This window comes from Gossypium hirsutum, chromosome A08, assembly GCF_007990345.1.
Source record: "Gossypium hirsutum isolate 1008001.06 chromosome A08, Gossypium_hirsutum_v2.1, whole genome shotgun sequence".
Classification (NCBI taxonomy): domain Eukaryota; kingdom Viridiplantae; phylum Streptophyta; class Magnoliopsida; order Malvales; family Malvaceae; genus Gossypium; species Gossypium hirsutum.
The window spans coordinates 81,124,807-81,196,895 of NC_053431.1; the positions used below are offsets into that span (position 1 = coordinate 81,124,807).

The 72,089-nt window shown below is 36.1% G+C and overlaps 1 non-coding gene across 1 annotated transcript; it reads right to left on the reverse strand.

The window, feature by feature from the left end:
• Nucleotides 1–27,728: 27,728 nt before the first annotated feature.
• Nucleotides 27,729–27,835, reverse strand: LOC121205700 (small nucleolar RNA R71). The gene has a single exon (XR_005900776.1). It is a non-coding gene; the product is annotated as a small nucleolar RNA R71 (small nucleolar RNA).
• Between the last annotated feature and the right edge of the window lie 44,254 nt (nucleotides 27,836–72,089).

Below are 72,089 nucleotides of genomic sequence, written 5' to 3' on the forward strand. Positions count from 1 at the left end.
AGAACCAGTTCGTATTTTGGCTCGTGAAGTAAAAAATTACGAAATAAGAAAATATCATTAGTGAAAGTACTGTGGCTTAAGCATGGGTTTGAAGAAGCTACTTGGGAACTTGAAGACTCTATGAAAGATCGATACCCTAACTTATTCACTGGTAAGATTTTCGGGGACAAAAATTCCTTATGTGGGGGAGAGTTGTGACAGCCTTATTTTGACCCTAGTCGGGAAGTGGTTTCGGGACCGCTAAACTGAGTCACCGAAATATTTGAATATAATATTTATAGTCTAAAATATGTGTTTATGCATGTGTGAATTTTTAAATGTTTTAATTGTTGCAAATTGATATGAAATTAATTGAAATGGACTTGTGAGAAAATTTTAAGAATGTGTTAGGTAAATTTTGAAATGGCTTTGTATTATGTGACTTTAAAACATAAGGACTTGCATGTCAAATTGACATTTTATTATGTAGTGGCCGGCCATGTGGAATGATCATTGAAGTGTATGTAATTTATACATATATTTGTATTATAATATAATTATAATAATATATGTTGTTGGTGTTATAATAAAAATAAATAAATAAAAGAGTGAAAGGTGAAAAGATCAAGGTTTAGCTCATCTTTTGTTCTTCATTGCCGAAAATAAGGGGGAAAGCTAGGCTTTCGGTCACACTTGATTTTTGCTTGATTAAGGTAAAATGTCATGTTATTTTCTTTTATTTTTTTTAGTGTGGTTGATTGCTAATTATATGACTTAGCCCATTTTGAAATTTTGAATTCTATGGTGATTTTGGGGTATTCGGCCATGATATGGATGGTAAGAAATGGTGGTTGTTTTATGCTTTCATGAGTAAAGGTGGATAAGTGAGGTTTTAACTTGATAGATATGCATAGTAGTGGTTTAGGTGCTTTGGGAAATTTTGGTTAATATGTTGGTGCTTGCCGAAATTGAGGTTGAGATTTTGAGCATAATTTGTGTAACTTGTAAATGAAATACTTGAAATTATGAATTAAGAACATGAATTTGTTTGGATACTCAAGACAAATTGTCAAATAATGCTCAAACTTAGTGTTATTTACTTAATTGGTAAATTGAGTTTAGAATAGGTGAATTCATAGGTATGGGGCAAAGAATTTATATTCGGTCATTAGATAGATTTTGTTAAGATTTGGATAATTGAGAATTTAGTCTATGTGCTTAAAAAGAAGTTTTCATGGTTGCCGAGTTATAGAGTGAGAGGTTGCTAAGTAAAATTTTTGTTAAAATCAATGAAATTGATTTGGTGATATACATTTTTAAATAATATGTATACAAATAATGTGTGAAAGAGTGAATTTGAAAAATCACTATACATTGTGGGAGTTGAGTTAGAAGCTGAATAAATTATGTAATTAAAGCTTGATGAGTCTAGTTTCTTATAAAACAAACTATAAAGCAAAAGAATTTTCGATAATGAGATAATTGAAGTAATGTGGGACAGAGTCAAAATGACTTCTAGATCCCCTGTTCTGTTTTTATAAAATCACTATAATACGTATAAAAATAGTCCAATGATGAAATTTATATGCTTAGACTCATTAATTAGTCGAGTTTCAAATGAAATAAACAAGGACATGTTTTGAATTCTGTACAATGAGAAATTTATTTTGTAGTGAAGAGTGGTCAGATGAGTCAAACAGTGAAACAAGGGAAACTTTAGGAAATATCTGGTATTGATTGGATAAAGTAAAAATTATGAAAATTTTCTGGACAAAAGATAAATGAGTTTATTTTCAAGGAAAATTTACGGCAATTGATTTGGAGTTTCATAGCTCTAGTTATAAATAATTTAGTGACTATTGCTCAGGAAGTCAGCTTATAGTGAAATTGTGATTATATTGTAAACATTGATAAAAATTTGCTAATGAATTGCTTATTGATTTCTTATAAGCTTACAATAATCTGTGTGTTAAAGTCGAGTATATATGTATTATATTCTGAAAATAATATTTGAATAGTCGATTAATGATTAGTTTAAAATTTGTTGAATTAAAGCTGAAGAGCATAAGGGGGCAATTTCGAATAAGGGAAAAGAGAAAGTAACCGAGTAGCCATTTCGAAACCGTTCAAATATATCTGAGGTAAGTTTTAAGTAGTTTCCTTTAGTATATAATTGACGATGCCACTATATTAGTATAGTAGGCAAATTGTGATCTTTGGCTTGCACTTGAATTAAGATGTATAATAGATAATGCATGTATATGACTTATAGTTTGATGGCCACTTTGAATTTAAGATTAAATGATGAATAGAATGAGTGATATGAGATATAACCATTGAGCTGAAATGTGAATGATAATGTGCGTGTCGAGTTTATATTCGAATGTAATATACGACTATTAAGTGATAAGGTGTCTGACATGTGTTATGATCAAATGTGTATGAGATTGAAAATATTCGGACATGAGGTCCGCAGGCTATATGCTGGAAAAATATCCGGACATGAGGTCCGTAGGCTATATGCTGGAAAAATATCCGGACATGAGGTTCGCAGGCTATATGCTAGAAATATATCCAGACTTGAGGTCCGCAGGCTACGTGCTGGAAAAATATCCGGGTTAATGACCCGCAGGCTTACGCTATTATGTATTCCGAGATCTAAGATTTGACAGAACCTATGCCAGTAAGTTAAATAAGATTTCAACTTCGAATATCAGTGGTAAACATCGTTGCGTAAGTATTATATGTTTTACATGTTAAGGTTCGTGTTATGTGCTTATATTTGAATTGATTTTTTTAAGTGATTTAATAGCATCAAGGCACGAAATATATATATGTGAATGAATTCGGTATCTGAGGATAAGATAATAATATAATTGGTTAATGTAAGTCACCATATGAAAGAATGTGATTAAAGGTATTAGTATAATCTATGTAAATAGTGAAATATGTGCAAGAAGTCTTATGTATACATACATACATATTCGGCCAAGGGGTTTTGTAACTAATGTACTGGTGTATATTTGGTCAAGTGAATTACAATTAGAATACAAGTTTTGTCATACTCAATGTTCAATTTTAATGATAAGCCTTAATAGTATGAATTGCTTAAAACTTACTAAGCCTCGAAAGCTTACTCTGTTTCTTATTTCTTTGTTTTATAGATTGTTGATTTTGGCTATCGACTCGGGGATCGTCAGCAGTTCTTCATACTATCGATCGTTTTGGTACAGTTATATTTTAGACTCGATATGGCATGTATAGGTTGGACTGTTGACAAAAAAATATGATTTGAAATTGTAAATATCTTGGCCGTGTGAAAATGGCACTTATGACTTATAAATCTGTATGTATTCAGTTTGATTTATACTTGTGTGGGTAGATTATGTGATTGAAATTAAATGTTTAGCTTGGTAATACCTCATAGCCTATACCGACAATCGGACACAGGCTAGGGGTGTTACAATGAGATGTGTAAATTATGCTGGTATACTTGAATGTCTGCTCACTAGATTCATAGAATTTTGTGTCATTATGAATGCTGGATATCATGGAATTTTAATCTCCATTAATCAGATTGAGATCCGGGATTCATGGCATGATTTCTTGGGAAAGCTAGAGGAGGCTTTTAAATGAAAGGTAAATGTGATTTGGCAAATAATCAGACTGTATGAAATTACAAAGAGTATGATGAGGCCGAGACGAACTGACTAGTTTCACTATTCGAATCTGAAAAGATTCGGGTGCGAATGTATATGTAGCATGATGGTACTGATCAAACTTTTGAGTACATGAGCTTTCTAGAAGAGATTAAGTTTCAGTGAAAGTATTGTAAAGTGAATACCACTTATGATTTTTGTATGTGGAAATTAGAGAGATAGGCAGTAAAAGCTCAGCTTGAGGAAAAGTTCTTTGACATCACTTATAGGATTGAAGAATCTAAATGAAAACCAAAACCACTTTCCTGGTAAGATTTTCGGGGACGAAAATTCTTAAAGGGGGAAAAATGTAACATCCCGATTTTGGGCCTAGTCGAAATAGTGGTTTCAGGACCAAAAATTTGATGAGGAAAATTTCATTTTTATTATATTTTTATAGTCTATGATTTCACGGAATGATTTCGTGAAAATTTCGTCTGAAAATTTCGATGTTTGGGCACTCAATTTGATAAAAAGGACTAAATTGTAAAAAAGTGTAAATGTTGAGTTCTACATGTTAGAGGTGTCTAATTGTTATGAGTTTTTAAATTGGAGGTCCTTAAATGGTAATTAGATCATTGGTTAATTGTTGGACAAAAATAGACATGAAATGGGTGTAATGAAATATTTTTAAGTTAGGGGCATTTTGGTAATCTAATAATTAAAAGAATTAAAAAGCCAAAATAGACAAAATTTGGTCATCTTCTCTATGTACCAGCCGAAACCCCCATGAAAGCCATGGTTAGTGTTTGGTTCAAGCTTCCAAGCTCATTTGTAAGTGATCCCGAGCCCCGTTTTAAATGTTTTTTACATTTTAAAAATCCCGATAACATGATCTACTCATTTCTACCATTATTTTGAGTTAGGGTTTATGTTTAAAAATTTACCCATGAGTGACATGCTTGTATTTTGATGTCTAGTGGTAGAAAATGAGTGGTGGGTGTTAAATAAACAACTTTTACTAAGCAGTTTTCGATGAAAACGTCCGAAAGGACCGTTTTGTAAAAGTTATAAAATTGGTCATAAAAGGGTGATTTAGTGGAAATTGGGGGCTGCCATAGTTATGAAAATGATTCAGCTAGGCTTAAAATGTAAGGAAATTGAATAAAAATCATTTTACGAGCATTGGGGCAAAAGTGAAAATATGTGAAAGCTTAGGGGTCAAAATACAAATTTGTAAAAATATGATTTTTGGACCCATATGAATAATGTGACTAATTAGTAGACTAAATGTGATATTATAGATCAAGGAAATCGATATTCAGGCTTAAATCGAGAAAATACAAGGTTATGGACTAAAAGGGTAAATTGTCGTTTCTGGATCCGAGGTAATTTTGTGTGTTAATAATAATGCAATATCATGCTTGAATTGTAATTCTTTATTGATATGGCATAAATTGTACGATTTAATATGTTTAGGAGAAGTTTATGGATGGTGTGTATGATATGGAAAATGTGATGCTCGTTGTGTCATGTGAAATTGAATGGCAAATTATTGTTACATAAATGTGATGCTTGAATGACTGTGACTCCAGAAAACAGCTTTGCTAGAATTTGAAAAATAGAAAGAATATGAAAATATCATGTTTATTATTTTCATGCGAGCTTACTATGCGTAAAGCTTACTCCCTCCTTTCCATTCTTTTAGTTTTTTTAGGTCAGCTCGGGGTTGGAGATCGTCGGAGGCAGCATCACACTATCGAGCCATTATCCGTGGAGTATTGACATTTGTATATTAAATGCTTTCACGTTAGTGGCATGTATAGGGACTTAGTTTTTCTATAATCGATGTTCTTGTGATTAGCCAATTGGCTTATATTGATTTGTTGATTATAGCCATGAGATGTGGCTTATAATGATTTTGACTTGTAAGCCTATTTATCCATGATATGTGTTAATGTCTTGTGATGTAGCTAGAGTATTTTATCATGAGTAGGTGAAACTAATGCATAATAACGAGCTAATGATGAATGTCATTGAAATCATGTATGTGTGTGCATGTAAATATGACAAAAAGCTTGGAAATTAGCCTAATTCTTGACCACACAGGTAGAGATACGGTCGTGTGTCTCAACCGTGTGGAGGACACAACCTCGGTCCTTAGCCGTGTGCCCTTAAACGGTTACTGACGTCACAAATAGAGAGTTACACGGGCTGAGGACACGGGCGTGCCCCAAGCTACACGGACGTGTGCGACCACACGGCCCATCCCACAAGGGCTGTGACTCTCAAAAGCATGAATATTGGTTAAGTTGCCCAAAGATTTTCAAAGTTCTCGGTTTAGTCCTGAACCACCCCAATGTATGTTATAGGCTTGGAAGGCCTGTATAAGGGATAATATGCATGTGTTTGAAAAGTTTTAATTTTGGGAAAAATTTGGTGACTCGGTTTTGTATGTTTGTGAATGTTTAAGTTCGGTAACGCCTCGAACCCTGTCCCGGAGTTGGATACGGGTGAAGAGTGTTACACTCTTTATGTTTTTATTTTAATTTTGCATTTATAACTTTGATATATATCTATTAGGAGTAGGTCACTGATTTTCAATAAAAAAATATAAATATTTTTCCAAAACACCACGTCTATACAGCATATTTTGAAAGTTTTCCATAACAAACATTGTTTTAAAGTATAATAATAATTTAATAGGATAAACATTTTGCTAAAATGACTTGAGCCTTAACAATGAACAAGATATCCTAATTTTTCGTTACGATCGCAAAGCGGTTTTCATACAGAACGGGTTTCCAAAAAAATTATGTTTTTCAAAAAATATTCAATGTGACATCGCAGATTCGGCTATAACGTCTAGGCTGGATTTTGGGTGTTACATTTAGTGGTATCAGAGCCAGGTTGCAAAACTCGACTGTGGATTTGGGTTTTTCCTAATCACTTGAAATTTTCAAAAAGAACTGTTTCAAATGATTGAAGGGTATTTGGATTTTTTTTCTTTTTCTGAATGTGTGGTACACCGAGTCTCCGGTGTCGACTCTGTAAGCTCTCTAAAACTACTGTTTGTTTAAATTGAAATACTAAAACTGCTGTAGGCAATTGACTGTACTAAAATACCCTGTTTAGGTTAACCTAAAACTATAGTAAAGACTGCAATCTGCGAACACAAAACTCTGAATTACTGATAATATTTTTATAAAATATATTGTAATAAATACTGGAACTGTAAACTGATACATAAAATTTCTAATTCATATAATTCGCAAATCGATAATGAGCACCAGGGGTACTCGTGGAAAGGGTACAAGAGGCTGCGACGAAGACTGTGGAGGTGCTCGGGCTGGGTCTTCATCATCTAGTCATGTGCCTAACGTTGAAGCTGGAGAGGCACCGACTTCACCTGTGACTGAGACGAGGTCTTATGATCACGTAGCAGGGGACAACGCACTGTCCCAAGCTATGTTGCAAATTCTAGAGAGGGCCGCTGGGCCCAATACTAGTACTGTGGGCCGTGGGTCGGTTACGGAATGACTTCGGTCTAATAGGGCTGAGATTTTTAGGGGTATCGCTGAGTTGCCCCTAATGTGGCTGAATATTGGATTGAGGCCACAAAAAGAATAATGGATGACCTCGACTGCACCTCCGAGCAGAAACTAAAAGGTACAGTGTCACTGTTGTGAGATGAATCCTATCAGTAGTGGCTTACAGTTAAAGAGGGTACTCAGCCTGACCGGTTCACCTGGGAATTTTTCAAGACTGCCTTCTAGGAAAAATATGTGGGCACTAGTTATGTGGATACCTGGAGGAGGGAGTTTTTGAATTTGGTTCAAGGGGATAAATCTGTGGCTGAATATGAGGATGAATTTTCGCGACTTAGCCGTTATGCGAGTCGGATAGTGGCTATTGAATATGAGCGTTGTGTTCGATTTGAGGACAACCTCAGGGATGATTTAAAGGTTTTGATAGCTCCACAAAAAGAGTGAGATTTTCCTGTATTAGTTGAAAAGATGAAGATCGCCAATGATGTGAAGCGCGTGGAGTGCTAGAATCGAGAAAAGGACAGAGGTAGGAACAAGAGGGTTTGAGAGCCTCAAGTTCAGTTTTGAGGCTTAAAAAAAGGCTAGAGTTGATGGTCCGGTCAGATTTGAGGCCCCTGTTGCTGCTATTGGACAACAAACCTATATTGAAAGTGGGAGACGCTATCAAGGCGAGTGCTAGAGAAGGATCGGGGCATGCTTTAGGTGCAGGTCTTTGGAGCACCATATCAAAGATTGTCCACGGAGGCCTGAGCAGATGCAAGTTACTGGTTTGGGTAATGTACAGCTGTCGAGGGGTGTTCAGCAGCCACCGAGAGGCCGTGGCTAGGCTAGAAGTGGTAATAGTATGGGTTGTGGTCAGAGGGCACCAAGTAGAGGTGCCGGTCGTACTGAGGCGAGGCTGCCAGTTTTGTTTTATGCTACATGTTGTTAAGAGGATAGAGACACCCCAGATGTTATTATGGGTACATTCTTTATTCATAATGTACCTTATACTGCACTAATTGATGTTGGGTCTACGCATTCCTATATAACATGTACTGTATCTGAGACTTTAGGTATAATGGTTGAAAGTACCATGAATGAGGTCACTGTGTTAAGTCCGTTAGGGTAGTCTGTGAGGGTAAATAAATTGTTCAGAGATGTGCCTTTGGAAGTTCAAGAAACTATCTTTTTGGCAGATTTAATGGAACTCTCTTTCGGAGAATTCAATTTAATATTGGGAATGGACTGGTTAGTTAAACATCAGGTGAACTTAGACTGTTCTAGCAAACAGATGGTACTAAAAACTACAGAGGGTGACGAGGTAGATGTAACACCCCTAACCTGTTTCCATCGCTGGAATGGGTTACGAGATATTACCGAAGCAAATACTTATTCGTAAAATTTCCATGCATTTACTTCTATCATCTTCATTACGTTAAGTTCATCTTTAATAATGCATAATTCATTATACTCCCATATACGATCCTTATTCATACATAGCCGGAACACATAGTTAATCATTATCAAGTTCAATCAAAACTATTACATAAGATTACATCATATAACAACCATATCATACAATTGCATGTTATGTTCAGACATAACCAGACGACCCATTATGCTATCTCAATTTAAATACTAAGATCATATACAATAGCCACGTTGTAATTAATCACTTATATAAATGTGTCATAATCGAACCACCCCAAAACACATAGTCAAGATTTCTTAGCATTATCAACCCTCAAGCATATTGATAATTTTTATAGATATACTTATATTTATCATTATTAATAGCATTAAACATTATAGCCAAGACAAATTATACCATGATTAAATATAACCAAATTCAAACTTAGTATTTAAGCCATATTCGCATGGCTAGAAGTATACATATCAAAGTTCAAACAAATACATATTAGCTTATACATGCCGAAATGTTCACTTAGACCAACTAAGAAGAGGGTACCAAAATGTTGAAAGCTGGTGTGATGACTTCGATGATGGTCCTGAACACACAAAATGGATCGAAGAAATCTAAATAAAAGACAAGTAAACACACCAAATGAGTATTCAACTCAGTAAGTCATAAGCAATATAATACATTCCATTGATAAAAGATCATAAGAAAAATAATGAAAGATCTATTACTCCAGCCATACCGAACTATGCCATAATTACTTAGATTATTGGTTCAATCTTAAGCCAAGTCCTTCTATCCAATCAAATATCAAAACAACCCAATTGATCTAGATCCATTTCCTCAAAGCATGGAACAATGATGCACTAGATAAATTCATACATATACATTTCATGTCTCAAATTCGATATTTTAGTTAATAGTTCTATCACTTTATTCTTTTCCTGCACATATTATATTATCAACCGAATTCACACACATAGTGCTAATTAAGCTCTGACACATAGTGCCATACTAAACCGCACACATAGTTCCTGAAATTTTCACTCATGTATCGACATTCAAATCTGCACACATAGTGCCATTTAATTCCGCACACATAGTGCCAATGTTAACTCATTATAACATGGCAACTTACTTAATTCAAATAGCATATACGATCACATTAATAATATATATATCGCTTCAAAAGAACACCTAACAAAAGATATTCTTTCATGATTCACTAGTATTATTTATGCACAAACTAATCAACCTTACAAAATGCTTAAGGACTTACCTTGTGTTAGGTAAAACGGTTCCAACTCGGCTACTCGATGTTCTTTGCTTTGTCCTTGCTTGATTCCCCTCCTTTAAGTTCTTGAGCTTAATGAAATAAATTAACCAGTTTAACCATCTTGCTAGATATTTATATCAAAGTATTAATGATTTTATATCATAAGAACCACATGGTAAAATTTTATCTTTCTACCTTATGCTTTTGAGCTATTCGGCTAATAACCATATAATATCACCTTACTATCAATAATCCAAATTACACATACATAGATAACACATATATATTTGTATATGCGGCAACCACCCTTGCTAATTACTCACATATATAGTCTAATAATTTTCATTACATTTTACAACCTTAATTGTTAAAGACATTAAAACTTCAACAAATATTCATCTATTACCTCGAGGCTGAATGCATCGTCACTTCTCAACATAACATTATTTCAAATAGGTTTACATTCAAATATATATATAATCATGAATCAAACTCAACTTATAAGCCAACATCACTCATTTAGTTGATTATATACAATCAAAGGTGATATCACAAATGGGCATACCTATATAGCTGAATGTGCAAAAATTAAATTCAACATCACTTATGTACTTACTTAGATAGCCGAATATACAATATCAATTATAATATCATTTTTAATTCATTTACACACATAGTTTCATCTCATGAACACTTGACCGAATTTTTCCTAAACTAGCATAGCTTCACATCTATTTATAACATCATATAAATCCACATATATCTACATATCTACCTAAATTTTCTTTCACCTTTCTACTATTTCCATTCACAAATTCAAAAGCACCATACTCTTAGCATTTAACTCCCTCTAACCGTATGCCATTTAGTCACCTATTTAGGTAGAAAATTAACATATGGGATATGATAAGACATTGGCTACTAACTAGATTTTCACAAAAATTTAATAAAATTAACATGAGTCCTACCTTAATCAACCCCTTAGGATGGCCAAATGTCTTAGAAAATTTCCTCCTTCTTTCCCTAGCTTACGGCATTTGCAAGAGGAAGAAGATGAATACTTTCTCTCCCTTTCTTATTTTATTCATCTTTTTCCTATTAATTCCATTCTTTAATTTATTTTAACCATTAACTAATATAAAAAAATTACAATAAAATTCAACTTAGTGGAAGAAGCATCATTGCTTGGCCGGCCACTACTTGAATTTTGGACAATTTGACATGCAAACCCAAGCTTCCTCACCTTGTTGATATTTGATCCTTACGATTTACCTATCATCTTTTCTAAGTTTCTCAGCTAAGTCCTTTCAAGAAAATTCACATTCCTAAGACTAAATTAAAACATTAAATTTTCATACACATACTATCACACATTAAATATATGCAATAAAAATTAAAGTAAATTTTTATGACCTGGTTTTGTGGTCCCGAAACCACATTCCATCTAGGGTCAAATTAGGACTATCACAGTAGAGGTAATTGGGGAGCGTCAGAATTATCTGTCGAATGTGATTTCTGCACTAAGGGTCGAGAAATTGGTTCGTAAGGGTTGTGAAGCGTATCTAGCCTACATCAGTATTTCTAATTCTAAGGTTTCTTCTATTAAAGATATCAGAACAGCTAAGGACTTTCCAGACGTGTTTCCCAATGAGCTACCGGGGTTACCTCCAAACTGAGAAGTTGAGTTTGGGATTGAGCTCCTGCCCAGAACAGCTCTGGTGTCCATCACCCCTTATAGAATCGCATCGAAGGAGCTAGTGGAGATTAAGGCTCAGATTCAAGAATTACTGGATCGAGGGTTCATCTGCCCTAGTGTGTCTCCATGGGGAGCACTGATATTATTTGTTAAAAAGAAGAATGGATCCATACGTATGTGCTTCGATTACCGACAACTGAATAAACTGACTGTTAAGAATAAGTACCCTCTACCGAGGATTGACGATCTATTCGACCGGTTTCATGGTGCTTCAATTTTCTCTAAGATAGATCTTTGATCTGGGTACCATCAACTGAGAGTCAAAGAGGCCGATGTTTTTAAGATAGCGTTCAGGACTCATTATGGTCATTATGAGTTCCTATTGATGCTGTTTGGACTGACGAATGCACCAACAACTTTTATGGATTTTATGAACCGAGTATTCCAGCCTTATCTAGATCGGTTCGTAGTGGTGTTTATAGACGATATTCTGGTGTATTTGAAAACTGAAGATGAACACAATGCACGTCTCCGAATTGTTCTACAGATACTAAGGGAGAAACAATTTTACGCCAAGTTCAGTAAGTTCAAGTTTTGGTTACGAGAGGTAACATTTTTAGGCCATGTGGTATCTGCTGAAGGGATTAGGGTTGACCCTCGAAAAATTAAAGCTGTTCTAGATTGGAAGCCACCTAAGACGGTATCTGAGATTCAAAGTTTTTTGTGTCTGGCAGGGTATTATAGACGGTTTGTTGAGGGGTTTTCGTTTATTACTGCACCTCTGACTAAGTTGCTGTGTAAGGATGTTCCATTTAACTGGATTGATTCTCAGCAAGAAAGTTTTGAGAAGCTTAAGAAAGTTCTAATTGAGGCCCGCGTCTTGATACAGCTAGGGTCTAAGAAAGAATTTACAGTCTACAGTGATGCATCGCACGTTTGTTTGGGTTGTGTGTTGATGCAAGAGGGTAAGGTGGTGGCATATGCGTCTCGCCAGCTTAAGACTCATGTGGCAAATTATCCGACGCATGACTTAGAGTTGGTCGCAGTGGTAAACAAAAGCCTCAAGTATCTCCTCGCTCAGAAGGAGCTAAATCTTAGGCAGCGTAGATAGATTGAGCTGTTTAAGAATTATGACAGTTTGATTGAATACCATCCTGGTAAAGCCAATGTGGTGGCTGACGCACTGAGCCGTAGGGCTATAACGGATCTGAGGGCAATGTTTGCTCGTCTCAGCTTATTTGATGATGGTAGTCTGTTGGCTGAACTTCAGGTTAAACTAACATGGATTGAGTAGATTAAGGGTAAATAGTTGGATGATGAGTCACTGGGTCCTCGATTTTGACAAACTGAGAGTAGGGAAACTTCAGATTTTGGACTGAATAGTGAAGGGGTACTGTGTTTCCGTGGGAGAGTCTGTGTACTGAGGGATACTGATTTAAGGCAGTCTATACTGCGAGAGGCACATAATAGTCCTTATGCTATGCATCCTGGTAGGAATAAGTTGTACCGAGACCTTAGGGAGTTATATTGGTGGCTAGGCCTTAAGCGTGAAGTTACTGACTTTGTGAGTAAAAGTTTAACTTGTCAACAGGTTAAGGGTAAACATTAGTCGCCTTCAGGGTTGCTTCAGCCAGTTATGATTCTACTTTGGAAATAGGAAAGAGTGACTATGGACTTTGTCAATGGGCTACACCTAACGCCTTCTAAAAAGGATTTAGTATGGGTCATCGTGGATCGATTGACCAAATCTGCCCATTTCATACCAGTCCGTGCAGATTATTCATTACAGAAGCTAACTAAGCTGTATGTGGCTGAGATAGTGAGACTGCATGGGGTACCGGGTTCTATAATATATGATAGAGATCCTTGCTTTATGTATCGGTTCTAGACGAAGTTGCATGAAGCATTGGGTACAAGGTTGGACTTCAGTACTACGTTATATTCTCAGACAGATGGTCAATTAGAGAGGGTGAGTCATGTACTAGAAGCCATGTTAAGGAGTTGTGTAATAGAGTTCCGAGGCAGTTGGGAGGATTATTTGCCGTTAGTAGATTTTGCGTATAACAATAGCTACCAATATAACATACATATGGCGCCTTATGATGCATTATATGGTCGTAGGTGCCGTACTCCTTCGTGTTGGACTGAGTTGGGCGAACAGCGTGTTTTGGGCCCTGAGTTGGTTTCTGATATCGAAGATAAAGTTAAACTAATTTGAGATCAACTGAAGGTAGCATCAGACAGACAGAAGTCGTATGCGGATCTGAAACATAAGGAGATTGAGTATTCTGTGGGGGACTTAGTATTTCTCAAGGTCTCACCATGTAAGAAGGTATTGAGTTTTGGACGGAAGGGCAAGCTAAACCCTAGGTTTATGGGGCCTTACCACATACTGAAACGTGTGGGACAGGTTGCCTATCAACTTGAGTTACCTCCAAAGTTGGACAGATTCATGATGTGTTCCACATCTCTATGCTAGGGTGTTATCTGATACGTGATATTTGTGACAGGTTTTAAATATTTATAGTGAATCTTTCTTAAAACTAACTATTATCACGACGAAGGCAAGTGTACCTATCGAACAGTAGTATAACTTTAGCAAGACCGGATTATCGAACCCAAAAGAACTAAAAGTATTAGTATCAACTTTCTTTTTATATCTAGCCTAAAAAAAATAAAAGGGTTTTGTTTATCTAACTAATTAATTAAACTAAGAAATCACAAAAAAGAAATTTGGGAAATATACTTTTTGGAAAACTCGACTGATTGAGACAATACCTGAGGAAAAATCCACCTAGACTTCACTTGTTATTTGACTCTGAATCGAGCGATTTATTCATTCAACTTGTTCCATAGAGATCTCTAAGTTATGTTATTATCTCTCTCGAGACTAACAACGTCTAACCCTAGATTGAATAATTGAAATCTCTTTCTAATTAACGCCCTAGGGTTGTATTAACTCGATCTACGGATCCCCTTATTAGGTTTCACCCTAATCCGGCAAAATCTTGTCACCCTATCTCTAGGCGCGCAATCAACTCCGCTTAATTATGACAAATTTCCTCTTAGACAGGGTCTATTCCTCCTCTGAATAAGAGCTTAACTTGAATCAATATCCTGGAATATCAAAACAAGAATTAAGGACACATAATTAAGAACAAGTCAAATATTTATCATACAATTCAGATAATAATAACAAGATCCATCTTAGGTTTCATTCCTCTTAGGTATTTAGGGGTTTTAGTTCATCCTAATGAAAGAAAACATCTCAAAAGAATAAAAATAACAAAGCATAAGAAAACCCAAAACTTCTGAGGGAATTTGAAGGGAGATCGTCAGTCTTGATGGTGAATCCAGCTTCCGGGATGGATCGATCTGCTTTTCTTGAGCAATTCCTTGCTTCCTACTCTCCGTCCCCTTCTTCTCCTCTTCTAGAGTGTATTTATAAACTTTGGAATGCCTAAGAGCCCTCAAAAGTGGCCTTTTCCAAATAGGACTCCGCTTGGGCTCGATAGGGACACGCCCGTGTGCGATTACTTCAGGCCGTGGTCAAACCTATTAAATAGGCACGAGTGTGTGGTCTACCCGTGTGAGTCATGCTTTAATTCTGCCAAATTGACACGGCCGTGTGGTCTGCCCGTGTGAGGAAGTCCAGGCCGTGTTGATTTCGTATGTTGGCCTATTTTCTCCATTTTTAGCCTATTTCTTGTTCCTTTCACTCTCCTATGCTTTACTAAGTATAAAACATGAAATTAAGGCATTATGAGCATCGAATTCACCAAATCTAAGGAAAAATCATCCATAAAATGTGTTAAGCATGGGATAAAAATATGTATAAATTACGGTTTATCAAATGCCCCCACACTTAAGCATTTTCTTGTCCTCCAGCAAAACCCTCAACTCACAATCAAAATAAATTCTTCTTAACTTTATAATTCTTATCAACAATATCTCATACTAATCCATAACTAATCAAACATTGAAAATTTGACTCAAAGATTATCAAAGTTTCAAACATTCCAAGTTGAGCATTTTATCATGAAAACATAGGTGTCGCCCCTCATTTAAGTAATTACCTTTGATTCAAAATATCACAGATTTTCACATCCTCACTAAAGATTCACTCAAATCACTCGAGGTGTTTAAGGACAATAAATGAAGCACTCAATAGTCAATAATGAAAAGTCATTACCATAGGCTTGCATGAAAATAAAATCTCTACCACTATAAATTGAGATGAAACATCAATCAAAAGGTCATTTTGGGTTTGGGGTGTTACAGATTTTCTCTAAGCTCTGTCCAGTACAATGGAGTTCTGTAATTTCAGCCATGCAATGCCTCATAAGGCGCCATTTTTGTGCTCAGTTGAAAACTTTTATTATAGTTATATTCAACCAATGGCAGATATTTTTCCCAACTACCTTGGAATTCTAGAACACAACATCGGAGCATATCTTCTAAAATTTGAATTACTCACTTGGATTGACCGTCGGTTTGTGGATGGAAAGCTGTACTAAAATACAATTTCGTACCCAAGGCTTCTTGCAACTTTTTCCAGAACCTTGAAGTAAACCTCAAATCTCTTTTCGAAATAACAGAAATCGGTACCCCGTGCAATCTTACAATCTCGGCAATGTACAACTCAGCTAGCTTATCAAGTGAATAATCAATACGTATCGACATAAAATGAGCTGACTTTTTCAATCTATCAACAGCAACCCAGACGGGATCTTTCTTTTTTGGAGTCAAAAGCAAACCCGTTACAAAATCCATCGTAATCTTATCTCATTTCCACTCAGGCACCATCATTGGCTGAAGTAAACCCGAAGGCACTTAGTGTTCGCCTTTCACTTGTTGGCAAATCAGACATCTCGAAACAAAATTAGAGACATCTCTTTTCATGCCCAACCACCAATACATTTTCTTTAAATCATTATACATTTTCGTACTACTCGAATGCACAGATAAACAACCATTATGCACTTCATGAAGAATTTTCTGAATAAGTTCATCATTATTCAGTACACAAACTCTACCTCAGAACATCAAACAGTCATCAGGTCTGACATGAAAATCTGAATAAGTTCATAATTCTTTGGTACACAAACTCTACCTCAGAACATCAAACAATCATTTGGTCCGACATGAAAATCTGAATCACTAACCAATTCGCAATGAGCTCTCTTGGCTTGCAATTCACTGTCACATTTCTGGGCTTCACAAATATGCTAAATAAACATTGGCCTCGCCCTCAACTCAGCTAGAATAGAACTGTCATTAGCTAAGGTCAATCTCGTGTTCAATGCTCTCAAAGCAAAGAAAGTCTTCCTACTCAAGGCGTTTGCGACTGCATTTTCTTTACTTGGGTAATAGTCAATCACCAACTCATAATCTTTCAGCAACTCGAGCCATCTTCGCTGCCGTAAGTTCAGGTCATTCTAAGTTATCAAATACTTTAAACTCTTATGGTCGATAAAAACATGACATTTCTCACCGTACAAATGATGTCACCATATCTTCAAGGGAAACACAATAGCAGCTAATTCCAAATCATGCATTGGGTAATTCTTCTCATGTGGCTTCAGTTGTCTCGACGCATAAGCTATCACCTTGCCTTCTTGCATCAACACACATCCTAGTCCATTAAGTGATGCATCGCTATAAATGCATCGCTATAAATAACAAACTCTTTTCAAGGTTCAGGTTGCACTAAAACCGGTGCCTCAGTAAATAATGCCTTCAACTTCTAAAAACTTTGCTGACATTTTTCAGACATTCAAACTGGCATCTTTTTGCAACAATTTCGTCATAGGAGTAGCAATCATTGAAAACCCTTTGACAAACCAACGGTAGTAACCGGCTAAGTCCAAAAAGCTTCTAACTTCAAACAGATTTCTTGGTGGTTTCCAATAGACAATCGACGAAATTTTACTGGGATCAATCCGAATACCATCACCTAAGACAATATGACCCAAAAATCTAACTTCTAGAAGCCAAAATTCACTTTTACTAAACTTAGCATACAATTGTTTTTCTCTCAAGGTCTGCAAAACAACTCTGAAGTGCTTTGCATGCTCTGCCTCATCTCGAGAATAGATCAGTATGTTTTCAATAAACACAACCACAAACTTATCTAAATATGGTCAGAAAATTTGGTTCATTAAGTCCATAAAAACTGCAAGAGCATTTGTTAGTCCGAAAGGCATAAGAAAAAATTCATAGTGCCAGTACCTTGTTCTAAAGGTAGTCTTTGGAACATCTGACTTTTTAACTCCCAACTGGTAGCATCTGGATCTCAAATCTATCTTTGAAAACACTGCTGCCCCTTTCAGCTGATCAAACAAGTCATCGATTCTCGGCAAGGGATATTTGTTCTTTATGGTCACTTTATTAAGCTGTCGATAATCGATGCAAAGTCTCATAGATCCGTCTTTCTTCTTTACAAACAATACTGGTGCAGCCCAAGGAGAATAACTTAGTCTCACAAAACCCTTATCTATCAGTTCTTGCAACTGAGTTTTCAACTCCTTCAATTCGGTCGGGGACATCCTATACGGAGCTATCGATATCGGTGTAGTTCTATGGACCCAATCAATACCAAATTCAACTTCTCTAATTGGAGGAAAACTTGGCAATTCTTTCAGAAACACATTCGAATATTCACACACTACTGACACTGATTCAATTTTCAATTCAGATTCTTTCGTATTCAACACATAGGCAATATAGGCTTCACAACCTTTTCTTAAACATTTCTGAGCAAACATTGAAGAAATCACAATTCGCAATCTATCTAACTCATCTGATTCAACGCGAATAATTTAACCATTTTCACATCTCAATTCAATGACTTTTCATCTACAATTCGTTATAGCATCATGTATAGTCAACCAATCTATTCCCTAAATAACATCAAATTCATCAAAGGGCAACAACATCAAGTCAGCCGGAAAACAGTGACCTCTAATCATCAAAGGACATTTCTTGCATACTTTATCAACTACTACATGCTTGCCTAAAGGGTTTGACATCTTAACCATAACTTTCGTAGACTCAATAGGCATATTCTTTCTAATTACTAAATCCATGCATATATATGAATGGGTAGATCCCAGGTCAATCAAAGCAATAACAGTAGATCATAAGGAGAAAAAGTATTGATAAGAACAACGAAAGAAGATGCGTACTCACAAGCACGAATGGCATAAGCTCTAGCCAGTGCTCTAGCGTCGGATCTCCCTGCTGAATCATTCGTCACATTTTTGCTGCTAGCTCCAATCCCAATATTTCTCGGGGGTCTCCCTCTAGAAGCAGTATTACTCGGCCTTGTACTTTGGAACTTTTCTTTTTCAGTCATCTCAGGGCAATCTTTAATGAAATGATCTTGGGAACCACACTTGAAACAAGCTCGATCATTCATTCGGCACTTGCCAGGGTGACATCTTCCACAATGGGGGCATCCAGATCTATTGGGTCAATTTCCAACGCTCGCAATAGAATTAGTCTAAGCTTTATAACCCGAATACTGATTCCCACTATTTCTATTTGAAAACCCAACTGAAGCATAAGAATGAGAATATATCTCTCTAGATTTCTTAGATTGAGATTGGAAAGACTTACTCATCGGTCTCTTTCTTGCATCTCTAGCTTTAGATTAGGCTTTTTCTCTTTTCTTTGGTTAGTTCCTCTTCTTTACAAGCCCGATCAACGAGCACAACAAATTCTTTCAGCTTGAAAGAATTCCCATGTAACCCTCACTTCTGGGACCACAGATGCAAGCGGTTTCCACTAGTGATATATCGTGTCCCTTAGTAAAGATATAGCACATTTCAAGCATTAATCGGGTGTACAAGATAACTCATCGAATACTCTAATAGAATTCTTAAGCCAAATTTTTTCTTTTTCGGGATCATCATCGGCATTTGCTCTAAATTCTTCATCCCCTTGCTTTCTGATCTTATCAACTGGGGTTCTACTCAATCTCATAAAGTCCATACCTTGAGGCACTATGGGGACAAGTTGAGGATTAGGAGGGGGTGGAGCATGTTGTTGTTAAGCAGCTAGGTTTGTTCGAATGAACCCTGAGAACCACTCATTCATCATCTGGAAGAAGGCTTTCCGAGCCTTTCCTTGCTGCCTCACAATTACAGGTCTACTCTCAACTGGCACCGTCCCTTGGGCGGAAGCCAACACATTACTTTCTACATCATCTCCCACAGCTCATTCGAGATCTATTACTATACAAAAACACAGTTTAAAATTGTCAGGAGTCGTCACACTATCACAATTTATATATGGCATGTATAGCTAGACTCGTACACACGCTATGTTAGTCTGAGAATTAACTAAACCGTAGCTCTGATACCACTAAATGTAACATCCTTACCCATATTCGACGCTAGAACAGGGTACGAGGCTGGACTTAAACTCAAACGACAATAAAAAATGGAACATGAATTTCTTCTCAAATTTAAAACTTTTCATAAACATTTATATAGTCCCTAAAACGAGCCTACGAGGCCTAAAACATAAATTGGAAGCTGTTCGGGACCAAACTGAGAACTTTGGAAAATTTCACAACACTTAGAAAATTTTTCATCAAAACAGGGGTCACACGCCCGTGTGGCTTGGGACATGCCCATGTGGGTTGGCCATATGGTCACATACGCCCGTGTCCCTAACCCATGTAACTCTCTGTTTATGACGTCATGCACGCAAGGAAGTCACACGGCCAAGTCACATGCCCGTGTGCTAGGCCGTGTGGCAAATTTAATTTTTGAAATTTTTCATAAAATAGGTGCAAACTTCACACACCCGGTACACATGCCCATGTCCCTAGGTCGTGTCTTTCACATGACTGAGACATACAGTCGTGTCTCTGCCCATGTGGACAAAATAAGGCTATTTACTAAGCCATTTTGCCACCCTTACTTGCACCAACCTACACAAAAACAAGCAACACCAATCCAAGCATATACATACAACCAAATCAACCACAAACAAGATATCAATACATCATTTGTATATACTAACAACTATCATGCATAAGCATCACTTACTTTCTTTTCCATTCATGTCAATTTCATCTTCATGATAAGCATCATAACATAAACATACCAATGACCATTAAGAATAATATTAGCCAACTTCTAATGGCCATATACAAAATGAATCATTAACCATTACAATGCTAACACATTTGGGTAAACCAATATGACACCTAACAAAAGGACCAAGTCCCTATAATGCCATACTCAAAATATTGAAACCAAGCAAACCAAAAATAATCATTTGATAGTGTGAATCGAGCTCCGACGTTCCTTAATCCCCGAGCTAGCTTGGCGACACTATAAGGAATGGAAAGAAAACGGGAGTAAGCTTTAAAGCTTAGTAAGTTTGCATGCAAATAATAAGTAACATAAATCATTCATTAATCATATAACTACTACACCTAAGTTAACATAAATTTCATCGTGTATCCTAGACATAACTTACTCATTAGCATTCTTACCAAAAGTTCATCTCATACCAAAGTTCATACTCATAGGTTTTACATACATACCTGTACCAACTTGTAACATAGTCACATACTTTGTCATCTTTGACATACTCTTTTGTTTACCCATTCAACACTTGGAATACTATCGGATACATGAAAGGTCTTGCACATAAGTGCCACATATGTAGCCAATGCTACCTCATATTTCATAACACATAGGGCTCACACGTGAGCTAATCACGGGCCTACTCACACAAGTTATCAGTCAAGATATAACTACGCGGGCTGCTCACACAAGCTATTAGGTATCCGCAACACATGCCAAACTACCCAGCCACCAGTAGGATGTACATGGCCAACGCCCAGATCCACATAGATCACATAACACATGGTATCCTAGTGACATGTCACTTGTATCCTAATTTATTCCTAAGGTTCAAATGGGATTTTCTCATCGTCAAAACTTGGTTGAATATTTCCATAGAAACAATCGTACAATTTATGCAATATTATGCATTAAATACATAATACAACATTGCATTATTTACACATAAACTTACCTCAGTACAAAATGGTAAGAAATGGACCTAATCGTCAATAACCTTGTTTTTCCCCCGATCAAGGTCCGAACTTCATTTTTTTGATCTATAATAGCAAATTTAACTTATTTAATTATCACATTACTCAATGCTGTCCAAAAATCAACTTATGAAAAATTACATTTTTTCCCCTAAACTTTGACATATTTACATTTTAGTCTTTAGGCTCGTAAAATGAAATTTACTTAATTTCTTTGTTACCCAAGCCTAGTTGAACCATAAACATGCTCATATCAGCTCACATTTTTCATAAAATCAAATTTTTACTACCCATTTTGTAACTTTTTACAAATAGGTCCTTTTTAGGTATTTTCATGAAAAATCACATAGTAAAAGTTATTTATCACACATTAAACATAAATATCTTCCATCAAAAATCAAAATACATGCGTGTCTCACATGGGTAAATTTTTAAACATGAACCCTACTTCAAAATAATGGTAGAAATAGGTAAACAGGTTACGAGGACTTCAAAAATGTAAAAAAAAAACATTAAAAACGGGGCTAGAAAGCACTTACTATCAAGCTTGAAAGATGAAAAAACCCTAGCTATGGAGAGCTTGAAAATTTTGGCAAAGGGTTGGAGAAGATGGACAAATTTTGGCTTTATTTTCCCTTTTCATTCTTTTATTTACCAAATGACCAAAATGCCCTTTTTATCAAACTTTAAAATTTTATCTCACCATATCCATTTTTGTCCACTAACTTAATAAATAGTCTAATTATCATATAAGGACCTCTAAGTTAAAATCTCATAGCAATTGGACACTTTTAACAAGTAGAACTCAACCTTTGCACTTTTTACAATTTAGTCCTTTTGACTAAATTGAGTGCCCGAACATCAAAATTTTTGAACGATATTTTCAAAAAATAGTTCCATAAAATTGTAGACCATCGAAATATAATAAAAATGGATATTTCTATGTCAGATTCATCGTCCCGAAACCACTATTATGACTAGCCCCAAAATCGGTCTGCTACAATTTGGGATTGTTCTGAGTTACCTCAGAAAGAGAAATTTCTAAATACGAGGTCAAGTAATACAAGTACTAGAGGGAGACCACCTTGAAATGCTAGAAATGTGACTAGTAGCAAGGGTGCGACAAAGGACTCTACGGTGAGATCTGAGGCTCGAACACTAGCTAGAGCCTATGCCATGCGTGCTCGCAATGATGCGTCATCACTAGATGTTAATACCGGTACATTTTCTCTTTATGAAACTGGTGTAATTACTTTGTTTGATCATGGATTGACTCATTCATATGTTTGAAAGAATTTAGTGTCTAGTAAGAGTTTACCTGTTGAGTCAACTGAATTTGTGATTAAAGTATTGAACGCCTTAAGCCAGTATGTCCTAGTTGATAAAGTTTGCAAGAATTGTCCTTTGATGACTCAGGGTTACTATTTTCTAATCGATTTGATGCTTTTACCGTTAGATGAATTCGATGTGATTTTGGGTATGGATTGGTTGACTATAACGCCCCAAAAATCTAAGTAATTGTTTTATATGTTGTGTTGCATAAATGTATCTTCGCTTCAATGGTTGAGGGTCCTAAGGAGTATTGGAAAAGTCCTGAGTTCAAGCTTTGGCTTGTACAAAATTTTGTTTTTACTTGAATTAAACCTGTCTCTGGTCAGTAGGCCTCTTAAATAAATTTGGGTAAAGTACGACAAAAAGGGCCTACTGGTCCAGAGGCAAATGACGTGTCATTGCTGCTAAAGGTCTTGAGTTCAAGTCCTGTGGAGCACAATGAGTATTTATTTTGCTAATGTGCCATGTAAGAAGTTGTATGTCAATGCGTTTCTAATGCTTATGGGCAGTTTGAGTGTTTGAGGGTGAGAGGAAGTGTGTAGCCGAATTTGAGGAGGATATTATGGAGAAAATTGTGGGAAGTGAGGGAGAGGCAGTAGTGTGCCAAATTTGAACTGTGGCACTCTAGAGTTTCGGCTATGGTAAGTGGAAGTACTCTATTTCGTTTAGGGAGCATTTTTGGTTCTTTTCTTTTGTTCTCTGAAAACCGATAAGTGATAGGGTGTTTTGGGTTAGTTTCTTCTCGACATTTTTGGTTTGGGTGTGTACTTCTTCTCTTCTTGGGGATGACCATAGCGAAAGACCATTTGGGTATCTCCTCTTCTGTTTTTGGCAATCTTATTCTTTCTTTTTTGTTCTGTGACCGAATGCTCTCTACGTCTCCCCCTCTCAAACTTTGACCTACTACTTTTGTTGTTGTTCTTCCCTCTCTTCATCTTGGTTTGTTGTGGCCAAATACCCCCTTTCTCTCCTCATCTCTATTCCTTCGGCTTTTTTCAAGTTTCCCCTCTTGCTTTTTCTAAACCGTATACATCTACTCCTCCCCATTTTTGTCTTCCCTCACAACTTTTTCTTCATTGCAATTAGGGACCAAGCCAAATACTTCTCCTTCTACTATTTCGATTCTGGGCTATTAGTTCTTGACTTGTGTAGGTAAGTGGCAATTCTTCCTCTCTTTCGGTCACACAATAGTTTGATCTAACGCCTCCCAGTATTGATGTTTTCTGATTAAGGTATAACCATTCCGTTTTGTCTTTGTTATCTTGTGAATTCGACTCTTGTGTGGTTTAGGCCGTTACTCTTATCATCTATTCTTAGTTTACGTGATGGTAAGTTCTTGATATTTTGGTTATAGTTATTTGCGTTCATGGTGAAAGCTAATAAGAGTAAGATGCAATGCAGATTCTGCCAAGGTTTTGGAAGTCAATTGAGATCACTGGTTTAAAGGGAGAGTAAACCGTATTTGCTCAAACAAGGTAGGTAACGTGTATTATTGAGGATTAAGTGCTTGTAAGAGGGAATTTAAACTTAATGGTTTAAGGACTGACATTGGGCCGTGTTTGATTCTAGGTTGGTGTTCGTGGGGATTGCGCTCTTTTCGCAAATAGGTGTGTAATCACACTGTGGCACTCTAGAGTTTTGGCTGTGGTAAGTGGAAGTACTCTATTTCGTTTAGGGAGCAGTTTTGGTTCTTTTCTTTTGTTCTCTAAAAAATTATTACTGATAGGGTGTTTCAGGTTAGTTTCTTCTCGGTATTTTTGGTTTGGGTACGTACTTCTTCTCTTATTGGGGCTGACCATAGCAAAAGACCATTCGGTTATCTTCTCTTCTGTTTTTGGCAATCTTATTTTTTTTTTGGTTCTATGACCAAATGCTCTCTACCTTTCCCCCTCTCAAACTTTGACCAACTACTTTTGTTGTTGTCCTTCCCTCTCTTCATCTTCGTTTGCTATGGCCGAATACCCCATTTCTCTCCTCATCTCTATTCCTTTGGCTTTTGTCAAGTTTCTCAGCTTGCTTTGTCTAAACTGTATACATCTACTGTTTCCCATTTCTGTCTTCCCTCGCAACTCTTTCTTCATTGAACTAGGGATCAAGCCAAATACTTCTCCTTCTACTCTTTCAGTTCTAGGCTATTATTTTTCGACTTGTGTAGGTAAGTGGTAATTCTTCCTCTCTTTTGATCACACTAATAGTTTCATCTAACACCTCCAGGTATTGATGTTCTCTGATTAAGGTACAACCATTCCATTTTGCCTCTGTTATCCCGATTACTCCTACCATTCATTCTTAGTGTATGTGGTGGTAAGTTCTTGATATTTTGGTTATAGTTATTTGCGTTCATGGTGAAAGTTAATAAGACTAAAATGTAATACAGATTCTGTCAAGGTTTTGGAAGTCAATTAAGATCACTAGTTTAAAGGGGGTGTAAACTATTTTTGCTCAACCAAGGTAGGTAACATGTATTATTGACGATTAAGTGTTTGTAAGAGGGCGTGTAATCTTACTGGTTTAAGGACTGACATTGGGTCGTGTTTGATTCTAGGTGTTTATTGGGATTGCGCTCTTTTCGCAAACAAGTGTGTAATCAAACTGTAGTAGCTGTAAATTGACAAAACCGAAAAACTGATCTTTAGACACTATACGAGTGTGTGCTTGCTCTTGTTGTGATTCGAATGCATAACACGTGGGCGTTTGACAGTAAAGGCCCCATGAGCGATTTCATGGGCTTAGGCCGATCTGGGTGATAAACCTTAAATTATACATATTTTTACCCCATGTTTAATGTATTTTATGGATGATTTCTCATTAGAATTAGTGAATTCGATGCTCCTTGTACTTAGGAGAGCATAGGAGAGCGAAAGGAATGAGAAACGGGCTAAAAACGGAGAAAATGGGCCAACGTATGAAATCAACACGGCCTGGACCTCCTCACACGGGCAGACCACATGGCTGTGTCAATTTGGCAGGCTCGAACACGGCCTGAAGTAATTGAACACGGGTGTGTGCCACGGGCGTGTCCCTGCCAAGCCCAAGTTGAGTCCAATTCGGAAAAGGCCAATTTTGAGGGTTTCTAGGCATTCCAAAGCCTATAAATACGCACTAGAGGAAGAGGAAAAGGGAGACGGAGAAGAGAGGTAAGGAATTACCCTAAGGAAGCCAATTGATCCATCTTAGAAGCAAGATTCATCATTAAAACTAAAGATCTCTCCTCAATTTCCCTTCAGGAGTTTTGTGTTTTCTTTATGTTTTGTATTCTTTATTCTCTTGAGATGTTTTCTTATTTAGTTATGAACTAAATCCCCTAAATACCTAAGGGGAATGGAACCTAAGACGAATCTTGTTATTATTTTATGAATCGTATGATAAATATTTAACTTGTTCTTAATTTTGTGTTCTTAATTCTTGTTTTGATATCCCAGGATACTAATTCAAGACACGCTCTTATTCAGAGGAGGAATAGACCCTGTCTAAGAGTACATTTGCCATAATTAAGCGGAGTTGATTGCGTGCCTAGAAATAAGGTGACAGGATTTTTCTGGATTAGGATGAAACCTAATAAGGGGATCCATAGATCGAGTAAATGCAACCCTAGAGTGTTAATTAGAGAAAAGTCTCAGTTATCCAATCTAGGGAGTAGATGTTATTAGTCTTCAATAGGGATAATAACATAACTTAGGGATCTCTACGGAACAAGTTGAATGAATAAATCGTCCGATTCAGAGCGAGAATAACAAGTAAAGTCTAGGTGGATTTTTCCTTAGGTATTATCTCAAGTCAATCGATTTTCCCAAAAGCAATTCCCCAATTGTTTTCTCTGTGCGTTCTTAGTTTAAATAATTAGTTAATTAAAACAAACCCCTTTTTATTCTTAGGCTAGATAATAAAAAGATAGTTATTACTAGTACTTTTGGTTCCCTTGGGTACGATATCCCGGTCTTACCGTTACTATACTATTGTTCGATAGGTGCGCTTGCCTTTTCGTCATGATAATAGTTAGTCTAGGTCTGATCTTCATTATAAATATTTATTACTTGTTACGAATCACTGTGATCAAGTTTTTGGCGCCGTTGCCGGGGAATTGAAATATTAGGAACACTAAATTTTTATTACTTTAGCCATTTATTTTTCTTGCAATTTAATTTAATTTAATTATTATTATTTATTAATTTACTTTTTCTTTCTCTTGACAGGTTTTTATAGTTTATGACTAGAAGAAACCCGTCAGGACCCTTACTTTTTGACGAAGAAATCGTTCGAACAGTTCGTAGAAATCAAAGAGAAATAAGGAGTAGTTTATGATACACAGAAAACGAACAAGAAGACAATACTCAACCTCCAACCGACGAGATGGCTGAAAACCAAGACAATCAGCTGCCTCTTGCAATTGCAGCTAATCAAAATCCTGCTCCACGTACTATGTATGACTATGCTAAACCCTTTTTAATAGGAACTGAATCAAGTATAGTTAGACCTGCTATTGCTACGAATAATTTTGAATTAAAACCTAACACTATTCAGATGATACAGCAGTTTGTTCAGTTTAATGGTTTGCAGGATGAAGATCCCAACACTCACTTAGCAAATTTCCTAGAATTTTGCGATACATTCAAAATCAATGGTGTTTCTGATGATCCCATCCGTCTTTGGTTATTTCCCTTCTCACTTAGAAACAAAGCTAAACAGTGGTTAAACTTGTTACCACAAGGGTCTATCACTACTTGGGAACAAATGACCGAGAAATTTTTACTAAAATATTTTCTGCCGACTAAAATGACTAAATTACGTATTGATATCACTTCTTTTGTACAGATGGATTTAGAAACACTTTACGATGCATGGGAGAGATACAAGGACTTACTAAGAAGGTGCCCTCACCATGGTTTACCACTTTGGCTGCAAGTACAAACATTCCACAATGGTTTGAATCCCTCTACTCGGAAAATGGTTGACGCAGCTGCTGGCAGAACCATCAACAATAAAACACCGGAAGATGCTTACGAATTCATAGAGGAGATGTCACTGAACAACTATCAGTGGCAAGTCATGAGGACTAAGCCAACAAAAAATAGCCGGCGTTTATAACATCAATTCAGTCACCATGCTCTCTAATCAGGTAGAACTTCTCAATAAAAAGATTGATAGTTTTCTTGGTTCTATGCAGGTACATCCAATAATGAGGTGTGACTCAAGCAGAGGAGGTGTGCATATAGAATACCAATCCTTCAATCCTGCAACTGAAGAAGAACAAGTCAATTATATGGGTAACAATAACTTTCGATCTCAAAATAACCCATACAGTAATACTTATAATGCTGGTTGGAGGAACCACCCAAATTTTTCCTGGGGAGGTCAAGGGAATCAAAAGCCACAAAATCCTCAGGGTTTTCAACGGCCACCTTATCAACAAGAGAAGAAGCTGAACCTTGAAGAGATGCTTTCAAAATTCATCTCAGTGTTAGAAACCCATTTCCAAAATACCGAGACAGCACTTAAGAATCAACAGGCATCGATCAAAGGACTCGAAACTCAGATAGGCCAGCTGTCCAAGCTAATCTCTAAAAAACCACAAGGTAGCCTACCAAGTAATACTGAACCTAATCCGAGGGAACAACTCAATGCAATTAGCGCTCAAAATAAGGATGGACTCGTTATACCCGAGCCAAAAATACAGCAAAACAACACAATGAACAAAGGATGAGAAGAGGTAAACGATAATGATCCCGAACAGGTAAGTACGAATTATGAACCTCGTGTACCATATCCTAAAGCGATGATGAAAGACAGGGCAGAAGAATAATTCGGTAACTTTGTCAAACTCTTAAAGAAATTACATATTAACTTACCCTTTATGAAGTTCTTTCACAGATGCCCAACTCAACAAAATTCTTAAAGGAACTTCTGGCTAATAAAAGGAAATTAGACGATACATCGCATGTGGAACTCAATGCAGACTACTCAACTATTCTAAAGAATAATCTACCTAACAAATTGAAAGATCCAGGGAATTTTACAATTCCTTGCTTAATTGGCAGTTTATCTGTGAATAATGCTTTAGCTGTTCTAGGGGCAAATATAAATGTTATGCCGTATAAAATGTTTAAATGACTAGGTCTCGGTAAACCCAAACAGACTAGGATGAGCATACAATTGGCTGACAAAATATTTTGATTCCTAAGGGTATTATTGAAGATTTTCTCGTTAAAATTGATAAATTTATTTACCCAGTAGACTTTGTCCTCTTAGATATGGATGAGGATAACGAGGTACCTTTAATTTAGGACTACCGTTTTTAGCAACTTCCAGAACCATTATTAACATAGGCACAGGAGAGCTAACATTTTGTGTAGCAGACGATGTAGTAACACTCCAAGCACGCAATTCAGTCAAAATTTCTAAGACTCAAGATAATGCTATGAAACTTGTAGATGATATATTCAATCGTTCTTACAGGAACCTCCTCGGACCAAGACAATAGAGGCAGTGCACTATTATCAAGTAGAGAACAAAGACGATGAAAAACAAAGACTACAGATAGAGGAGCTAGATGAATGGCGAGAACACGAACTGAGAACATATGATAAACCGAAACTGCGCAAAAACAAGCCCGATACCTCTCTTAATCAACTTAAGGTTGGCGATACAGTCTTACTAGATGCTGTTGATCCTCACATTGTCACTACCACACCAAATGAGGAAATCCCTTTTAAGGTACTCAGTATTTTCCCATTCGGTACGGTTGAGGTGAGTCATCCCAAGTTCGGCACTTTTAAGGTAAACAACACCCGATTAAAACCTTATTTTAAAATTGACAATAGGAATGAGGAGTATGAACTCCTCGAACCACCATGATCATTCATCAGAGAGGTAAGTCGAGCTTAGACTATAAATAAGTGCTTCTCGAGAGGCAGCCCAAGCACTAACATTATTAATTTCTTTAAATTTTGATATTTAACTCCTAACCTACTAATAGAAATTTTGAATACAGGTGTTTCCATAGAGACATGGCCTATCACACGGGCGTGCTTAAGGCTGTGTGAAAACAGGGCAAAAGATTTCCCCAACACGGGCTTTGATAAAATGCCACGGTCGTGTGACATGGCCATGGTCGAGCCTGCCAAAACAACACGGGTGTGTGACACGCCCGTGTGGAGGAACCATGGATGAACCTGTCAAAACAGCACGGGCGTGCGCCACGCCCGTGTCGAACACCCATGGTCGAACCTATCAAATTTCCACGGGCGTGGCGTAGAACACATGGGCATGGAAGAAGCGAACAAAGCTAGACATGGTCGTACGATACGGCCGTGGGAACCAACACGCCCGATGTACACAGGCGTGTGTCAAATTTCAGACGCGCCGAAATAGGAAAAATGGGAAACACATGGGCTGAAATGGGGGCACACGGGCGTGTCACATGGATGTGTATCCCAAGATCTATAAATAGGCTACACTATTCGTTGTCTTCTCCATTCAAAAAACCCTAACTCTAGCCACTGCAACTCCACACTGCCCCTTGCCACGCCCGTGCGCCGCCGTCAATTTCGTTTTTAAAGCTCAATTCCTCTTCCTTAGCGTTTGTTTACTCCTTTCACTTCTATTTCACTCATTATTAATGCTTATTATTACAATAATCTCCATTACTTTTGAACTAGTTTTCATTTTTGTTCCTTATTTTTTAGTTTGCATTTATAGGTTCTTTATTATACATTTCAAATTAAGTCTAATTGTTTGACACACCTCATATCCATGACATTACAATACTTATTTTCATGCGATTATCATGCTAATGTCTATCATTTAAATAGCATTCCTAGGTTAGTTACCATACAGTTTATGTTAAATTGAGACGAGGAAAACCTTATACCCATTACATTTCTATTCTTATTCTCACGATTATTGTGGTTGAGTTTGCTTCATATTAGTAGTTTTGGCTGAAATAGTTTACTTCCCTTTCGAATATGTTTACCTATTATTATTCTTTATATCACTGGCCTTCAATGTCATCTTCAAGAGGAAAGAAAACCACTGTACAAGCCTCGAAGAAGAGGAAGGGAGCGTCATCCTCCGTGGGTCCAACCGCAGAAATTCGTCACCCTTTCCTAAAATTTCCACGAGGGCCCCAAGAAGAGCTCTTCCAAATACTTCGGGTCTGACCTTTAGCAGCGGGCCATTGCATCGACTAGGCTACCGTAGAACAAGTCCAGATGGCCGATGAGCTTCGAGCTTTCTTAACCACTGACCCGTGGGAGCTGTTCTTCGAGATTATTGAGCGGACATACCTCGAGCTTACGATGGAACTCTTCTCAACGTTCCATCTCCAGTCCTTAATGATAAGATACGATGATCCCGGCACGGTCCAGTTCCACCTAGGCAGATTAATCCACCAGCTAAGCGTCCAAGAATTTGGTGCTGCACTAGGCCTATATATGGAGGAGTTTAGGGTGGAAAATGAACTACATGCTCTTAGTTGCCACATACATTTCTCTCCCTCGAAGTGCTGGCACACTTTGGGCCCTAGCATGGCCTCGTACAATCCTAGCCACTCCAAGGCATCAGTTCTCCCACCATCCCTCTGAGGTACTTACACACTAGTTTAGCTCACACGATTTTAGGGAGGCGAGAGAGCACTGGCGTCGTCAATACCCGCGACGTCTACTTCTTATGGTGCATGTTGCAAGGGCACGTCATTGACCTTGCCTATTTCATAGCCTTTACAAGTCAGCACCAGACGGAGCGGCATCGAAAGGGGGTCATCTCCATTGGTCCCTACGTGACTCGGCTGGTGCCACACTTCGGGCTCCTCAACAGTACAGCTCAAGAATCATCCCTCACCCTCATCGTCCAGATGTTTCCACAAGGCATCTCGAGCATGCTTAGGATGAGGATGATCGAGAGGCACCGAGGAACCTACCCTCCCCATATCATCTCGCCCAATCTACCAAGGAGGAGGCCTACGAGGACATTCCTGATGATGTCCCCCCACAGCACGAGGACCCTCCGACTCAGTCACCACCACCCTCTCGTCCAGTTCATGCGGCGGCTTCATGTGCTGACATCTCTGAGCGCCTCACTCGATTCGAGCAGCAGTGTTTTCAATGATTTGACAACATTGATGCTACTCTACACCAGATTTTCCAGCACCTCCACATCTCATCGCCAGCCCCACCTTGCAAACCATCTAGCGATGAAGATGTTTAAAAATACTTATTTATTTTATGTTTTAAATTTTTATTGAAACTACTTTTTATCTTTATTAGATTTTAGAAAGTTTGTTTTTATTTTTTATTTTTATTATTAATTTCGATTATTTCTTTTTGAGTAATTATTCTTCCTAATATCCTCTAAAAAGTTCATGATTTTATCACAGTTATATAGAGCTTTTAAACTCATCATCACATAGGAACTAGAACTCCACCGGGGAAGGTTCTCCATGACTGACATGTCCTGCTCAACCACGACCATAGCTACCACTAGATATAACATTCTTGTGGCACAGGATTTATGGGCTAATGAACCTTTACGACCGCCAGAGTATCCTCCTCCATTCTTGAACCGATCACTCTTCAAAACTCTAGTTCGAGGAATTCATCATAGAGGAAGTGTCACTTCTCTCCCTATCTTATTTTTATTCTCTAATATCAATCTTTGTACATTGAGGGCAATGTACATCTTAAGTGTGGGGGATGTTTATTAATGATTGCCTTGTTCTCTTGAAAAAGTTCTCATATCATAATTAGGATAAATTTTAATTGACTTATGATTTTGATTGATATATCTTGAATTAAAACATAGGGATTTATGCACTAATTATTTAAAATTTTAGACATTAGAGGATCAAGCATGATAAGTTGATTTTTAAGAAATTAAAATTATAGGTTGTTTCCCCAAGTCTAGGTATTACTTTGAATTAGAATTCACGAGTCTAAACATCAAAAAGCCATAATTTTTGTGAGATTTTTGAGCCTTTTGAGCATCTATTCATCCTTTCATGCTCACTTTTATTATTGCTTCGAGTGCATTAGTATTGAATTGTTATTCTAGAACTTGCTTGATTATGCATGTCGAGACCACACCATTTGATTTGATATATCAAAATGATTAAGGCACTTAGGATTAACCCACTCATGCCATGAAAAGCCTACCTCCACGATTAACCCCTAGTAAACCCCCTTGAGCCTAGCAAACTATTCCTTGTATTACCCTTAATATTAACCTTTAACCCATTATTGTTGAAGTCCCCTAAATTAATCCCTATTTTTGTCAAGATTTAAGTTGAATGGATTGCCTAGCTATGTTTTATTCTTGATGTTTAGTCTATATTATTTAATTTGTTATTAAAAAAAAACCACAACTATGTATGCATATCTATAATGTCATATTCTAAGAGAAGCTCTGTTGTACGCAAGTGAAGATTAACTCTTTTTCTAGTTAGCAAAATTTTCAATTCAATCTCGATTCTAACCCTTTCTTTCAGCTTTTGACAACACCCTCTAACCAAGCCTCATTACAACCCTCTAAAGACACCTATGTTTTCGGAAATAAAATGCTAAACTTGGAATGATTGAAACTTTTATGTTCTTTTAGTTGAATTCTCAATGTATGATTACCTATGGATTATTTTGAGATATTATCGATAAGAATTATAAGTTGAGGAGAATTTATTTTGAGTACGAGTTGAGAATTTTGGTTGAGGACAAGTAAATGCTTAAGTGTGGGGGTATTTGATAAACTGTAAATTATACATATTTTTACCCCATGTTTAATGCATTTTATGGATGATTTCTCATTAGAATTAGTGAATTCGATGCTCCTAATGCTTTAATTTCATGTTTTATACTTAGGAGAGATAGGAGAGCAAAAGGAACGAGAAATGGGCTAAAAACGGAGAAAATGGGCCAAAGTACGAAATCAACATAGCCTGGACCTCCTCACACGGGCAGACCGCATGGCCATGTCAATTTGGCAGGCTCGAACACGGCCTAAAGTAATCGAACACTGGCATGTGCCACGGGCGTGTCCCTGTCGAGCCCAAGTTGAGTCCAATTCGGAAAAGGCCAATTTCGAGGGTTTCTAGGCATTCCAAAGCCTATAAATACGCACTAGAGGTGGAGGAAAAGGGAGACAGAGAAGAGGGGTAAGGAATTACCCTAAAGAAGCTGATTGATCCATCTCAGAAGCCGGATTCAGCATCAAGACTGAATATCTCTCTTGAATTTCCCTTCAGGAGTTTTGGGTTTTCTTTATGTTTTGTATTCTTTATTCTTTTGAGATGTTTTCTTATTTAGTTATGAACTAAATCCCCTAAATACCTAAGGGGAATGAAACCTAAGACGAATCTTGTTATTATTTTCTGAATCGTATGATAAATATTTAACTTGTTCTTAATTATGTGTTCTTAATTCCTGTTTTGATATCCAAGGATACTAATTCAAGACAGGCTCTTATTCAGAGGAGAATAAACCCTATCTAAGAGTACATTTGCCATAATTAAGCGGAGTTGATTGCACGCCTAGAAATAGGGTGACAAGATTTTACCGGATTTGGGTGAAACTAATAAGGGGATCCATAGATCGAGTTAATGCAACCCTAGAGTGTTAATTAGAGAAAAGTCTCAGTTATTCAATCTAGGGATTAGACATTATTAGTCTTGAATAGGGATAATAACATAACTTAGGGATCTCTACGGAACAAGTTTAATGAATAAATCGTCTGATTCGGAGCTAGAATAACAAGTAAAGTCTAGGTGGACTTTTCTTTAGGTATTGTCTCAAGTCAATCGATTTTCCCGAAAGCAATTCCCCAACTCTTTTCTCTGTGCATTTTTAGTTTAAATAATTAGTTAATTAAAACAAACCCCTTTTTTATTCTTAGGCTAGATAATAAAAAAGATAGTTATTATTAGTACTTTTGGTTCCCTTGGGTACGACATCCCGGTCTTGCTGTTACTATACTATTGTTCGATAGGTGCGCTTGCCTTTTCATTGTGATAATAGTTAGTCTAGGTCAGATCTTTATTATAAATATTTATTACTTGTTATGAATCACTACGATCACTGGGCCACGTTGGGCCAAAATGGGCTGTGTGGACGCCACGGGCTCATGGGCCCCATATGGATAAACCACATGCGTGTGGAGATTATTGGGCCAGGCTGTGTAGCTCACACGGCCAAGGTCATTTTTGGACTTTATGGGCCACACGAGTGTGTAGGCCCATATGGGCCAAATTATGGGCTTGGACCCATTTTCACTGTTTGACTGTTAAGGTTGCCCGAGTCGCCTGAGATGATTGTTGTCCTACTATTGGGTCAATAAGTATATCTAGACCCTAATATAATGAAATGACTGTTATACCCCAATGAGGTAAATGACTGATATACCCCTATGTGATGTATGACTGTTTGAGCATGCCATTTTTACTGTAAATACATTTATATTATGTTATATTGCATGAGGTGGGATATATGATATTGGATGAAGTGTACTGAAAGGCTATAAGCCTATTACTGGCAGCTCTGTTGAAAATACTATTTTAGTGCCGCAATCGGTGCTATGTTCTGGAGTGTAGGGATAGTTGGGTCGATTTTATCCCCACATGAAGTGTAGGGCTGGACAGAGTGGAGTGTAGAGGTTGGATGGGTAGAATTTTCTGATTGCATTCCTATTACTGTTACTGAGATGGGCTATGGCCACACTGATACTGTTACTGTTTTAGTTTAAGGCCCTAACTGAAATTGAACTGCTACTGAAACGGCCTTAGGCCCAGACTGTATCTTCTTACTGCACAATTGTTTTTTTGTAAAGGATTACACACTGAGTTTTCATAAACTCACCCTTCTGCTTTCCTGTACAGGTAATTCTTAGGTGGGTCGATACTGCGAGGGACTTGACAGGGGTCACACGATTGCTTTTGCTACTATTTTAAATTTTTATTCTTTAAGCTTTTTAATTTGGGTTTCAGTTATGTAATAAGGCCTCTTAAAGTTTTTCCTTGGTTTGGGATTTTATTTACTTTAAATCATATCTGTTAGAAGTAGGCCGCAGTTTTTCTAAATATATATATATGCTTTCAAATCACCACGATATTGCAATATTTTTTACAAGCTTTCGTAAACAAACAGGGTTTTAAAAGTTCAACAACAACTTAAAATGAGTAACACTTTACTATATCAACTTGGGCTTTTAACAATGAATAAGAAATTATAGATTTTCACCACAACGAGGTTTTTTCTAAAAGATGAAATTTTTCAATGGAACTATGTTTTTCGAAATTCACTTCAGTGTGACATCGTAGATTCGGCCATAACATCTAGGCCGAGTTTAGGGTGTTACATTGACTCTACATGATGTTGTTGTAAACTGTAGATGAAAGACTATTGAGCTGGAATGTCAAGATAGTGAAATTATTTGAATTGAATCTGATGACTCGAGTGTGTTTCCTATAGTGATATCGACGGTGCTAGCACAAAAATATGTGAGGAAAGGTTGCGATGCTCATCTTGCTTATGTACTAGACAGAAAAATGTTTGAATCGAAGATTTAATCAGTGACAGTGGTTTGTGAGTATCCAGATGTGTTTCTAGAAGAGTTACTTGGGTCGCCACCGATCAGAGAGGTTGAGTTTGCTATTGAATTAGCACCGGGAACATCATTGATATCGATAGATCCATATAGAATGGCTCTTACAGAGTTAAAAGAGTTGAAAGTTCTGTTGCAAGAGTTAACAGATAGCGGATTTGCACGACCTAGTTTCTCACCTTGGGGTGCACCAGTGCTATTCATCAAGAAGAAAGATAGATCGACAAGACTGTGTATCGACTATCACAATTTAACAAGGTTACGATTAAGAGTAAGTATCATTCGCCGAGAATTGATGATTTGTTCGATCAGTTGAAAGAAGCAACAATATTTTCAAAGATTGATCTAAGATCTGGTTATTATCAATTGAGTATTAAAGATTCGGATGTGCCAAAAACTGCATTTAGGACCAGGTACGGGCATTATGAATTCCTTGTTATGCTATTCGGATTAACTAACGCTTCTGCAGTATTCACGGATTTGATGAATCAAATTTTTTGACCTTATTTGGATAGATTTGTAGTTGTATTCATCGATGACATTTTGATCTATTCTCGAGATGAATCTAAGCATGCCGAACATTTGAGGATTGTGTTACAAACATTGAGAGATAAGCAGTTGTTTGCTAAATTTAGTAATTGCGAGTTTTGGATCTAAGAAGTTGGATTTTTGGGACATATTGTTTCAGCGAAAGGTATTAGAGTTGATTCGAGCAAGATTTCAGTAGTTGTTGAGTGGAAACCACCAAGAAACGTATCTGAAGTTAGAAGTTTTTTGTGATTAGCTGGCTACTATCAGCGTTTTGTAAAAGGGTTCTCGATCATTGCTACACCAATGACTAGATTATTACAAAAATATGTGAAGTTTGAGTAGTCTGAGAAATGCCAACAGAGTTTTGAACAGTTGAAGCACTGTTAACTGAAGCACCAGTTTTAGTTCAACCTGAGTCGGGTAAAGAGTTTGTGATTTTCAGTGATGCGCCATTGAACGGTTTGGGATGTGTTCTAATGCAAGAAGGCAAAGTGATAGCTTATGCTTCTAGACAATTAAAACTGCATGAAAGGAATTATCCGACACACGACTTAGAGTTGGCCGCTATTGTTTTCGCATTAAAAATTTAGCAACATCTTTTTTCGGTGAAAAATGCCATATTTTTATTGACCACAAGAGCTTGAAGTATTTAATGTCTCAAAAATATTTGAATTTGCAACAACGAAGATGGCTCGAGTTGTTGAAAGACTATGAGTTAGTGACTGATTATCATCCAAGGAAAGCGAATGCAATCGCAGATGCTCTGAGTAGAAAATCTGTGTTCGCTTTGAGAGTGATGAACACACTATTGACATTATTTGATGATGGTTTGATTTTAGCTGAGTTAAAAGCTAAACCGATATTTCTTCAGAAAATTTGTGAGGCTTAGAAATGTGATAATGAATTGCAAGCTAAAAAAGTACAGTGTGAGTTAACTACTGATTCAGAGTATTAGATCAGATCCGATGGTTGTTTGCTGTTCCAAGTAGAATTTTGTGCCGAGAAATTCAAAGCTTATTCCAAAAATTCTACACGAAGCACACAGTGGTTGTTTATCTATTCATATGGGGAGTATTAAGATGTATAACGATTTGAAACAGTTGTACTGGTGGCTGGGCATGAAACGAGACATTTCAAAATTTGTGTCGAGATACTTGGTTTGTCAACAAGTTAAAGCTGAACATCAAGTTCCTTCAAGACTATTACAACCAGTGATGATACCTGAGTGGAAGTGGGATAGAGTTACAATGGATTTCGTATCGTTATCTCTAAAATAGAAAGGTGTTATTTGGGTTGTTGTTGATCGATTGATAAAATTTGCACATTTCATTTTGGTATGTACAGACTTTTCACCTGATAGATTAGCTAAATTGTACATATCTGAGATTTTCAAATTGCACGGAGTGTTAGTTGTCATTATTTCAGATAGAGATCTACGGTTTATGTCACAATTTTGGAAGAAATTGCAAGAGGCTTTGGGTATGCTGTTGCATTTTAGTACCCATTTCATCCTAAAACAGATGGTCAGTCCAAGAAAGTTATTCAGATTCTCAAAGATATGCTTCGTTGTTATGTTTTAGAGTTTGAGGGCAACTAGGAAAAATATTTACCATTGGTTGAGTTTCCATATAATAATAGTTTTCAATTGAGTATAAATATGGCACCATATAAAGCTTTATATGATCGTAAATGTTGAACTCCGTTATATTGGAAGAGCTTAGTGAGAAAAGGATTCACAGGGTTGATTTGATCAGAGAGACCAAAGAGAAAGTGAAAGTAATTCGCGATAGTTTGAAAGCAGCTTCAGATTGACAGAAAACATATGTGGATTTGAAACGTAATGATATTGAATTTCAAATTGGCAATAAAGTGTTTTTGAATGTATCATCGTGGAAAAAGATTCTTCGATTTGGTCACAAAGGAAAACTGAGTCTGAGATTTATTAGACCATATGAGATTATCGAGAGGATAAGACCAGTGGCATATCGACTAGCTTTACCATTAAAATTAGAAAAGATTCATAATGTGTTTCATGTGTCGATGTTATGAGGATATAGATCAGATCTGTCACACATAATTTCTCCGTCAGAGGTTGAGATTCAACCCAATATGTCGTATAATGAAGAATCAATCAAAATTTTTGCTTGAGAGATTAAAAAGTTAAGAAACAAAAGCATAGCTTTAGTGAAAGTACTTTAGCAACGTCACTGTGTTGAAGACGCTACATGGGAACCTCAGGAAGCTATGAGAAAATAGTACCCTCACCTATTTTCTAGTATGATTTTTGGGACGAAAATTCCTAAAGGAGGAGAGTTGTAACAGCCTGTTTTAATTCAAATCAAAACAATGGTTTCGGGACCACAAATCTAAAGTAGAAATATTTATTTTGTTTTATTTTAAGGTTTATAACATGTTATTAGAGTCATGAAAAATTCATTAAGAAATTTTATCGTTTGAATGCTTAATTAGATGAAAAGGACTAAATTGAAAAAGGTGCAAAATTAGAGTTCTATAGGCTAAAGGTACTAAATAGCTAAAGAATTTAATTGTATGAGTACTTGAATGGTAAATAGAGCATTGATAATGTGAGTGGACTTATATGGACATCATTTAAATGATTTTTAAGGTTAATATATCAAGGTTAATTAAGTAATTTAGTAAATAAGCTAATTAAAACAAAAAAAAATATGTATCATCTTCCTTAATGAATGATACCACCAAATTTTTGAAGTAGAAAACCTCCATGAAGGTTAAAGTATTTGACCTTCACTCCTAGCCTTGCATGTGAGTATTGTTCGTCTTGTTTTTAATGATTTCTATGTTTCTGGAGTCGTTGTAGCTTAATCTAGCTAGCCTAGGACTAATTTGCAAAACTATTAAAAGTATAGGGTTTTACCATTGATTAATGTGTTTTTGTTTTGATGTTTGATGATAGAAAATGAACGCTTGTTGTTAGATAAACAACATTTGTTAAGTGATTTTTGATAAAATTGTCAATTAGGGATTAAATTGTGAAATGTGAAAATTATGTGATAAATGTGTGAAATAAGGAAATGTGTGGGCTGCTATGAGCATAGATGAAATACGGCTAGCATGGGTGTTGACTCAATTGCATAAATTTGCATTTTTATGAGCTAGGGACTAAATTGTAAATATGTTAAAATATTAGGGGGTAAAAGTGTAAAATTACAAAAATATGTATTTTGAGCTGAATTGAATAGAATGAATACTAAATGGATTGAATTTGATTATTTAGATCAAGTTAAGCCTTGTACGGAACTAGATCGAGGGAAAGATGAAGTTTTTGACTAGTCGATCCTATTACGTCGTTTTTGCTATCGAGGTAAGTTTGTATGTTTAATAAGCATTAAATTATACATGTTAAATGCTAAATTGTCATAATTGAGATGATACGACACCGCGGAAATTTTAGACGAGTTATCAAAAATTTATAAATCCTTGTTGAACCTTAGGAATAGATAGGATACAAATGGCATCTCATTAGGGGTTATTATGTTTTGGGTGTTGGTCCGTACGTTCTACTAGTGGCTGAGTTTTTCGGCATGTGTTGAGGTTACTCATCAGCTTGTGTGAGCAGCACCGTGTAGCTATGTATTGACCGTCAGCTTGTGTGAGCAGACCTGGTGATAGCTCAAAATGAGCATTTACATATGAGATATGAGATTTAGATGGTTACAACCATGTTTTGGCATTTAGGGTGCGAGATTCCCGAGTATCCAATATTATTCTGAATAGTTCAACGGGTATATTGATGATATAAAAGGGTAAGAGATTGATACATATCAGTGTAGGTATGTACGTAAACCATATAAGCATTGAATCCATGAAATTTGTGAGTTTCATAATTTACTATGTTGACGAATATATGTTAGTCTTGTGATTATGTTGATTTGTAGCATATTATGTTTTAGCCATACGACCTTAGTAAGCTTAATAGCTTGCTCTGGTTACTTTTCTGTGTTTTATAGTGATTTTGAAGCTTGCTACGATTGGGAGTTGTTAGAGATCTCATTACAATATCCAGCAGTCATTTTGGTACTTTTGAACTTGTGTACTTGGTTATATGGCATTTATAGGTGTTGTTGTAACAACCCAATTTTGGGTCTTGCCGGAATAGTGGTTTCGGGACCACAAATCCGATGCAAAAATTTTTTTCTTATATTTTTATGGTCTACAGTTTTATTGAATGATTCTGTGAAAATTTTGTTCGAAAATTTTGACGTTTGAGCACTCAATTTAGTAAAAAGGACTAAATTGCAAAAAGTGCAAAACTTGAGTTCTAGAAGATAGAGGTGTCTAATTGCTATGAAATTTTAAATTAGAGGTCCTTAGATGATAATTATACCATTACTTAAGTTAGTGGACAAAAATGGACATGAAGTAAGAGAAATTTTAGTGTTTTAAAAAAAGGGCATTTTGGTCATTTGCTAATTAAATGAATTAAAAAGCAAAAATCATGCCAAAATCTTCGTCCATCTTCTCTCCCAAGGACGAATATCGCTAAGAAGACGTAGCTAGGTTTTGTTCATCTTCCAAGCTCAACTGTATGTTCGTTCTTGCCCCGTTTTTGATGCTCTTTACATTTTTTAAGTTATTATAACTCGATCTACCTATTTCAAGCACTAAATTGAGGTATGATTAAGGTCTAAGGTTTGAACCATGTTAGCAATGTTTGTATTTTGATGGCTAATGGTAGAAAATGCATGTTTGTTGTTAGAAAAACAACTTTTGCTAAGTGATTTTCGGTAAAAATGTCAAAAAAGACTTATTTGTAAAAGTTATAAAAGAAGTAGTAAAAGTGTGATTAAATGGAAAATGTGGGCTGGTATGGTATGAAAATGGCTCAGCTAGGCTTGGCTTTTGAAGAAATTGAATACATTTCAATTTGCAAGCTTATAGACTAAATTGTAAAAATGTGAAATATTAGGGGCAAAAATGTAATTTTTCCATAATATAATTTGTGGACTGAATTGAATAATTTTTGTATTAAATAAGTTAAATTTGTCATTATAGATCAAGAAAAATGAGGTTTGGACCTAGATTTGGGGAAAAATAAAGTGTTTGACGATTAGGTCAAATTTTATTATTTTTGTACCGAGGTAAGTTTGTATGTAAATAATGCATTGTTATACTTATGTTTTAAATGCTTTAATATTGTATGAATTGTGATTAAGTCTTTGGACGTATTTGACAAAGTTCCGACAAGTGAGAAATCCCGATTGAACCTTAGGAATAGAATAGGATACGAGTGACATGTCACTAGGAACCCATGTGTTTATGTGATCCGGGTGCTGGTCTCGTACATCCTACCAGTGGCTGGGTAGTCTGGCATGTGTTGTGGATAGCTGATAGCTTGTGAAAGCTGCACTGTATAGCTACGTCCTAACTGACAGCTTGTATGAGCAGGCTCGTGAATAGATCGAAAATGAGTATATATGTATTATGAGATGTGAAGTAGCTTTGGCTACATATATGACATTTATGTGCAAAATTTTTGAGTATTCATTAATATTCTGAGTGTTCAACTGGAATGTCAAAGTTACGAAAGACTATGGTATGTTACGAGTTGGTATAGGTATGTACGTAAATCTCAATGAGCTTGATATGTGATGAACCCTTGGTAAGTTTGTGATTGAGTAAGTTATGATTAAAGATTTTAATATCATTCATGCTAGTTTTCATCATATTAATTGTATGTTAAATGAATGGTTATGATGCTTTTATTTGCATAGAAACTTATTAAGCTTTATAGCTTACTCTGCTTCATTTCCCTTGTCTTATAGTGTCAGCAAGCTAGCTCGGGTCGGAGATCCACTCACACTATCAAAAATTATTTTGGCACCAATGATTTCAACATTTTAAGTTATGGCATGTATAGGGGACTTAGTCATTTTGTTATGTGTCATAATTGATTTGGCCAAATGTGTTGGCTTATATAGGTTGAAAGTTCATTTTGTATAAGGCCATTTCAAATTGGCTACTATTCGTATAAGTAATTTATATAATGATGCCTTTCATGGATGTGGGAATTTTCATGATTTAAGTTGATGAGTATGTGATGTTTGTGTATGATAGATGGTAGCATGTGAATGATGCATTTATGTCTTGGTTATGGCTGATTTGGTATGTAAATGTTTGAATTGGTGCTATGTTATGTTGTGTAGGTGTGTACAACAAAGGTATGGTTTTATTTCGTTCGCTACAGCTTTATGCCTATCTCACATAGTTCCACCATCTTAGTGGAATGTGTGTTCTTGTTCTATGAAATTTTGACAAAAAATTCCTTTAATGTTGGGAAAATTATTCTCAAGGAGATTCATGATTGTGCTAAAAATAAGACAAGAAGTGTTTATTTCCCATCATTAATCACTTCACTTTGCTTAAGGGCCCATGTTAAAACACAAGCAAATCTGAAGGGGCGATATGTTCAAGGGTGCATTACAAATCATGATCTTGAAAGGTTTAGTAGAGAAGGTGCATAAGCTGAATCAAAGCAAGCAAGAAGAGCCAACTAAGCCAGATACCGAGGAGTCAACAAATGAAACTAGAACTAAAGCTAATTTAGTTATAGACACTAAAGAAGAATCTGATAAGAAACTGAATAGTCCTAAACCTGTTGAAGGATCTGCAAACTTGAACCAGAGGTTGAGCCAGAAGAAGAACCAGTCAAGCTAAGTGTTGAACCTGAATCTACAACTCCTATGCCGACTTCTGCAAGTGCTTCAAAGAAATCGGAGTTGTCAATTTTGATGGATATGTGCAAATTCATGCACAATCAACAACAAACTTACTAGAAATATGCAAAAATTAGAGATGACTCAATTCAAAATACTTTTAAGAATATCTCTAATACTTTTGTTCCTGAGTTCTTAGATGCTATCTTTGAGACATGGATGGAAGATACTGACTATGCAAGTAGAGATGGAGCTGAAAAAGACAAGGGGAATGAGTCAGAAAAATAAAAGGAGGGATTCTTGTCTTGTTATTTATTTAATTATTTTCAGGTCTTTAGGAATTTCTTTCTTTCGTAATTAGGATTTAATTTCTTCAGAATAAAGCATAGCAAGCATGAATCAACTAAACACTTCTTTAGAAAGAAAAAGACTAAATGATGTGGTAATAGGAATAAACATGTCTAGGATTGGGTTATTAGGAAAGACTTGGTATTTAAGCAGTCTTAATGACTCACCTCTCTTTCTTTACAACCGTACCTGGTGTTCAGTTTTCATTCATTACTTTGTTCTTGCAATGAGGACATTGCTTCTTGTTAAAGGGGGTAAGGCAAATAAATTTTGAAAATTTTTAAAATTTTCAAGTATGTTTTAATAAACGAATGTTTAGAGACATTTTTTTTAATGAGATAGTTTGTATACAAGAATGAATAATGATTTATCTGAGCGAAAATATGTTATCATGAAGAATGGAATGCTTGTATTATCTTAGCCTTAGTAATGTTTGCCATGAAATCTTAGTTTCTCTTGAGACTTGACATGCATGAAGGCTTATATCTTTAGAATTAACCTAGTAGCTTTCTTGAGGTGAAATCCTAAGGGACATAAAAATATAAAATGATACAGGCACTATTTCTTTGGATCGTTTGAGCCTTTTCAAGCCAACCCTATGATGTTAGACGCTTGAAACTATAATTTTGAGCTTAAAGGCCTGCTTATTGCAATGAACCTATATTATAAGCCACATTACCATCTTTTAAAGTATCCTAATTTTGTGCACTCATCTTAACTAAAGTTGTCTTGGTAATCAACATTTGAGGAAATTTTCAAAAAGATGTATGTGTTCATGCTTAAAAAAAACGAAGGAAGAGCAAAGAAAAGTTTGCTCAGTCTCCAAAAAGGAAAAATGTATGAGCTTGAGTTCAAAATAAGTTTGGGAGTGTTCCAAAGGTTCATATAAAGAAAAAGGTTGTATTTCCAAATATGCAAGACAAAGTTAACGATTAAGATTTTGAAACCGAAATGTCTCATCTCTTAAAATCCCTAACTTTAACCGAGCCCCATTACAACCTTATAAAAGACCTATTGATTTGATAATTATGTCACCTACATTAGTGGAGAGGAAGTACTGAGTTCAACATATGAAGATCATAAAAAAATGTTATGATTGTTTGCTTGATTGATAAGAAATTATGTTGAATGAAGAATGTTATCTGTGGTTGTGACATACATACAAACTATGATTCATGTTGGCATATTTTGAAAGTTAGTATAAAATTTTAAAAATAATTGCATATGAATTACTTGTTAATAAAGAAAATCTATGAACATGAAGTTATTAATGTAAGATTATGAGACAAAGATTGATGTTGCTTACACAGTTAGCAATATTGCCTTAGCAAGACCTTTTTGTTGTGCATAGACATTACTCGGGACGAGAAATGGTTTAAGTTTGGGGGTGAGTAAACTGAAAAATAGATAGGAATTTTCCTATGTAATTTATCACCTTTTTACTGAAATTCATTGTTAAAACTAAGTAATTGTTTAATAAATTGATGAAATATGTGAAAATATGAAATTAGGACATAAAAATTATTAAAATGTGATTTTATGCTTTATTATATAGTTTTCATGCATAAAATGGCTTATTTTATACTTATCTGAACATATTATATTTTAAGACATAAAGTGGGCCATGCATGATTAAATTAAATAATAAAATATAAAATTATATTTAATAAATAATTTTAAAATATTTCATTACTAATTTGAGTTGTAATTAATTATTTAAGTTGGATAAATTTTATTTTTTGGTCCTTTAACTTATTGATTTATTTTGGACAGGTCTGATAGCTTTGTTGGATTACAAAAATCGCCCAAATTGAAGACAAAGTCAACCTAAATTTGGCTACACATGGCTATCCACTTAAACCACTTTTTGGTTTAATTACACAAGGTCCTTGCATTGTTGAAGAAATTAGAGATTTTCCCGAAGATTTACATTTGATCGAGTCTCAATCTTGAGTTATTATGGCATTTAAATTGCTTAAAGCATAAGCAAAATTCAGCTCAAATTCCACTAATTGTGGCTGGCCACTCATGGAAGAAGTTTGAAGAGACTAAACTCAGTTCTTTTTAGGAAACTACCCACTCTCTTCACCTATAAATAAGACCCCTTCATTCCCTCGTTAATCATCCCTCATCCATCATCATTCTCTCTTCTCTCTTAATTCCCTTAGCATTTCCATTCCCCACACCTAGCGTCATCTCTTCATAGATATTTTAGTAATTAATCCTCTTAAAGAGCCCTTGGTCAGCCACCTTGGAGAGCCATCAACAAAGGAGCAAAGCAAAGGAGTGAAGGAGCCTCGTCGGTCAGAGTCTTAGGTGACAACCACTTTGATTTGGGTTTAATCTTTCTTTTCTTTATTTTAAAATAAAAATGTTTGCTATGTGTTCTTTGTTCTTGTTTACAACAATGTTAGCTTAATATTATTTAAGCTAGGATGATTTCTTTGATTAAATAATATTTATTTGATTCATGCTTATAATGTTTGTGCCTCAATCGATCATGTTTTCTATGAAAATCAAGTTTGTATTTCATTCATACATGATTGAAATGCACATGAATTAGTTGAGCGATTCTAACCAGATGATGGCTAGTGGACACATAATAGAAATGTGCATACTCAATTTAGATCCTAACCCGATTAAATTGCAGGTTGCATAACAAATATAACCAAGCTCTTTTATCTGCATAGTTTTTAGATTTGTGTGATTAAACAATTTCTAACCTAACACGTCCCTGTTACCTCGCTAAGAAACCCTTAGTAAATAAGGATCAGTAAAATGCATATTTACTAAGTAAAGGATTCCGAAAGGACTTAATGTGGTTTCCAAACTCATGAAAGATTGAGTTTCCATGGAATGTTTTTCTGAATGTTATTAAACATGTTGATAATAAATTGAGTTTAATTAAAGTAATTGTCCTAGTTTATTTATGTTATAATTGTTGCAAATTGTGTTTAATTTTGCTAAAATCTATTTCATTCATATATAGGATAACTTCCATTAGGGACCGCTGCATTTAGTTTAATATATTTAATCATCACTTCTTAACTATATTGTGTTTTTATTTACCAAGTTGTTAGTATAATTTTACAATTAAGTGATTTAACACAAATACAATCCTTTTGGAGACGATAACTCGATACTTACGTATTACTTGATAATGTCTGTGTACACTTGCACAAACCTACGCGTTACAATTACACGGGGTTGGACACGGGCTGGGATATGGCCTTGTGATCCCATTTCGACAGTCCATAAGGCCTGTGACATGGGCATGTCTTTGGCCATGTGAGACACACGGCCGGACCACACGTGCGTGTGTCCCCTGTGCTTTGAAAATTTTCTATGTTTTCCAAAATTTCTATGAGTTCTCAGTTTAGTCCTGAACCACTTCTAATGCTTGTTTTTGGCCTCGAAGACTCGTATTAGGGACAATATGATTGTATTTGAATGATGTTTTTCTAGATATGATAATTGTATGATTGTTTAATTAATAAGTCTAGTAATACTTTGAAATCCTATTTCAGCAATGGATACGGGTTAGGGATGTTACATCCTTAATGTAACAACCCATTTTTGAGTCAAATCAGAACAGTTGTTTCGGGACCACAAATCTGAAGTTAAAATATTTATTTTATTATTTTATTAAAGTTTACAGCTTGATAGAATTATTGTGTGAAAGTTTCGTAAAGAAATTTTACTGTTTGAATGCTTAATTTGGTAAAAAGGACTAAATCACGTAAAGCGTAAAACTTGTATTCTATTAGCTAAGAGTTTCAAATAGCTATAGAACATCAAAGTAAAGGTCTTAAGCAATAAATATACCATTTCTATGTTAGTGTAAGTTAATGTTTTGGCATAAATGAAATTTTAAATTAATTTTAAGGTTAAAATGGTAAATGGTTAATAATTATATAATAATTAAAACAAAAATATATTTTCTCGTTGTCATCTTCACTTAGCCGGTTTTAAAGAAGAAAAAGAAGAAAAATTTTGCTTCCTAGGGTTCGGTCACTTGGGAATTAAATTGGTAAGTGATTTTGACTCAGTTTTTAATGATTTTTACATTTTTGAGATCGTTGCTTTGTATTCTAGCTAGCCCGTACCCTAGATTTTGAAATTGTTGAAGATTTAGCATGTTGCCATTGTTGAATGCTTGAGTAATTTGATGATTGATGAAGATTATGAAAGTTTGATGATAGTTTTACATGTTTTGTTAAGTGATTTTTGACAAAAATGTCAAAAAGGGATTAATTTGTAAAAATGTAAAATGTGGTCGTTAAAAGTGTGAAATAATTAAAGATATGGGCTGCTAGGAGTCCTTATGAAATTCGACTAGCATGTAATTGTACTAAATTGCATGAAATTGCAATTTTATGTGAAAATGACTAAATTGTAAATAATGTAAATTTTTAGGGGCAAATGTGTGAATTTTCCAAAAATATGAATTATGGGCTAAATTGAATAGATTGAATACTGAATGTACTGAATTCGATATATATAGATCAAGATAAGCCGAGTTTGAGTTTAGAACGGGGAAAAGGAAAAGTTGATGATTAGCCAATAGTTATTATCCGAGCGATACGAGGTAAGTTCGTATAATTAGAATCGAACTATTAAATACTTGAATTTATTTGTAATGAATGTGTATAATTGAGTAGTTGTTATGTTTGGAATGTGAATGTCTTATTGATATAGACTGATGGTTACCGAGCCCCATTTGAACCGTATGAATTCGAAGGATACGAGTGACATGTCACTAGGGTTTCCGTTTTGGTTGAGATCCTGCATGTGTTGTGAACTCACCGCAGCTCATATGAGCTTCCCGATATATCAACTCATAAGAGCTTACTATTCTTATCTCGTACGAGCTTATTGTTCAACTCGTTAGAGCTTACCATTTCAGCTCAGTAGAGCTTACTGTCCATCAACTCAGTAGGAGCTTACTGTTCATAGCTCGAAAGAACGAAAAATGATAAGGAATTGACGGATTACTAATTTATATGTACTGACTCAAGATTCTAATAGGTTCAACGGGCATAAATTTTGTGATATGGTAAAGTACTATTTATACGAATGAATTACTGTTTATATGATCGAAAGTAAAATGTTACAAATGATGTACATGATGTATGTGAATTTGTTATGATACAATATATTGAATACTTACATTGAGATAATGGATGATATCATGTATTTAAATGACTAACATGTGATGAATGCTTGTGTTTAGGCAATTGGGAATTGAATTGGTTACACCTTGATTAATTGCATTGTTTATGCATAAATGGTAAGTTTAATTCTGAATTATACGAGCTTACTAAGCTATAAAGCTTACTCTGTTTCTTTTTCCATGTTTTATAGAGGTTTGATAGCTCGCTCATTTCAAACAAGTCAGAGTTACACATCACACTATCCAATTGCCGATTAGTACTTTTGAACTTATGGATATTTGCAAATATGGCATGTATAGGCTAGTTTTAATGGTGATATTTATGGTTACTTGAGATTATGAATTTGGTACTTTTTGTGTATAAGTTAAGCCATGTGATTTGGCTACACTTGATGCCATATTTTGATATGTTTTGGCAAATAGTTGTTGGAATGGAGATATGCAAATGTGTTTTGATATATGGTAGATTTTATGAATGGAAAATGTATGATATTATCTAAGTATTTGAATGGTAGGAAGAAATGGTATCATTTGAGTATGAATTGTTATGGAATGGATGCCAATTGGGTTGTAAAAATGCTATCATTTATGCTTGTGCATGCTTGTGAAAATAGGGTGGAAAAATGGCTTTGCAAATAGCCTATTTTTGTCCACACAAGTAGGGACACGGGTGTGTGTCTCTGCCATGTGTGACACATGGTTAAGTACACGGCCATGTGTCCCCTGGTGTTGAAATTGAATTTAAGTCAGTATGCTCTACACGGCCTCACACACAGGTGTGTGATCGGCTGTGTGATACAAGTTAGTATACCTCCTAAATGGCACACGACCTAGCACACGGGCATGTGACTTGGCCATGTTGCATAAGTCAGTATGCTCTCTAGTTTTCACACGGCCTAACACATGGTGTGTCCTCGATCGTGTGATGCAAGTCAGCATGTGTAACGTCCACAATCTTAGTATTTATGTTTGTATGGTTGTGGCATAAATGCATGCTTGCTTCAGTGGTTAAGTGTCTTGAGAAGTGTCTGAGAAGTCCTGAGTTCAAGCCTTGGCTTAGCAAAAATTTTGTTTTTGCATGGATAAACCCTTGGCTCTAGACAGTAGGCTCTTAAATAAAAGTGGGTAAAACATGACAATAAAAGGCTTGCTGGTCTGAGGAATAAGTGGCGTGTTACCTATGTCTGAGATCTAATGTTCGAGTCTTGGATTTCACAATGGATTTTATTTTGCTGTGAGTAGGTGGGAGTGTTCCAGGCTGGCCAAAACTCTAAGGAGTTTGAAAGGGGTTCGAATTGGTTGATGAAGAGATGAGAGGAGAGCTTTGGGAAGAGTTTTGAAGAGTGGATCAAGGAGTAGGGGAGTGGTGGTGCTGAAGTGGGATCCTCCTCAACTATTCGGCTTGTTGTGGCTTCCCTAGCCATTAGGTCATAGGACCTTTTGACTCTTAGTGTCGAAATTGTTCTAGTTTGCTCTCCTTTTTCGATAGCTATTACCCTTCTGCTTCTTTTCACTATTTTGTTTGTTGCTTGTTTGGTAGCCGAATTTTTCTTGTGACCGTTCTGGTACGTTTTTGTGTTGGCCTACTTTGGTTTTGTTCTCTAATATTGTGCTTTGGGTTGATCGAATTTCATCTCTCCATCACTCATCTTCTCTTAATTTTCATTGCCTTAGCCAAACCTTTATTCTTCTCCTCTCCCTATCGGTCATTGACATTCACTTCTCCTTTTGTCTTTGGCCGAATGCTCTTCTCCCTCCCACAATCGGTTGTAGTCCTTAGGCTGAATACCTTGTCTTCTCTCCTCTTCTTTTCTCTTCTCTGCTTTTTCTCAAATTCTTCCTTTTTCACTGGTGTGTTGGCCGAATATTGATTGGTAAGTCCCTGCTTTGTCTCCGTTCTTTTGGCTTTTCTCCTCTTTTCTCTAAATGACGATTCTTATTTTTTTCCTCTCTTGGTTACTGTGTTCTTTAGGGTTTTATAATTTCTCAAGGAGTGAAAGAGTTCACTAGTGTTACGGAAACGAATAGAACCTTTCTCTCGTCTCTCAATCGAAGCTAATGCTATTTGTTGATATTGTATTGAACTGAGGTATTTTGGCTTGGATTCTTTGGTATTGGCTGAATGCTCCTTTACCTTATTTATGGGTTTGCGTTTTCTATAGGTTGGTATACATTGATTCAACCCATGTGTGTAAGTAAACATGAGTAATACATCTACTTATTATGCAGATAATCATCAAGGAGTTTGTTATCAACCATCATCAGCGGTTTAAGCGAGCTAAAACCACACTCGTTCAATCAAGGAAAGTATCAATGTGATTTTGAGATGAGTGTTAAAAAAGGGTGTTTAACCTTGTTGATTAAAGGACTGACAGAGAGTCTTGATTGAATATAGGGTTGGTGCTCGTGGGTTTTTGCGCCTTTTTACAACAAGTTCTGTAACATTGTTCAAAATGTAAATCAGTAAAAGCCGAAAATTGAGACTATTATCGCTACACGAGTGTGCATTCACACGTCTGGAAATACGAACGCATAAATGTAGGCATTTGATCGTAGAGGCCACCATGAGAGATCTCATGGGCTTAGGCCGATTTGGGCTATATTGAGTCAAAATGGACTATGCGGGCCCTATGGACTGGTGGGCCCTACACGAGTAAACCACACGAAAGAATGGAGAATATTGGGCTAGGATGTGTAGTTCACATGGCCAGGGCCATTTTTGGGTATAGTGGGCCACATGGGCCCGCATTACGGGCTTTGGGCCCATTTTCACTATCTGACTGCTAAGGTTGCACGGGTCGCCCGAGATGAATATGGACTTACTGTTGGCATCGGTAAGCATACCTTGACCTAAAAATTGATAAATGATTGTTATGCCCATATGAGGTAAAATGACTATCATGCCCTTATGAGATGTATGACTATACTGAGCATGCCATTTTATATATGTCGAATACATGCATGTTATTATGATATGTTGCATGGGGATGGGGTATTATGATTGGAGGAAGTGTACTGTTCTGGTAGCTCTGCTGTAATTTCTGTTTAGTACTCAACCGGTGCTATTTCTGGTGTGTAGGGATGGGTGGGTTGATTTTATCCCCTCATGGTGTGTAGGGTTGGACAGAGTGGTGTGTAGAGGATGGCTGGGTAGGATTTATGATTGCATACTTGTACTGTGATTGCTACTGAATTGGGCTAAGGCCCACACTGATTCTGATACTGTAATGCGCTAAAGCCGTAACTGAAATTAAATTGTTACCGAAATGGGCTTAGGCCCAGACTGTAAATACCTACTGTATGACTGACTGTTGTTAAGGGATTACACACTGAGTTTTCATAAACTCACCCTTCTGTATTCTACTCAAGTAATCCTTAGGCGGATCAGTGCTGCGAGGGACTCGAAGGTGGCCACACAACCACATTTGCTTTTGTTTTTAACTTTTAGTTTATAAGTAATTTAATTTGGGTATTTGTTTTATCAGAAGGCCTCTTTAAGTTTTTATATTAATTTGGGGAGTTATTAGTTTGATTTAAATCGTTTACCAGTAGGCCGCAGATTTTCAAAAAAAAATAAAAATAAATGTTTTTCCAAACCACCACGCTTACGCGACATATTTTGAAAGCTTCCGCAACAAACATTGTTTTAAAGTGTAACAACAATCTAAATGATTAACATTTTGCTAAAATGACTTGAGTTTTAACAAGGAACAAGATATCCTAAATTTTGTTAAGATCACAAAGAGATTTTAATATAGAACAGAATTTCAACAGAACTATATTTTCCGAAAAACACTTCAATGTGACATTGCAGATTTGGCCATAACGTCTAAGCCGGGTTTGGGGTGTTACAGCATGTATGCCTTATTTCCACACGGCCTAAGACACAGGCGTGTCTACTAGCCATGTGAGGCACATGACCTGTTCACACGGGTGTGTGACCCTTGAAATGTTGAAATTTTTCTAAGTTTCCAAAAATTTTCATATATTATCAGTTTAGTCCCGAACCACTTCGAAAGCATGTTTAAGGCCTCATATGGCCCTTATAAGGGACATATGATTGTGTTGAATGGTATTTGTATATGAATGCATAAATGCAGGAGTTATGTATGTTAAATGATGTGCATTGTTTGGTAATACCTCATAACCCTACTACAGCGAAATATATGGGTTAGGGGTGTTACACTTTGCATTCACCACAAGGGCTTTCCTTTACAGAGTTTCCACCAAGGCATCCTGGCCTTAGGTTATGCCACGAATATGTTTCCTTTCAGATATGGCCACAAAAGCTTCCTTTACGAGGGTAGCCTGTAACACCCTTTACCCGTGTCTAACACTAGGACAGGATACGAGGTATTACCGGACTTTAACATAAGCACTCAGCCAAAATTAGGCCATAAGAAAACTTTGTTCTATTTAAAACTTTTCATTCTCAAGTGCAACATCCCTTAAACAGGCTTACGAGGCCCAAATCATACGTTGAGGTGGTTCGGGACTAAACCGAAGACTTTGGAAATACTTGAGGACTTAAAAAATTTTCATCGTGAAACAGGGCCAACGCCCATGTGGAAGGGCAACATGCCCGTGTGGCCATTTTGACATGGTCGTGCTGAAGGCCCGTGTGATTCACATGGCCTAAGCATAAGGAAACATGCCCATGCCCCAAACTCGTGTGAATTTAATTCCAAATTTGAACTTACAGAGTTTTTCACACGGTCGAGCATAGGCCCGTGTCTATAGCCCGTGTCCCTCACACGGAAATGACATGCCCGTGTCATAGCCCGTGTGTAAAAACCTTGACATTCTGTTTCTGATGTCATCAACTCTTAAGATTCACACAGCCAAGGCACACGCCCGTGTGCTAGGTCGTGCCCTTCACACGGCTAAGACACAAGGCCGTGTCTCTGCCCATGTGTTTACTACCATGCATATTGACTTGTAAAAGTGAAGTGTAGAGGACACACGACCGGACTCCACGTCGTGGGGCAGACCATGTGTCACACACGGTCTAGACACACGCCTGTGTGTCTGCCCATGTGGACAAAAATATGGCTATTTACCAAGCCTCATTGCCACCCTCACTTGCACTAACTTACATAAGATCGACCAACCCAATACAAGCATAACATATATAACCAAATCAGACACAATCATTGGAAATTTGCATCAAATGCATCTAATAATAATTAATATTAGCCAGCATTAATGGCCTATACAAAATGTTATCACATCCATCATAAGATCCAACACTTGTGGCTAACCGAATAAGGCATTAAACCAAAGATTCGAGTCCCTATGCATGCCAAAACTACAACATTTAAGTTAACTATACCAAAAGCTTCAACTGATTGTGTGATCAATGCCTCCGACGTCCTTTGGTCCCCGATACGAGCTTGACAGCACTATAAGAAAATGGAAAGGAAAGGAGTAAGCATAAAGCTTAGTAAATACATATATACAAATAATATATAAGTAGGAGCTTATTCATCAGATGATAATTTATTAAACTTGAATGATGAATATCATTTAGACCTCTCTATCTTACTCTTTACGCATACTTACTACATCTCGTCATATAATAAGGCCTTATTCATAAGTTTAGTACACATGCCTGTAATCACTCGTGAAATAACTCAAGTTCATTCTCTCTAATGACATGCCACATTGGAATTATCACCAACTCACTTTTTGAGTTACCCATTGAACACACAGAATGCTAATGGTTACATGGGAAGTTCGCACCTAAGGGCCATATAAGTAGCCAGAGCTACATCATGCTATGTAATGCTCGCAATTTGAGCTACTCACGGGCCTTTCTACCATGTCAGTACCCGGACCCCATAGCACTATCATGCAACACTTGTTCATTAAGCTACTCACGGGTATGTACACAAAGTCAGCATTCAGACCCATATAGCGTTAACATGAAATGCTCGCTCAGTGAGTTACTCACGGGTTTAGTCACGAAGCCATTACATATAACATTCATCTCATGAACTCAGACACAACTCATGAGTTCAGACCACCTAGTTTCTCATGACCTACTTTGTGTATCCTATACTATTCCTGAGGTTCAACGGGATTTCAAATCTAACTCGTTGTCATCGCACTTGCTCATAATGTAGGTTACTCTTATATCACATTATTTACACTTTCAGGGCAACAAATAAGATTATGATACATGATAACAATAAAACATTCAAATATATATATTATCAACACATTTAAAAGTAAGCTACAATGACACATTATTTACATATGTACTTACATCAGTACAAAAAGATGGGAACGAGCTTAATCATCGTAAACTTTGCTCTTTCCCTGATCAAGACCCGAATCATGTTTCTCTTGATCTAAAATGTCAAAATTTAGCTTACTTAATATTCAAATCATTTAATTCAACTCAAGACTCATACTTTGGTAAAATAACAGTTTTGCCCTTAAACTTTGCAAAAATTATGATTTTACCCCTAGACTAGTAAATCGATTTTTATCGAATTTCTTTAAGTATTAAGCCTAATAGAATTATTTATATACTAGAAGCATCCCATAATTATCATTAATTCACACATTCACCACATAATTTATAACTTATGCAAAATGGTCCTTAGCTAGGGTTTCCATGAAAACCTCTTCACAAAAGTTGTTTGTTTAACAACCAAGATTCATTTTCTTCCCCAAAGTTTTAGCTAGCAACATACATGCTTTCATGGCAAAACCCTAGACCCTCATCCATTTTGCAAAATTGTCATCTTTCTAGAAAGCTCATGTTACAAGGGGTACAAAAATCATCAAGAATAACCTTCAAAATGACTTACTTGCAAGAGATACAAATGGCTAATATTTTGAGCTCTCTAAATCCCCTTTTTGATGTTGAAAAATTAGTGAAGAAGAAGAAGATGATGAAATGGTATCATGCTTTCTTTATTTTATTTCTATTTTATGAATTAAGCCACCAAAACCCACCTAACATTTGACTATTTGAATTTTCCTTGTCTCTTGGCCGGCCATCACTTATCTATTGGCCTAATTTCACTTTAAAGACCCCTAATATAGGTTCTCTAGCAATTTGGCACCTTTGGCTATTAAAACAGGACTTTTGCACTTTATGCGATTTAGTCCTTTTTTTTACAATTAAGCTCACAAACACTATAATTACTTCACCAAAATTTTCATACACTCAAATAATCATGCTATGACACCAAAATAATAATAAAAATAATTTCTCAACCTTGTATTTATGGTCCAGAGAACCACTGTTTCAACTAAGCCCAAAATTGGGCTGTTACAATTCTCCCCCTTAGGGATTTTCGCCCCAAAAAATCTTACCGGTGAATAAGTTTAAGTATTGGTCTCTCATTGTCCCTTCGGGATCCCATGTGGCTTCCTCGACTCCATGTCTATGTCACAAAACCTTCACGAGTGTTATACTTTTATTCCTCAATTGTTTAACCTCCCAAGCCAAAATCTTAACCAGTTCTTCGCCATAAGTCAAATTTGGTTGAATCTTAATTTTAGTTGGCACAATCACATGCGATGGATCCGATCTATATCGACGTAACATGGACACATGAAACATGTCGTGAATATTTTCCAACTCTGAGGCCAAAGCCAATCAGTAGGCAACAGGCCCTACTTTCTTGGTAATTTCATAAGGTCCTATGAAACGAAGACTCAATTTTCGTTTCAATGGAGACACCTTCAAAAATACTTTATCGCCGACCTGAAACTTGATTTCATTTCATTTCAAATCCACATAGGATTGCTGTCTATCCAAAGCGGCCTTTAAACAATCACGAATCACGAATCACTTTAACTTTCTCTTTAGTCTCCTTGACTAAGTCGACCCCGTGAATCTAGCTCTCTCTAAGCTTGGTCCAATATAAGGGCGTCCGACATTTTCGCCCATACAAAGCCTCATAAGGCGCCATTTTCAAATTCAACTAATAGCTATTGTTGTAAGTGAATTCAATCAGTGATATATACTTTTCCCAACTACCTCAGAACTCAAGGACACAACAATACAACATGTCTTCAAGGATCTGAATTACTCTCTCCGACTGACTGTCGGTTTGCTGGTGGAAAGATATACTAAACTTCAACCTTGTCCCCAAAGCTTCTTGCAACTTCTTCCAAAACCTCGAGGTAAACCTAGGGTCCCTATCCGACATAATCGATAAGGACACTCTATAAAGTCTCACAACCTCAGAAATGTACAAGTCGACTAGCTTATCAAGTGAGAAGTCCGTATGTACCGAGATAAAGTGAGTCGACTTTGTCAGTTGATCACCCACAACCCATACGACATCTTTCTTTCTCAGGGTTTCCAGCAAACCTTTCATGAAATCCATAGTAATTCGATCCCACTTCCACTCAGGGACCATGATAGGCTAAAGTAAACCTGAAGGTACTTGGTGCTCGGCTTTCACTTGTTGACACACTAAGCATTTTGATACAAACTCCGAAATGTCTCTTTTAATACCCATCCACCAATATATTTTCTTCAAATCATCATACATTTTCGTACATCGAGGGTGTACTAACAAACAACCACTATGTGCTTCAAATAAAATTTTTCAAATCAACCTGGTGTCCTTAGGAACACAAATAGTATCACGAAACCTCAAACAACCGTCGGAACCAACCTGAAAATCTGATTCAACACCCAGTTCACACTGAGTTCTCTTGGCTAGCAATTCACTGTCACTCTTCTGAACTTCACAAATTTCATGGAGAAAAGTCGGTATAGCGTTTAACTCTGCTAGAACAGAATCATCCTCTAACAAAGCCAATTGGGTGTTCATTACTCTCAAAGCAAATAACAATTTTCTACTCAACGCATCGGCGACCACCGCTTTTCCCAGATGGTAGTCGATAATCAACTCATAATCTTTTAATAGTTCCAACCATCTCCGTTGTCTCAAATTTAAGTCCGTCTAAGTCATCAAGTACTTAAGACTTTTATGATCGGTGTATACATGGCATATCTCTCCGAAAAAATAATGTCACCAGATCTTCAAAGCAAATACTATGGCGGCCAACTCTAAGTCATGTGTTGGATAGATCTTCTCATAAGGCTTCAACTGTCTCGAGATATAGGCTATGACCTTTCCTTCTTGCATGAGTACGCACCCCAATCCATTCAAGGAGGCGTCACTATACACAACAAATTCTTTCCCCGATTCTGGTTGCACTAAAATTGGAGCTTCGGTCAACAAGGTCTTTAATTTCTCAAAACTCTGTTGGCACTTCTCTATCCATTCAAATTTGACATCCTTCTATAACAACCTTGTCATTGGAGCAGCTATCATCGAAAATCCATTTACAAATCTTTTGTAGTACCCAGGCAAACCCAGAAAGCTTCGAATCTCTGACACACTCCTCAATAGTTTCCACTCAACAATAGTCGATATCTTACTTGGGTCAACTCTAATCCCGTCACCAGATACAATGTGTCCCAAGAATCCAACCTCTTGAAGCCCAAATTTTCTTTTACTGAACTTGGCATACAGCTGATTGTCTCTCAGAGTCTGTAAAATGATTCTCAAGTGTTCGGTATGTGCTATCTCATCTCTAGAATAGATCAGGATATCATCGATAAATACAACAACAAAATTATCCAGATATGGCCAAAATATCCTATTCGTTAAATCCATAAACATGGCGGGAGCATTTGTTAAACTGAAAGGCATGATGAGGAACTCGTAATGGCCATACCTCATCCTGAAAGCAGTTTTAGGCACATCTGACTCTTTAACTCGCAGTTAATAATAGCCAGATCTCAAGTCTATCTTAGAAAACCATGTTGCTCCTTTAAATTGATCAAACAAGTTGTCTATCCTTGGTAAATGACATTTATTCTTGACTCTCACATTATTTAACTACTGGTAGTCTATGCACAACCTCATGGATCCATCATTCTTTTTCACAAATAGCACTGGAGCACCCCACAGTGAAAAGCTTGGTCTCACAAAACCCTTATCAGTCAACTCTTGCAACTGTGAATTTAGTTCTTTCAATTCAGTCGGAGCCATTCGATACGGAGCAATCGAAATAGGCGTTGTCTTTGGCATTAGCTCTATACCAAAATCAACTTCTCTAATAGGAGGCAACCCAGGCAATTCTTTCGGAAATACATCCACATATTCACATACAACTAGTACTAACTCAACCTTCAACTTTGACTCCTTAGTATTCATTACAAAAGCCAAGTAAGCTTCACAACCTTTCTCAAACATTTTTGGGCAGACATTGAGGATATTACAATAGGCAAGTTATCTAGTTCATCTGATTTAACCCAAAGAGTTTCACCATTTTTACATTTCAATTTAATAACCTTTTGTCTGCAATTTACCACAATATCATGGAGTGTCAACCAGTCCATACCCAATATGACTTCAAACTCATCGAATGGTAACAACATCAAATCAGCCAGGAAACAGTGACCTCTAACTATCAAAGGAAATTTCTTGCATACTTTATCAACTACCACATAGTTGCCTAATGGGTTTGACACATTAATCATAAATTCTATAGACTCAACAGGCATATTCATGTTAGACACCAATTTCATGCACACATACGAATGAGTAGAACCAGGGTTAACAACAGTATTATCATAGAGAGAGAATGTATCAATGATTACATTGAGATAAAATGCATCTTCACGGTCACGTATGGTGTAGGCTCTAGCCCGAGCTCTTGCTTCAGATCTCATGGTGTCTCTTGTTACATTCTTGCTGTTAGTCCCAATTCTGACATTCTTTTGAGGTCTTCCTTTAGAAATAATGCCACTTGGCCTTGTACTTTGAATTTTTGCTTTCTCAGTCACTTCGGGGTAATCCTTGATAAAGTGGTCTTGAGAACCACATCGGAAACAAGATTCATCATTTACTCTACACATGTTGGAATGACTTCTACCACAGTGTTGGCACTCAGGCCTAGAAGATATGACATTACCCACACTAGCCACCGATGTAGCCCGAGACTTGAAACTCGAGTCTTGCTTCTTACGTTCTCTATACGAATGCCTAGCTGATACATAAGAATGAGAGTAAACATATCTGAATTTCTTAGACTGAGATGGAAATGACTTGCTTGTATGCCTCTTCCTTGCATCTCTAGTCTCTCCCTCGATTCTCTTCTTTTTCTTAATTAATTCCTCAGCTTTACAAGCTTGATTAACGAGCACAAAAAATTCCTTCAACTCAAGGACACCTACTAACAACCTAATATCCTCATTAAGTCCGTCTTCAAACCTTCGACACATATTAGCTGTAACAGCCCAATTTAGACCTTATTTGGAATGGTGGTTTTGGGACCACAAATATGAGTCAGAAAAATATTTTCAAATTATTTTCTATGTTTATTATGTGTGACTTTATATGTGTGAAAGTTTTGTGCTTTAATTTTGTCGTTTAAGCGCCTGATTAAATAAAAAGACTTAATCGCATAAAATGAAAATTTGGTGGTTAATTGTAAAAAGGGTCAAATAGTTGTTCTTCTTTTTATATGGAGGTTTTATGTTGCAAATTTACCATAAGGATTAGCCATGGACGGTAACGACCATGATTTATAATTGTTTCATATTTTATTATAAAGGTTAATTAGGTGAAATGTATAATAACATATAATAAATAAAACAAAGCATTTAAATTATATGCATGTTCATCATATTCAGCCGAAACTAAAAGAAAAAGAAAGCTTTGGTTTTGTTTTTAGTTTGGCAAATTGAATTTCAAATTAAGGTATGGGTTTTATTCGGTTTTTTATAATTTTTACATTTTTGAAATCGTTGATATGTTATCTACAAAGCCCATGCTTGAATTTTTTATTTTGATGAATATTTTGAGTTATGTAATTGATGAATATTTGAGCTTTGTGAAGCTAGTTGGTGAAATATGAAAGATATGTTTGGATTAACATGTTTTGTATTGGAGTTTTTGATGATTTTGACTAATAAGGACTAAATTGTAAAAATAATAAATTGAGGGACTAAAATGTGAAATAAATGAAATGTATGGAATTGTATGAACACTAGGAACATTTGGCTTAGGCATGGTGTACTCAAAGTTTGAAGGTTTGTGTTTTATGCAATTTGGACTAAATTATAAAAAGTGTAAAATGTCAAGGTAAAATGGTAATTTACCCATTTATGTGTTTTTTTTAATGAGTTTAATTTGAATATGTTTAGATCAAGAACCAAAGAAATTAGATTTGGATCAGGGGAAAACTAAAGTTGTTGACTAGTCGTCCCGTTCCGTTTTTCATCGTCTGAGGTAAGTTTATAAAAAAATAGATATTGTTAATTCTAATTATATACGAGTTTATATGCTGAAATTAAATTGTATGAGATTATATATGTGAAAGCCGAATGTGAATATACTTGGGAACTAAGTCTACAAGTTCGATTCAATCGAGTTACGACGTCCGAGAGCCCCGCTTGAACCGTAGGATTTTGATATCTGTTTCGTATAAGACCACGTCTGGGACGTTGGCATCGATATGTGGTAATGAGTAAGACTATGTTTGGGACATCAGTATCGTATTTGATTTGTGTAAGACCCTATCTGGGATAGTGGCATCGATATGAGATAGCATGTAAGACCACATCTGGGACATTGGCATTGTACGATATATGTGATTATATGAGTAATCTATTCGATTTCGAATGGTTCAATGGGCAATAATAAATTAAGATCGAATGTGATATTTAGCTAAAATGTCAGGTATGTGCTAAGTTAGTTCATTTGAAAGTTAAGGTAAGTATATACTTGAGATGAATGAATGAAATATGCATTATGTAATTGAGAATTATATATGCTTATGAACTTATGTGTATTCGGCTAAGTTACTATAATTAAATATTGACTATTTGATGATATATAAGTTTCAATATGTAAAATGTGTATTTAACTAAAGATTATTTAATATGGTTTAGTTGATTAAATACAAATGTTCATTTCATTATTACTTGCTTATGGCTTACTAAGCTATGATAGCTTATTGTGTGTGTATATGTTTTCCTTTGTTTTATAGATTTTGGATTCAAGTTACGAGCTCGGGGATCGTCAGCAAAGTCTATCACACTATCTACTGACTTCGGTATTTTATAAGCTGAATTTTTGAAACTATGGCATGTATAGGCTGGATTAAATTTTGAAATGTTTGATTTTGGTTAATGTAATTAAGCCATGCAAAAATGGCTTAATACTTTGTTATGTTTTGATTTAATGCTTCGTTTTGATGATGATTATGCTTGGTTGTGATTTTGGTATTTTGGCCATTATCTATCTTCATGTGAATTATGGTTGATTATAATGCTAATGTTTGTATATACAATTGGACTTGGTTTGAACTTATATTGAAAGTGTATCCAAGGTATATGATGTTGTGGAGTTTGTTTATGTGTTTCAGCCATAAGATAAATAATGGTTGATAAATGAGATAAGGTATATCATGTATTAGTTAGGTAATAATCAAGATATATGCATGGGGTATATTTGGTGTTCACTTATGGTACATATATAAGTAGAAATTTTTCTTTATATGTTACCTATTATTTTATTTAGATTTGTTATATTTTAAGGTAATTAGGTAACTTGGTTGTGGCTTGTGATAATTGTAAGTTCAATATGCTTGCATTAAGTGAAGAAAATGTTATACATCATGTTAGTAAGTTAATCATGATCCAGCATTTATAAGTATGTGTATAGGTATATTGATTTAATTCTATAGAAGGTTATATGCGTGTAAGTGATTGATTAAAAATGATGAAAGTTTAATATTGAACAAAGCGAAAGTATTAAGCATGGTTATATTCGACTAATGTATTAAAAAATGACCAAATGAATAGTGATTTGTGCATTAGTAAATCAAGAATATTATATGCATTTTATGTGATGTATAAATGTCCAAATTGGTTAAAAATAAATTGGTTGTGTATATGCATTTTAGGCATGATAATTGGCATGTGAATTGAGTGCGCTTTAAGTCGTTACTTGTGCTATAAAATGGTTAACTATATATAGATGATTTGGGTATAATTTTTAGTATGTGAACTAAGCTTTATATGTTTTATTATTAATGTTCGAAAATGGTCCAAGTTTGATATGGTTAAATGTGTATAACATTTTATTTGTTTAATGAAACATATTTGATCATTTGGTGAAGTTATTAATGTCGTATATGCTAATGGACAAAATGTCATGTGTTATATTTTATTTGATTTAATATGTACAACAATAGAAATATGAATTAAAATGTTTGATGTTTATTAGATATTTGAACATCATTAAAATGTTGAATATATGATTTGTATATATATTATGAAATGTTCAGTAATGCCTCATGACCCTAATCCAGCGATGGATAAGGGTTAGGGGTGTTACATTGGCCTCGGAGGACAACACTCCCGAGCGTTCTTACTAACTCAGATGAACTCTCTTTCATATTCAGTAACCGTCAAGTGGCCTTGCTTCAAGTCAAGAAATTCCTTATGCTTTTGATCCATGAATCTCTCACTGATGTATTTCTTTCAAAACTCTTCTTGAAAGAATTCCTATGTGACCCTTTCGTGAGGTACCACTGAAACTAACATCTTCCACTAGTGGTAACCGAGTCCCTCAACAAGGATACGACACACTTTAAGCATTCTTTAGGAGTGCACTATAACTCATCGAACACCCAAATAGAATTCTCAAGCTAAAATTTTACTTTTTCGGGGTCATCATTGGCATTGGCCCTAAATTCCTCAGCTCCTTGTTTTCGAATCTTGTCAACCGGGGTTCTATGAAACCACATAAAGTTCATAACTTGAGGCATTGGGGGTACAGGTTGAGGAATAGGTAGGGGTGGAGGGGGTTGAGCATTCGGGTTTGCTTGAACAAACTCCGTGTACCATTCATTCATTATGTGAAGAAAGGCTTCCCGAGCCTCTTCTCCTTCTCCATGAGAAATCGTGGGAGGTCGATTATTAGATGGCACCACCCCTTCAGCAGGGGCCGGTGTGTTACTCTCAATATCATCTGCCATTGTTCGATCAGGATCCATTACTATAAGAAAAACATAATTTAATTTGTCAAGAGTCGTCACACTATCACAATATATATATAATTGGCATGTATAACTAGACACAAATACACACTACGTTAGTCCGAGAACCAACAAAACCGTAGCACTGATACTTACCCGTGTCTGACACTAGGACAGGATACGAGGTATTACTAGACTTTAACACAAGCACTCAGCCAAAACAGGGCCATAAAGAAAATTTCATTCTATTTAAAACTTTTTATTCTCAAGTACAACGTCCCTTAAATAGGACGAGGCCCAAATCATAAGTTGAGGTGGTTCGGGACTAAACCGAAGACTTTGGAAACGTTTGAGGACTTAGAAAATTTTCATCGTGAAACAGGGCCACATGCCTGTGTGGAAGGGCAACACGCCTGTGTGGCCATTTTGACATGGCCGTGCTGAAGGCCCGTGTGATTCACACGGCCTAAGAACAAGGGAACACGCCCGTGCCCCAAACCCGTGTGAATTTAATTCCAAATTCGAACCTACAAAGGTTTTCACACGGCTGAGCACACGCCCATGTCTACAGCCTGTGTTCCTCACATGGCTATGACACGCTCGTGTCGTAACCCGTGTGTAAAAACCTTGACATTTTGTTTCTGACGTCATCAACTCTTAAGGGTCACACGGCCAAGGCACACGCCCGTGTGCTAGGTCGTGCCCTTCACATGGCTAAGACACACGGTCGTGTCTCTGCCCGTGTGTTTACTACCATGCATACTAACTTGTAAAATTGAAGTGCAGGGGACACATAGCCGGACTCCACGCCTGTAGGGCAGACCATGTGTCACACACGGTCTAGACACACACCCGTGTGTCTGCCCATGTGGACAAAAATATGGCTATTTACCAAGCCTCATTGCCACCCTTACTTGCACTAACTTACACAAGATCAACCAACCCAATACAAGCATAACATATATAACCAAATCAGACACAATCATTGGAAATTTGCATCAAATGCATCTAATAATAATTAATATTAGCCAGCATTAATGGCCTATACAAAATGTTATCACATCCGTCATAAGAGCCAACACTTGTGGCTAATCAAATAAGGCATTAAACCAAAGATTCGAGTCCCTATACATGCCAAAACTACAATATTTAAGTTAGCTATACCAAAAGCTTCAAGTGATAGTGTGATCAATGCCTCCGACGTCCCTTGGTCCTTGATACGAGCTTAACAGCAGTATAAGAAAATGGAAAGGAAGGGAGTAAGCATAAAGCTTAGTAAGTACATATATGCAAATAATGTCTAAGTAGGAACTTATTCATCAAATGATAATTTATTAAACTTGAATGATGTATATCATTTATTCCTCTCTATCTTACTCTTCACTTCATTTACGTATACTTACAACATCTCATCACATAATAAGGCCTTATTCATAAGTTTAGTACACATACCTGTAATCACTCTTAAAATAACTCAAGTTCATTCTTTCTAATGACATGCCGCATTGGAATTATCACCAACTCACTTTTTGAGTTACCCATTGAACACAAATAATACTAATGGATACACGGTAAGTTCGTAACTAAGTGCCATATAAGTCTCCGGAGGTACATCATGCTATGTAATGCTCGCATTTTGAGCTACTCACGGGCCTTTCTACCAAGTCAGTACCCGGAACCCATAGCACTATCATGCAACGCCTGCTCATTAAGCTACTCATGGGTCTGTACACAAAGTCAACACCCAGACCCATATAGCATTAACATGAAATGCTCGCTCAGAGAGTTACTCACGGGTTTAGTCACGAAGGCATTACCCGGACCCACATTACATATAACATTCATCTCATGAACTCAGACACAACTCATGAGTTCAGACCACCTAGTTTCTCATGACCTACTTTCTGTATCCTATACTATTCCTGAGGTTCAACGGGATTTCAAATCTAACCAATTGTCATCGTACTTGCTCATAATGTAGGTTACTCTTATATCACATTATTTACACTTTCATGGCAACAAATAAGATTATGATACATGATAACGATAAAACATTCAAATATATATATTATCAACACATTTAAAAGTAAGCTACAATGACACATTATTTACATATGTACTTACATCGGTACAAAAAGATGGGAACGAGCTTAATCCTCGTAAACTTTGTTCTTTCCCTGATCAAGACCCAAATCACGTTTCTCTTGATCTAAAATGTCAAAATTTAGCTTATTTAATACCCAAATCATTCAATTCAACTCAAGACTCATACTTTGGTAAAATAACCGTTTTGCCCTTAAACTTCGCAAAAATTATGATTTTACCCCTAGGCTCGAAAATTCATTTTTGTCGAATTTCTTTAAGTATTAAGCCTAATTGAATTCTTTTTATACTAGAAGCAGCCCATAATTCTCATTAATTCACACATTCACCATATAATTTATAACTTATGCAAAATGGTCCTTAGCTAGGGTTTCCATGAAAACCTCTTCACAAAAGTTGTTTGTTTAACAACCAAGATTCATTTTCTTCCCTAAAGTTTTAGCTAACAACATACATGCTTTCATGGAAAAACCCTACACCCTCATCCATTTTGCAAAATAGTCCCCTTTCTAGAAAGCTCATGTTACAAGGGGTACAAAAATCATCAAGAATAACCTTCAAAATGACTTACTTGCAAGAGATACAAATGGCTAATATTTTGAGCTCTCTAAACCCCCTTTTTGATGTTGAAAAATCAGTGAAGAAGAAGATGATGATGAAGTGATATCATGCTTTCTTTATTTTATTTCTATTTTATCGATTAAGCCACTAAAACCCACCTAACATTTGACCGTTTGAATTTTCCTTATCTCTTGGCTGGCCATCACTTATCTATTGGCCTAATTTCACTTTAAAGACGCCTAATATAGGTTCTCTAGCAATTTAACACCTTTGACTATTAAAATAGGACTTTTTCACTTTATGCGATTTAGTCATTTTTCACAATTAAGCTCACAAACGCTATAATTACTTCACCAAAATTTTCATACACTCAAATAATCATGCTATGACACAAAAATAATAATAATAATTTCTCAACCTTTGATAAAGACCACCACAAAGGAATTTCCTTTCAGAGATTTGCCACCAAATGTAGCACCCTTAGCCCCTCTCTATAACCAAATTAGGGATACAAACCATTATCACACTATAACACCCCTAACTCGTCTCCGTCACTAAATTAGGGTTATAGAGCATTACCGTATGATAGGAAACTTTTAAACATCATAACCCTCAATAATTTAAATATATCATAAACCATTCAATCACGTACATTTTGTCCCTAAATTAAGCCTTTGAGGCCCTAGAAATAGCTTAGAAGTAATTTGGGGAAAATTAGAAACAATTTGGAAAGTTTAGGAAAAAGTTGAAAAAATTGGAAACATGGGTCACACGGCGGTGTGGCCAAGCCGTGTAACTTTCAAACAAAGGACACAGGGCTGTGTCCCAGCCTGTGTCCTCACATGTGTAACTCACTGAATAATGTCACACGCACGTGTGTCAGGCCATGTAACTCTCTGCCCTACACTCCCATGTTCTTGGTTGTGTGTTAGGCCGTTTAAATCACTGACTTGAACTATAAGAAACCTTCAGATGACACACGACTGTGTCGCTAGGCCGTATGTCTCACACGATTGTGTCACACATACGTATTATAAGCCATGTGAATCCAAAATTTACCTAAAATCAAACCATTTCAAAACCATTTCTTTCATAATTTCTCAAACCACTTAAGCACGCATTCAAGGGGTTCAAACATCATTCAAACTTTTATAAACATACCATTTCAAGCACCCTAAACCACCTAACCAATATGCCATTCTAGGGCACCACAATTTGTATCCAAACATCTCTTACCTAAACATGTTCATATTGCCACATTTCATATTTATAGACCTTGTTCAAATATCTACAAAACACATCAAAATTACCATTTTCAAGTCACTACAAGCATACCAAAATATCATACCTTTCAATTACCCTAATGTAGTCAGAAAGACCTTACTTAACAAGAATTATATGTTCGTCAACTAAACATACACTTCAAAGACATAAATATACTAAATCAACCATTTTATACATCCATGAACAATCAATACAAAAGACCTATACATGCCATTATAAACCTTGGCCAAAATGCTCAAAAACTACCAAAATGATTGCTAGATAGTGTGATAGATCTCTGATGAGCTTCCAACCAAATCAAACTTCTGGTGATCTATAAAACAAAGAAAAGAAACTACGTAAGCAACGATTACTTAGTAAGCTCATATAAACTTTAAACATAACTTACCTTTTCGATAATACAATACATAGATTAAACATAACTCAACACCAATACCATAAGCTTAGCAAAGCCTAATCAACATCACCAACTCACAAGTTAGTATATCTATCAAAAACATATTTGAAATCAACCATAAGATATGTAAGTTTCCATATATATAACATCATGTAGTTCATAAATCCTTTCACTATGTTATGATTCAATCCATTTATGCACTTACTATCCCCTTCCCTTTTCTTGCCTGTTGAACCATTTAGAATTTCTTTGGATTCTTGGGAAGCTCACACAAAGTGTGCCTTTACATAGAACTGTAACCTTTCTTTTACATCAATTCTCACACGAGTTTGTGGGGATGCTACTCACACGAGCTGTAGGTCGGAATGTAAGCTACACGATGCTACTTACATGAGTTATGGAGAATCCGCAACAAATGTAGGACCTCAGTCATCGGTAAGACATTCAAGACCAGCACCTGAAACATGAAATCCCTAATAACATGTCATTTGTATCTTAAGAATTCCTGAGGTTCAATCGGGACTTAATATCCATCAATTCATCATAGAATTGATACATATATATATAAGTTCATTTATATCAAATCAACATAATGAACATTCAATTTAACTAGCATGTAAGTGATTACAGTTCATACGAACTTGCCTCGACCTAGTCCGAAGCTTTACCTTTTCCTTGATCTAAGTCTGAACGTAGTTTATCTTGATCTAAATAGATAATTTCAGTTAATCAAGTACTTCTAGAATTCAATTTAGTCCACATTTCATATTTATGCAAAATTACCAATTTACCCCTAACATTTTAACTTTTCACAATTTAGTTCTTAAGCTATAATTTGAAATCTAACCATTTTAATCCTCCATACAAGCTAGTAGAATTTCTTAGGGACTCATATCAACCCATTATAACCATTATTTTATAAATTTAACATGAAAATTTTACTATTTTCCCAAATAAGTCCTTAAAAGAAATTTCATCAAAAATCACTTAACAAAACTTGTTTATTTTTCATCAAGGATTCATAATTTATCAATTAACATAAAAAATCATTCAAGAACATTCATGACATAACCCTCAACCTTTAACAGTTTTACAAATTAACCTCCAGGCTAGCTAGATTAAGCTAAAACAAACTTAAAAACATAAAAATAATTAAAAATGGGACTCAAAATCACTCACGTGTAAGAAGCAAGCTTGACCAAACCTTCAAAGTGTAAAAATGGCTTCTTCTTTCCTTATTTTCAGTGGTGAAAAACACTTAGGGAAGATGATACCATCTTTACCTTATTTTAATTTAAGTTTATTTATCAAATTACCAATTTAACTTTTGCCATTAACTTTAAAATCCACTAAATCATGTTCATATTTGTTCACTAACCTTAAGAATGGTATAATTACCATTTAAGTCCATTTAATTTAAACTTTTATATCCATTTGGCCCTTTTAACTATTAGAAATAAACTTTTACTCTTTTTTACGATTTAGTCCTTTTTACCCAATTAACCATTTAAACATCGAAATTTCTTAATGAAATTTTAGCACGACCTTAATCTAATCCCATAAACATTAAAATAATAATAAAATAAAAACTCGTACAAATTGTGGTCCCAAAACCACTATTTCTGATATAATTGAAAATGGATTGTTATAACTCTCCCCCTAAAGGAATTTTCATCCCCAGAAATCCTACAAAAAAATAGGTTTGGGCATTGCACTTTCATAGCTTCTTCTGATTCCCAGGTAGCTTTTTCAATTCCGTGATGTTGCCAGAGAACTTTAACTAAAGCTATTCTTTTATTTCTTAACTCTTTAACTTCCCAAGCTAATACTCTGATTGGGTTTTCACTATACGACATATCAGGCTAGATCTCAACATCTACAAGTGAAATCACATATGAAAGGTTTGATCGGTACTGTCATAACATCGACATATGAAACACGTTATGAATTTTCTCTAACTATGACAGTAATGCCAATAAATAAGCCACTGATCCAATCCTCTTAATGATCTCACACGGAGCGATGAATCACGGACTAAGCTTCCTTTTTTGGCCAAAATAGAGAACTTTTCTCCAAGGTAATACTTTTAGAATTATTTTGTCACTGACATGAAATTGTATATCTTTTCTTTTCAAATCCGCATAAGATTTCTGACGATCAGAAGCAGCTTTTAAACTGTCACATATTACTTTGACCTTTTTTTGGTTTCTCGAATCAAATCAACACCTAATAACTTTTTCTCGCTCAACTCAGTCCAGTATAATGGAGTTCGACATTTTCAACCGTACAAAGCTTTGTACGACGCCTTTTTAATGCTTGGTTGATAACTATTATTATAAGGGAATTCAACCAGTGGTAGAAATTTCTCCCAGTTACCTTTGAACTCTAAAACACAACATTGGAGCATATTTTCAAGTACCTGGATTACTTGCTCAGACTGACCATCGGTCTGTGGATGAAACGCTGTACCAAAAGACAGCTTAGTACCCAGAGATTCGTGTAATTTACTCTAGAATCGATAAATAAACCATGGATCCCTATCAGAGATAATAGATACCCGTACACCGTGCAATCTAACAATCTCAAAAATATACAATTCTGCCAACTTCTTAAGTGAGTAATCTTTATGTACTGGAATGAAATGCACCGATTTAGTCAAATGATGCATAATAACCTAGACAACATCTTTCTTTCATAGTGATAGAGGCAATCCCGATATAAAATCTATCGTAACACGTTCGCATTTCCATTCTAGAATCATCACAGGTTATAATAAACCAGAAGGTACCTGATGCTCGGCTTTAACTTGTTGACAGATCAAACATTTTGATACAAACTCTTAAATCTCTCATTTCATACCTAGCCATCAATACATCTGTTTCAAATCACTGTACATTTTATTGCTACCAGAATGTATCGATAAGCTACTTGTAATGCCCTGAATTTTGGGCCTAGAAGTATTAGGTCTTAAGCATGGGAGCATTTAGGAGGCAACACATAAATGATTAGCTGTGCAAGAAGTGACACACAACTGTGTATCTGTTTTCGTGGTTAAGTGTTCTGGGAAGAGCTTGAAAAGTCTTGGGTTCAAGCCTTGGCTTGTACAAAATTTTGTTTTTTCCTGAATAAACCCTGTCTCTAGTCAGTAGGTTTCTTAAATAAATGTGGGTATTTCATGACAGAATGGGCCTACTGGTCTAGGGGATAAATGGCGTGTTACCTATGCTAGAGGGCTAAGGTTCGAATCCTGGTGAGCGTAGTAGAGTGTTTTATTTTGCTGTTGGCCATGGGAAAGTTCTAATTTGACCGAAACTTGAGTGTTTGGAGAGTGTAGGGAGTTGTGGCTGAATTTTAGGAGATTATTAAGGAATTTCAGTTGTTAGGAGGATTTGGGGATTGTTTTGTGGTAGAAAATTTGGATAGAAGAAGTTGAGTGG